This window comes from Hesperophylax consimilis, chromosome 5 (genome assembly GCF_061612785.1).
Source record: "Hesperophylax consimilis isolate HC1 chromosome 5, BYU_Hcon_1.0, whole genome shotgun sequence".
NCBI lineage: Eukaryota > Metazoa > Arthropoda > Insecta > Trichoptera > Limnephilidae > Hesperophylax > Hesperophylax consimilis.
The window spans coordinates 32,354,803-32,421,565 of NC_142840.1; the positions used below are offsets into that span (position 1 = coordinate 32,354,803).

The following is a 66,763-nucleotide window of genomic DNA, read 5'->3' on the forward strand; positions in this document are numbered from 1 at the left end:
TTTATAATACTGAAGATATAAATCGATAGACGTGTATTCTGGATATAACATTAGGTACCTATACCTATTCCCGAACTATGGTAAGTTTTCTGCTGAAATTATACAGCCGTGAATTCCACGTACATACCTTTCAACAGCAGCCCTCTGCCAGAATTACAAACGGACGAAATTACACGTGTATTGTATTACACCAACTTGAATATTGCACCAACCAATTTTAAAAGATTAAAGTTTGTGCTAAATAAAGTCCTTATAAGAAAACAAAAAAAGGATGATGCAAGAAGAGCCACGAAGATACTAGAAGAGCCTAGAATAGTCAAGAAGAGCCAAGATGAGCAAATAAGAGTCAAGAAGAGCCAAGGCGAGCAAACAATAGTTAATAAGAGCCAATGTGAGCCAAAAATAGTGACAAAGAGCCAAGGCGAGCAAAGAAGAGACAAGAAGAGCCAATGTGAGCCCAGAAAAGCCAATAAGAGCCAAGAAGACCCACGAAAAGAAGAGGCTCCTTGGTCCATAGGTCTCAATAGTCCGGAAAGCTCCTGACTGGGGTGGTACAATCGTATTGTACCGTATTTGAAAACATAGTTAGATTAATCAAGTTTTTTTTTTATTAACCCCACACAGGAGGCGAAAAGGAAAAAAATCCCTTAGGGCCTGTGTCATCGTTGGGGATGTTGTGTAGAGGATATTTTTTAGGAGAGGAAGTTCACGGAAGGAAAACAGTATGAGGGATGGGTAGGAATCTAGGGATTAGTGTGTCCAGGAGAGTCTTATATATATTTCCCTTTCGATGGGTCGAGAGACCAGTTTGAAAGGTAAAAGGGTCTCCCCAAACCAGTCTCTCTTAGGCCACGAAGCTCTGGGTAGGCGAATCCTTAACACACCTCACCCGTTAAACCCGGGCGCCCCTTCTAAATCACCAAACGTATCGAACCACTTGGTCTATGGCAGAGGTGTTGGTTATCCAGTAAATAAAAAAACCCGCCTCCCAAATTGAAATTCCAGTAGTCGCACACGTCAAAAAAAGTGCTTTTTAATAGATTAAATTTTTTACCGCCTCACTAATAAAAACACTTCCCAACCGTTAGACAGTGTTTTACACATTGAATAAATACTGTACAAGGTCTGTTTTGAAATCTTATAAAAAAACATGTTTTTGACTGTGCTGCGAAAGAACTTGCCTCGTGTTTTTATAATTTTGAAGAGCTTGAAAACGAATGCGGGTCTTTTTAAAAAGTTACATTATATACCTATTGATGATAAGGCTACGCGAAGAAAAATTAGTATTGCTAATTTATTAAGAATCTCTTCAACTCATTGGTAATCCGGTTAAAAAATGGGATTGAAGGCTGTTTCCAGATAAATTAATAGTAAATTCTTAATAAATCGGAAAAATTGTTCATACCTTGATAATATAACGAGAATATTAGTTTTTTATGAACTCGTGATGAGATGAGATTCTTAATAATCTCTTCAAATTTGCGGCCTTGAGGTGATTTTCTCACGAAAACGGCGCTATACAAACAATCCAATCATTATTATTAATAAATTAGAAATACAGATTTTTCTCCGCGTATGTACAAAAGTAGTTTAGTACTTTACATTGTAATATATTATTCTGTTTCAACCTAAAGTAAAAAATTTTCAATACCGTGAACAAAAGATTTTTTTTTAAATTTGTTTATCAACTATAATGTAGATCAACTACAATGTTTATCAACTATAATGTACAACTATTAGGTATGTCTAGTCAGATTGATATTATAATTCCAAGCTGGAGAGATAAGGGCAAGAAATCTTGAAAAGCAAGGAAAGGAAATCTCCATTACAATTCAAAATAGGGACCATCACAGTCACACCAATTTTTAAATCAGGTAAATTAAAAACCAATCACAATTTTAACCATTTTATCTAAAATCTTAGAAACAATGATCGAAAATTAACTCATTGACTACCTAGAATCATCGCAGAAGCAATTTGGTTTCAGAAAAAAATTTGGAACATCAAACGCCTTACTAATTGAATATATTTGTAGTGGTACGCAACTACTTCATTCGAACGAAATTCTAGAAGTCTCGATTTTTCCAAACAAGCTTCTTGAATGTTCTTTTATTTATTTGTTTGGAAAATTCTACATAGCAACCAAATTGTTCCAGAAGCTTCTTCACCTTTTTTAAAGCGACAGCATGAAGAAGTCAGTCAGTCATCAATCCGCCATCAGTTAACAAGGTGCTCAACGAGTGATAATCCGCGCACCTCACTTGCGCGAAGGACATTCTTCCCGGCTCTGCTCATGGACTCCATCGGGATATCATCATAGCGCTTTGGCCCAGATCGCCGTCCCTGGCCAACGCTACATGGATTACAGCGCCCTGGTTCCAGCGTCTCTGACCAGCGCTTCATCCATGCACCATGACCACCACGAGGACACGCAGCATCCTCACTGGTCTACTCAGCTCCCGTTCAACCTCATACAAGGTCCACCGCACCTTCGGCCTTCCCGTCAGCACTGGAGTACTGATTGCCAAGATCGCCAGTGCCTGACAGTCAACGAGTCCGGTCACCAGCGCCCGGCGTCGACTCACAGACCCGCGCTTGACCTGCCATCACCGCCTGCACCCGGAGAATACCACATCTGTCCAACGTCATCTAATCACGGCTACCTGACTCATCAAATAAACACTCTGACCTTCACGACACGTCTTTCATTCCGTGCCTCCTCACCAGATCCCCAAATATTTAAAAAATATCTAGACTCACATAAAAATTCATTAGTAATTCATGATTTGGCACAATAACGCAGTTAAATATTTTTTTAAACTAGAAAATATAGGGATTACTGATAATGAACTGACATTTTTTAAAAGTTACATTGAAAACAGAAAACAAACGGAAACAATTAACCACATAACCATCGAGTGTACTGATGTCAAATTCGGATTGCCTTAGAACTATTCGGTCCAATCCTGTTCTTAATTTACATTAATGACCTATTAAAAGAAAACTATGGTCAAGGCCAAATCTGATACTGTTCTTCTAATAAATGGGAATAATTGGGCAGAAACATTTAAGAAAGCAGAAGACACACCAAATAGAATCGAAAAATTGCTCACGAATAATGTAATTGAACTAACGATTGTCAATCGCAAGGAGTAGGTACTCCATAAAAGGAGCTTGTATATCAAAATTTGCATCACTCTCCCGTCAATGTGAAGTGACAAATGTCAATCTCTAGAGTTGAAACCAATTGAGATGACTAAAGATTAAGATGTTTTTATATTTATATACATTTTTTAAAACATGAATATTTACATACAGATATTTGTTTATTGGTTTCAATGGCAACGTTGGTACATGATGTAGGTATAAAGAATAATATAAGTATAAATTCAATTTTTTTTCACAGTCCTCAATGGGGTTTCCTGTTCTGAGGCGACCTGTAGTTTTATTTAGTTTCAAGTTGACTTTACATCGTCTTCATAATGTTTGTAACTTGATAATCACTTTTTTTTCTCAGCCATGTTTTACTTTCGTTTTAAATATATTAATTTTCGTTTTTTTTTCAAATTTTGTAGAGCATTGCCAACTTCGTGGCATAGAATTTAATATTTCCCTGTCCAAAAGATGTATCCAAACAGGGAGTAACCAGTATATTTTGGCTTATTGCTCTGGTTAAGTATTCATGTTGGGCAGTGGAGTATTCAGATATGTTTTTTTTGTTGTTAAAATAAAATATTTTTTGAATAAAGTTTTGTACACTTTAGAGTTGTAAGTTTTTAAATATTTCTGTCCTCCATTAGTGATTGACACAAAGCGTAGAAAACTTTTTTAATGTCGTTAATGTTGAGGATATTAGGATGTTTCGAAAGCAGTATGTGTACCTGGTGAGTTTTTTTGTAATATCCTCAATGTGTGAGGTCCATCGGAGAACTGATTTTTAATCATAGATTTTTCAATATAAATATTTTATGACATGGGTAGTCAATAACTACTAATGCTTTACTGTTTGGTGGACACTAATCGACTAAAGTAAAATAATTAGTGCGAGGGGTAGATTGTGATATTTGAAACCAGATATTATTGAACTTACACCAGAGGCATGAGCCGTATGAGGGATAATTGTATTTGATATTGATGATTTGACATTTCACCTGCCAATGCTATTTTATTATGCAAAATATGCGGGAAGGAAATGATATGCCACTTGGGGTTATGTTGACGTTTTATGTTTTACATTTTTTTAAACTAAATACCTTCCTATCATAATGAAAAATTACTTTTTTCTACAATTTTACCACATCACTTAATTTCCCTGTGTATTTTATAAAAGAAAAATTATTTTTACTTTCACATTATATATTGCAAATATATTATTAAAAACAATAATTTAGTTGATGTGTCTATGTGTAACTCAGGTTCAATGAACTCTAGAACTGAGATTTGCTTTGAATTCAAAATTGGATTTGATTGTGGCAAAGATTCACAGATACACCAGCGATATGAGTTATGCACCAAAATTATTTTTATTTTATTAATACATACATATTCAGGATTTATTTCAGTGTAGAAATTCTGGGACTAACTACCACGTGCATTCCTCTTTGTCCAGAATACCAATGGAGGGAAACAATTATACCAGGTCAGTAGACATCTTCAGAAATATAAAATGTTGTGAAGCAATTCAGTTATGTACAATAAATAATGTATATTTCTTAATAGTCTCATGTAAAAGCCCCGAAAAAGGGCGTTAATAAATAAATAAATATTTGAAAGGTGTATTTCTTTTGTTTAAATTTTTGACAGATGTCGTAATTTTTCATGTTTACTGACGGTGTACATTCAAAAGGTAAATTTCTGGTCGTCTTTTGAAAGGCAAGATTCTGAGGGAAATATTTTTTTATAAATACCTACTTTCAGCTACACAAATCCTACAATTATAATATCCCGTGATTTTTCACGGGTCTGCGCTAGTAATACAAAATATTACAATAACTTAATTGTGATCATACAACAAGTATTAAAAAAATTAAAAACCCTTTTTCTATGCATCAATGCGTAGGTGTTTTTATTAATTTAGTTGTAGGTATATTGTCACGAAAAAGTTACGATTATGTCCGAAACTAGTTTTCATAAAGTCATATAAAATTATGTAGGTACAAAAAATATTTATCTTATTTTTCAAGTTACGATTTTTCAAAAACATTCATTTACTTATTAAAATGAAACAAACTTAAAAAGGATGAAAAACACAAATAATAACAATGACCTATTTTATTCCTAAGATAAGAAAGTACTTATTCCAAAAACCACTTAGGTACCTTGTGCTTAAAACTTATAAACAAACACTCGAGGGGGGAGCCTGAGAAAATAAATAAAAACGCACTTTATAATTATTAGCTCCGGAAATTATCGGGTGGGCCCCGCCTAAGTAGGGTTAATTTTTGGTCAGGCACGTGACCTACCGACTTTCCCCTACCCCACAATCATTTTTCTCTTTCCCCTGTCTCCCCTTTGCTCAGTTTGACATATCTGCGAACTGCGAACCAGCTAATTCAGGGGTCGACAATGTTGGAATAAGTAGGTATGAAATTAGATATAATTAATTCCCTATGTACAATTTCACTTTCTAGTTATTGTAAGATAAGTATTATTATTTTTTCAAATCACGGTTTAGTCTGGATTCTTAACAAATCAGTACCAATTAAAAAAAATGTATTATTATTTTTTTTATATTATATTATAGGTAGGTAGGTACCTACCCTAGCGCTTGTCCGAATTCTTCGCACAATCATTTCCAATTGTGAGAATGACACTGATATTCAAAGAAAATTTGAGTTACTTGAACCATATTTCATGCAGGACTAACGAACGCACAGACAACAAAATTGGTATATTTTATGATAGTTCCTCGGTAAATATCCAAAATCATGGATATTTAAATATTTATCACAAGAATTTTATTTTTTCTTCCTGGAGAAACACTATAAGTGGTTAAATTTCGTGCTAGAAACAAAATATGTATTTGCGATGTAATAAAAAGGGCCAACTAGTAGCCGAGTGATCTAAAGCATCGGGTTCTCATCCAGAGGTGGCGGGTTTCTAGAACTTTGCAGAAGCAACATTATTTGCTGCTAATGATGATAATAGTAATAGTAATGATGGTAAGAATTAAAATAGTTTCAGTTTATTCGTCACCTGGGAATGTTTGTCCTTCTTTAAAATATTTTACTTTTCTGATCATTCCAATTTTCATACATTTATTCCAGTCAGATGACATCTTGTTTAAGAATGTTCTATTATTATTTGTTAGATTTTTTTGTCGGAATAACAGCATCTGAAATGTTTTTTTTTACTGTTATCGAAAACTTTTTGTAGGTACTTAGGTACTGAGAACATTTCGAGTGAGTAATTTTACAAATAAAATATTTTATTTCTTAAAAACGTAGTTTTCGTTTTTCGTTGTTGCCTAATGCCTATATATGTCGTCATCAGCAGAAAATGCTATGAAAAGAAAATGTGTTCTCTGTCAAGTTTGCGAGTAAATTTTTAAATTAAAAGTACCTACGTAGGACTTTTTAAACATCAATTCCACACGGGAGTCCTTGAGTAAAATAATTTCCCTGTGTCATCTTTGAGGATTCTGTAAGGTATTTTAAGGCAATTAAGGAGTGGACGTTGTGGGAAATAAAAGTTATAAAGATGGGTAAAAATCTGGGGTCAATGTGTCCAGGATTGTCGGACACCCCATGAACCCGGGCACCCGTGCTAAGTCACCACACGTAGCGAACCACTTAGGGTGACTTATGGCAGAGGTGCTGGTTATCCAATGATAGGTTCCCGGGGCGGCGGTACCCATTACCGCCTCCCAAATGAAAGAGTAGATAAGTATTATTTGAGATTTTCACGGCCAAAAGTATTTTTATAGTGATTTATTTTTGGAGTATTATGCCGTGTTAAGTTACCTCCTTCTTTAGCCAACGTTTCGCACAGCATTACAGTGTCCATCACCGGGGCAGATGTGTAACCAATCATTATAAAATACCTCAATAATAAATCACTATAGTAAGTCATCATTATGAACACAAATGAATATGTTCCAATATATGAATATGTTCCACTGTATGAATACGTCCCACTATATTTTTATTTTATTTTAAATTATAGAAACAAACAGTACCTACATGATTTACAGGGATGAAACAATATACAAGAATAAGATATTTCATGTTGGGTACCTATAATATGTTTCCTTGTAATGTCTGCTAAGTGGTATGTTTATGAGGGAAATTATTTTCTTCAGGGCCTCCTGTGTGGAGTAAATATAAAAAAAAAATGTTTATTCCTTAATTACCTGGTGACTTGTGTAGTTTATAGGTGTGTGTGTAATGTATATGTGAGTGTTTGTGTGTGTGTCTGTATGTATGCGCATTGAATAGCTTAAATTATTGACATGATGCCACGTTTGAATTTCAATGTTAGAGTCAAGAAAAATACTATTTAGAGTATGAAGAGCTCGGTTGATTGGCGAATTAGATGCTGCATTTGTTTTATAATCAGAGATGTGCAAAATGGGTACCCAAAACCATTTGAAATGCAAAATGGAAATGGGTCAAAACTTTTCCATTTGAAAATGCAAAATGGTTTTTAGAAAAGCATTTCAAATGCAAAATGCAAAATACCTATTTTAAAAATGCATTGAAAATGCAAAATGGTTTCTCAGGTCAAACAATTAAAATAATTATAGAATTTTTAAACAATTTTGTCATTTAATAATGGACATCAATGTAGAACAAACATATTACATGATGGTAAATCCAAAAACACCACGACAGATTATGAAACCACAAAAAATTTGCGCGGGACCAATGTTGCCAACGTAAAAACATAGAAACTGCTATCTAACATTTAATATTACAGCGTCATGGCCCCATGTTCAGTACTTGAATCAGTATTTTTTGTAATAGTGTCACTCAATTGCCAGGGCTCCTACCAGGGAGCAACTTGACAAATGGAAATTATCTCTCATAGCGAGGTTGAGGACCGACTGATATTTGGGGCTTATGAATATAAGATGAGTGGAGATAGTAGGAAGAATGTTGCAAAAAAGCATTTAAAATGGAAAATGCATTGAGAAAAGCATTTAAAATGCAAAATGCAAAATGGTTTTTAGAAAAGCATTTAAAATGCAAAATGGAAAATACCCATTTTGCATTTTGAATTTCCATTTGAAATGGATTTATTTGAAATAAAACACATCTCTGTTTATAATTAAGTGTGTGGAATAGCACTGTATGCAGTGGCGGATTAACCCTAAGGCAAAGTAGGCACGTGCCTAGGGGCGCCCGTTACAAAGGGGCGCCGGCGGGCGCCCCTAGAATTAAAAAAAATATATATATAAACTTAATTTTGTAAGTAAGTATGCACCTGCTTACACAATATAAAAGATTATTTACTTCTGTAGAGATGCAGAGCTTCCAAAGCATACTCGCCTTCTTGATTATTCCTCCATGCCTCCATCGCATGATTTTTTAATAGAAGACCGCTCGCTCGTGGATTCGTTCGCGGGCGTTGCTAGATTGCAGGGCAAAGGGCGCAGCGGGGGCAGGGGATAAGCGGCCGGCACCGGACTTCCGAACGGATGACGGGGTGACAGTCACACTCATCACTTTCAGCTTGGATGTCGCCGGTTACGCGCGCTTCTATTGATTACGTACTCGCAGCGGTATTTGTGTGAATTAATTAGTATAGACGGCATAGTCCAGTGGTAACGCATTGGACTGCCATTCCGAAGGTCGCGGGTTCGAACCCGGCGTGCGCAAATAAATTTTATTTGATTGATTTGTGTTATTTCACAATTAATTAATTAAAATAATATATAGTATATTTGCGGCACGTTCCAGAGTGGAAGACACTACCAGTATCGCCCTAGTGTAAGACCACCATTCAGAATTGAAACGTGGCTCCAAATGGCTTTAGCCGTGTTTAGTGACTAGATCTGAATAGCCAGGTACTTCCCCACCTTCCTCTTTCCCTTCCCCACGTACCTTCAGCCTCACAACATCCCCCAATTGGGGATGCCATAGTCTCACTGGTTCCAGACGGGAGCAGTTGGGACTCTTGTGAGGTATTCACTATAAAAAAAAATAAAAAAAAACATTGCGTTTTAGTTCATTACCCAAATAATGAGTGAATTGAAGAAGAAACCTAGTGGTGCAGCTTATAAAAGGAAGGCTAAGGAAAAAGAAGAAAAAAATCAAAATATTATAAATTGTGTACATTCCCACGCAATAATATTGTGCACATTCCCACGCAATAATATTAATGTAATAATTTAATAAGTTAACACTCTGTAAGTGTTTCAAACAACAAATAAATAAATCATTGATCCATTGGTTAACACTTGATGTTTTTCCTGAAAACTTTTCGAGTAAAAATCTTTCTGCTGTTTTTCCTAGATTTTTATTTTCACTACCCTTACTATTATTATTTTCAGAAAGTCTCGTATCATGTTTAATTTCGTCCAGGTATTGTTCACCAAATTGTAAATTCCCACCTTCATCTAAGTAAATTTTCCTCAAATTTAGTTGAAATTAAAACTTAAAGTTAAAACTCAAAAGTTAAGGTAATTCCTATATTTTTTTGTACATTAACCCAAGACAAGAGGCTCTGAGGAAAATAATTTCCCTCAGGGCCTCTGTCATTTTTGAAGATGCTGTGTGGAGGGTCTTTTTGAGGAGAGGAAGGAGTGAACGTGGGTCTTGAAGAGACCCAAGTTGTAGGAAGGAGGAAACACAGAGCCCGGCAAATCGTTCCACAGCCGAGCTGTTGAACACAATAACGAGTCGTAGAAGCAACCCGTTTGACATTTGTCACATGACAAATGTCAACCGTGTACATATGTTGGGCGCGCGTTTGGTGTGTTTCCCGACTATGCACCGGTGCCGAGGGGATCAATGATGCTAGTTCCTTGGAGCATCTTCCATTGAAATACCGGTTAATAAATATTTTCCGTGTTTGATGTTTTTTCTTTAGAGAATTCTGAATTTTAGTAAAAACGTCCGTAGTTGTTATGGCGGTGTGTTTTCTTGCAAGTTTCAAATCATCAGGAATATCAAATAAATGTTCATCGGGTGACTCGATTGAAGTTATGCAGTTCACACCGGTTTTTCCACCCAATGCTGCTAACACTGTAAATGTGAATCGTAACTTTTCCATTTTTCTTCACTAAAAATATCGTTTTATAAGACAAATAAAACAATGCGTTGCTCTGAAGTACAAAGAAACGACATTTAAAGTTTATTTGTCGTCCTTTTTTATATTAAAAAATTCATAGACATATGAATATTAGTAGACCTGCCCTAAGTGATTAAAAGCGTATTATCCCCACTCCCCATACCGGTTCCATTGAGCCGGCTGGGCTCGCATATGGCCTCAAGTGAAATTTGAAAACGTGACGTCATCATTCTTGTGCGAACTATGGTCGAGGCATCATCGGTTCATTTTACGAAATAACACGGCAAAATGTTGACTTGTGATATGAAAACTTGTAAAAATAGATGTGAAAAAGAGAATAAACCCAATTGTCGTATTACATTCCATAAGTAAGCATTATTTTACTTTATTTTAAGCTTATTCACACCGTATTATATGGATCAGTTTTAGAAACATATACTATCACATCACAATGTAGCGATTCTCAAGTGTGCTCATCGTTGTTTACTGGGGTAAGTAAATTATGAGACATTTTTAAAAGTGTCTTAACTAAATACTCTGAAACTAACTACGACTCTGAAAATAGAAGCTGCCTTACTTTGCCGAATTTGGACTTCGCAAATTAGTTCATAACGTGGCGAGTAATTTGCGCTCCCATGTAGAAATGTCTATTCATTCAAAAGCAGATTTTACTTTTAAGAACTAAATGGTGATATTATAATGCGAGATGCCTATTTACTGTCAGATTGATTTATTGACGAATCACAGTCAGCCTTACTCCCTTCGTTCTTCAACAGTTGATTTTACCCCTCGCCATTATCTTCTCGTCTATTAATTCCTATGTCTGTGAAAAAATTACATTATTTTTATTAGTCACTCAGTCAGCCACATAGCGAGTACACAATGCTGTTCATAAATAAATGCTGTTTAAGTGTAACCAAGACAACACATAAGTGACATTTGAAAAGTGCATAAAATAAAATTCGTAATTTAAACACAAAGGGATCCTAAGCATTTCTAGGTAGGTACTTATTAGTGAGTACTTATTCCTTTACATAAATAATTGATCATTTAAATTTTTTATGTTTTATTAATTATCCCTATTAATTTTATAACTGCGAAAGTGTATATGTGTGTGTTTGTATAGGTATATGTTACTTCTTCATGCAAAAAAACTACTGAACCGATTGTGATGAAACTTGGTATGTAAAAAAAAAGATAGCTGGCAGTGTTGCCAACGAGTTCGATATATCGCCATTTAGGCTACTCAGAACGAGAATCGGCGCTGAAAAAATCTAAAAGGCGACTGGTCGGGCTACTTCAGAGTCAAGTTAAAGACATAATTTTCACGTAAAAACATCAATTTTAAACAATTCTCTAGCCACCCCCCCCCCCCCCATGAATTTTTTTAAAATTTTTATTTTCACGTAAAACCCGCCTAACTACAAATTCGGCTACTTTAGGTACTTGTTAAATTTTATAATATGTGGTCGCTAGAGGGGCGCCGATGAGGTGCTTGCCTAGGGCGCTCTCAACAGTTAATCCGCCTCTGACTGTATGTCTTGTACGTCTCAAAGGTATGTTAAAGTTAATAAGGGACAGAAGCATATATGAATATGTTCCACTACATGAATTATGTCCCACTATATGAATATGTTCCACTATATGAATATATTCCACTGTGTGAATATGTTCCACTATATGAATATGTTCCACTTTATAATAATAATAATTCTTTATTCCAGGATGTGGGGAGGTGAATGCAATCCCACATATCCCATGTTCCACTGGTTTTCCACCAATACAATAATTTATGCAATATTCAATGAGCCACCCTACTTCACAGCCACATTAAAATATGTCCGCACTTCTGTACCTATAAATAAAGCAAGTATTTACAGGGACCCACCCGATTGCAAACATGCGGAGTATTAATTGTTCGGAATGAGATTAAACATTAGGGAGAGCAAAACCGAAAAATTCCCACAATTTGCCATTGTGCAGTGTTTGGTGACATTGTAAATCAATGTTACACGGTCATAAAACATTGTTGAACTATTTGTTATTTGTTCTGGTTCGCGTGTGAGGAAAACCGCGAACTGGACCTTTTATGTGGTCTGATTATCGATTTGGGGTTGACCTCATTAAATGACATTGCTGAAGAATAATAAAGAAGAAGAATTACGTAATAAATAGTTAAACGTAGTAAAATCCGTTGCGTAGTTTAGAAGAACTAAGCGCACAAACAGACTGACGCGGATAGCGACTTTCTTTTATACTATTTAGAGATTTAAAAAAAATCTGTTTTATACCAGCTAAAATTCCCGGTGTTGCCCTACCTTTACACAAAGTTTTTGGAAATCAATCGTAAGCAGTGATCTTCATCTTGTTGTGATGGTCAAGTGTGCAAAATTTCATCAATCTCGGAATAAAACTGTCGATTTTTATAAACATCAAATCCACGCCGCCCGCCCGGTGTTCGCTGCTATTCTTTATACAGGGTGTTAAGGGACGTACTTAACATACTTCAACCGGTGATCACTGAAATTATTTGGGGTAAAAGGTGTGAATTAAATTTTGGTCTCCGGTGACATTGTGATGTATTTTTTTTCAAATTAAAACATACAAAATCAGTAGGCATTGAACAGTGACGGCCAGGGTGGGGGGTTGGGCGGTTATTATGCTGAGTGATCAGTGACAACATCTGAAAAAAAAGAAATGTTTGGCTTAAAAAAAAAACGTCGAAAAATTCAACGGATTCCAAAATTTCGTTTACATTTTTAACTACAAATAATATAAGAAAACACTGGTCAAGTTTTTCCCTTAAAATCCTGCATAAGTAGATAGAAGATAGATTTGAAAATTTCATGAGAAGTAAGGATTAATTGATCTTACTTCGGGCATACCTACAGATTCGCCCGAAATGGACTTTTATAACAATAAATAAATTAAACACAATAACAATAAACACTTCTTTATGTATATTTCTTCAGTGTCAATTTGTATGGTTTATTTATTTTTTTTGGTTTTAGGCATTTCACTCTGAAAAGGGTGCTTTGTGCCGGTAACAGTTAAAGTGGATAAAAAAAATCTGTTAATCTATTGGGAGAATAATAAAGTTTATTATAGGGTGGTTCAACAAAGTGCAAACAAAATGTGCCTCATTTTAAGTCACTAGTTATAATAAGTCTTAATTGTAAGTCATTAGCTATAATACCTAAGTATTAGTTGTAAGTCATCATTAATAAATTATCGCTGTAAGTTGTGAGTCTAAAGTGAATCTAAGTATATAAATTCTATTGTAAAGCACCCTTGGCGCTAGAGAAAAAAAATATTTGCTCTGACCGGTCATTACAATAATCTGGCAATTTCAAAAATCTAATTTTTGAAATTGCCAGATTAACCTCAAAATAAACTCAATCTCACAAATAATAATTGCTCCAGATTCTAAGACGAGAATCGAGAGGGGTTGTGTTCAGTTTAATCGGTCGGTCGCGCGCAGTTTGCACAGCTGCGGCACGTGGCCGGCACGCGTGCCCAACAGGGATATATGCCGGCGGTACTCACTGTACTTAGGTAGGTAGTAGGTACTGCTATGCGTGTATAATAATTATTTTACTAACAATTCATTCAAAATACTGTTGTGATGAAAAAAATATTATAATTGTCACTTTTTTTTTCGTGATAAAATCTCAACATTGCACTGCCTCTAGAGATTGTCCTTAGGGTGAAAAACCACATGCAAAATTTACATTTTTTCGCACGATAAGATTTGGGAATGACGGAGGTTGCAATATGAACAGTGACGACTCAGAACATGCCAATAGGTACTTACATTACCGCCATTATATTTTCTATCTGTTCAGTTTTAGAGTAAGTTCCTCCAACTTTTTAAAAAGTTGTTTGCATGTACCCATATAGGTACCTACTTGTATTTGTATTGTAAATTTAGTACATTTCCAATTTGTATTAGACATTATTAATTTCCATATATTATTATTATTACTAGCTTATAGCAATATGGTTCAAAAATAATAATTTATTTCATTTAATTTATTAATTTTCGGGAAATCGACAGTTTACATTTAATCAGTTTGAACATAAGTATTACACGCAAAAATAAAACCAATTATTGATTTCCTCCTTGTTAATACTAAATACTTTATAAATGTTGTTTTGTATTGGGGTTCATATCCCCGCTTGCTCAAGTAAATTCTATGTGATTTATTGTCATTTCACCATTTATAATTTTGAAAAAATATATAGGTAGCATATTTTCAGATACTTTCAGTATCGCCCTGGTGAAAGACTGCCTTTCTCAATCGAAAAGTTACGTGACATTTCAAAGAAAAGTTACTTGACATTTCGAAGCCATTGCTTTAACCGTGTTGCGTGACCAGATCTGAATAGTCAGGAACTTCCCCACTTTCACTACCCCCAATCTTACCAGAAACCCGATAATTGGAGATGCCATAGTCTCATAGTCTCACCGGCCCTAGACAGTTGGGAGCAATTGAGACTGTAAAAAAATGAAGAAAACGCATTTATTTATTTTCGATTTTAATAAACAAATAAGTTGGTAAGAAGCTTAGGTAAATATTTACCTACAGCTTATTTAGGTAGGTACCTACTAAAAGAAACTTATTTAGGTAGGTACTAAAAGAAATTTATTTAGATAGGTATTGAAATAAACTTATTTGGTTAGGTACTAAAGGTAAAAGAAATTTATTTAGGTAGGTACTAAAATATACAAAGATGGTAAAAGATCATTTACACCAGAGGTTCCCAAACTTTTTTGCCCCGTAGACCATTTGCCAAATATTTTTTTTTCCGTAGACCCTCTGCCTGCCGAATATTGAATTTTCCTAAAACTATTAACGTCCCATGTGATAATCATTTATTTTTTTAGTAAAAAGATTCCCTTCCCTTGCCTGCCCTACAACCGGGTGGCGGTATAGTTGCTCTGTCTTTACATTGCGCAGACAGTGGCACCCTTGTGAGGTATTACACCAAATGAAAATGAAGCAGGATAAGCAACGGGAATTTCTTTCTGTAGCTGGCCCTATAGAACTGCCCCTTAAGTTCTTTGTCAGTGCTTATTCCGGTCATTTCTTCTTGTCACATGTTTTCCGATTCTTAAACGTTCCATTTCGATAGTCAAAATGTCCTTAAACTTAGTTTTGAAGTCTGTGTAAAGTACATTTAAATGTTGAACGTCATTATTACCCTGGACGTTTTTCAAAAACAAGTTGGGGAACTAGGAAAATTCGCGACTTCCAATGTGCAATGTTTTGCTTGAATATATTAATTCTGACGAGAAAAGGAACGTAGGAACTTTACGATATATAAACATACAAATATCAAATAAGTAATTTCTCAGTCTATTATTAGTATTACGTAAACTGTGTTATTTGTGTTGGGTGTATTGTGTCATTTACGGAACTCCTAAATATTGAGTTGAGGTAAATGGGGGTCCGCTCGTATGAACCCCCATTTGAATCTCGTGGACCCCCATTTTTTTTTCTCGCTGATATAGACCCCCAGCAAGCCGATATCGACCCCTGGGGGTCCATATAGACCACTTTGGGAACCTCTGATTTACACCAATATAAAAGATTCCATTTTAATTCAAAGTTCCCCAATAAAACTATTCCTTTGCCGCCATTTTGGATTTTTTTAGTGTGTATTTAACGTTTGCGAAATTTTCGTTCAATCTAAGTAGGCATAAATTGCTCAATTAACCAAAACTAAGAACCTAACAACCTATTTTGTGCATGTAAATAATTGTTTCTTGTAGTACCCTATAATTGTTGAAACCAGGCGTAATTTCCACGATCTGTGTCCAAAAGTACGGCAGTTAGGTAAATAGAAACTGAAAATTTTTAAACTAATATATTTCATGAATAACAAACACTTCAGATGCATATTGTATGGCTCTGCCAAAGGAACAACTATGCTGTTAATTCTACTAGAGTAGGTACTTACTACAATCAAGAACAATTATGAACACTTCAAAAATGATATGTCACCCTTTAATTTGCTTTGCCGCTCTACTAACTTTACTCCATCTCCTGAAAAAGGGAAGCATGTCGTCCACTCGAACCGTGAGTGTATTTACAAACCATCGCCGATAAATCAGAACTGTTTAACAACGAAAACATATTTCCATGGCGTCGCGGTGCGTCGGACGTCGGCACGATAAAGAATATTGTTTGATGTGTCGCGGCACGCGTGCCCCGCCCACAGGCGCGTGCCGCTACTGGCGCCCGCGCGCTGGGCACGCCATGCTGAGGGGAGCTTAGGAACACACAATAGCCCTCCAGATTCAGTGGCGCACCTACAAGCTGTAATTTTATTGATCGTGTTTACATTTTTTGTTTATAGGCAACTGTGGTTACTTATACTAAGGGCCGGTATTTCAGTTGCTTTTTAAGCTCGGCTTGAGATGTATGTACATTTGTCAAGTTGCTCTCTGCTAGGAGCCCCAGTGATATAATAATAATAATTATGTTTATTTAATTCCACCAGTATGAGTGCAATACTCTGTCATATAAAAGCGTACATATAAAATAATTACAATATATGAAAATTGATTAAAGGATATAAAATGCATATAAATTATTAAAATATTTAACACTTGTATTACGGTGGCTTGAGGAAAACTTTTCCTAGTCGGGGCGCGCCCTGTCATTGGGCGACGGCCTGGACGAGAGTTAAGCATACTGATGAAATTCCTGAGTATACTGAAATACCGATAATAAGTAGTTTAGTTCTAAAGTTTCAATTGTTTTGATGTCCAGTTCTTTTGATTTGTACGAATATGAAAAGCGTAACATATTGAAGGAATATTGTATTAATTTATATTATATGTATGTATGTATTTATATTACCTGTACGTACACCTGAAGTGATACCTCACAAAAGGCGGCGCTATACAAATTGTCCAATAAATTAATTACAAATCTAACACATTTTTAAATTAAGGAGCAATGTACCTAACTACTCTGTTATTAGTTATTACCAATTATTACCAGCTCTGTATTGTTTTTGTTAAGTGTGTTATGTTTATGTTATTCTTATTTTATGTTTATGTTATGTTTTTCTTTATGTTTTATAATCCTATTTATATTCTCTCATTTGTTGTATTTGTTTTTAAGTGTGTCTATTTCATACTACTGTTTAAAAAATATAAAATGCGAATAATTTTGGAAAAATCGGTTTTGTTAAATAACGAAAAACGCCCACTATTATTGGTGTTATCACAGGTTCCTATTTTTATAATTTTGTAATGACCTACTGTTACCAGCTCTTTACCGTTTATGCTAGGTTTATTTATGTTACATTATGTTCTATTTACGTTTAATAATCATCTGTATGTTTATATTCTGTCATTTACTGTATTTGTTTATAAGAAAAAATGTTAATATCACCCTTAATGGGTGAAAGCCAAATTAAATAATAATAAAAAAAAAATAAAAACCTACCTACGCGTATTTATTGATAGCTCTGATAAACCATAAAGTTTTTTTAGTTTTATTGGTCAGGAATGCACACAAGACACGAGAGTTTTTTTTACATCTAACAATAACTGTTATAGGTATACAACGTTTTTAAATTATCTGATAGACTTATTGTTTCTCTATAAATTACTTCTATCCTATGGAATTTGGAATTGAAATTTCTCCAAAGACAGTGTTTAAAATGCTTGGGACAGATAAAAAATATTAATTATGTTTGAAACATTATTGTAAAAACAATACAATTTTCTCTTACAAACATCGACCAAAATTTCTTTATTCAGTCTTAGTTCATAATAACTAAAAACATTTTCCCCAACTTTTGAGCCGTACGCCCCTGGGCGTTGCAGTTCTCGCAAAAATAATTGATTTGTCACGCTAATAGAAATGTTTTGATATTTATAATAATTATTATTTTACACAGTGATATTAGTAGGTAGGTAGATATTTGTGACAGAGTAGGTAATTATTTTTTATTTATTAGAACGTATCAAATATATTTTTAGTAGGTAGGTATACCTACGTACCTGCAAGGTGTTTACTGGAAGATTGATGTGCGCAATTCACATAGTATAAATTAATCATAGACCTAAAAAATATCTAAAAAAGTACCTACTCGAGGTTCCATGACACAGAGGTAAGATCCTTATTGGTGTTGCATTTTTTCAAAAAGTGCCTGTATAAGCGAACCTTGTTAAGTATACATTTAACTACGAACCTTAAGTTACTTATAAGTATAGGTACCTATACCTACATTCTGCAATATTATTATTACTTCTCAGCCTACCCAAATAATATATTAATCTAATAAACTCCAAGTATGGTATGTGTATGTAACTATCTAATAGTTTAAGGTGCCGTTTTATCAGACGCCACGAGTCCAGAGAAGAGAAACATTGATTTATTCTAAAAATTCAGGCCTGAACACGACGCGAAGAAAAAAATGTGTAACAATAACACTTACAAATTTATTGATTCTACAGGAATTCACAAGACTTGAGGTCTGAAATTAAGAGCTGTTTTCTCAGTCTCCATGAGTCCGAACGAAGTGAAACTATGATAAAAATGACATTCTGCATGCCTAAAAAATCGTCAGTTTTATTGCCAAATTGCGTGGCTTAGGGTCGGTAATAAGGGGGCATTTTTACAGGCTCCGTGAGTCCGAATAAAGTATATCTTCAGATTTATGCTAAAAATAACTGACTGAAAACACCATACAATGAAAAATCGTGTAATAATAGTATTTATTAAAAAAAAATTAACATCCATTCAATAGGCATTAAGTGGGTGGTTTATTTATGGGCATTAATTTACGAGTCTTGGGGTCGGTTATAACGTAATAACTAACTGTGTTCCACAAACTTGTGATGCCATGGTCGCACTACTCCGATCAGTAAGTAATAACTAGAACGAGAAAAATATCTTCAAAAATCGAAAGTTTTTTTTAAATCAGGTGGATATAGGTGCTAAAGTAGGTAAATATTTACTTCACCATTTGGAGTTCACGGAATGTTTCTGTGAAATTACTTCCAATTCTATGTGCCTATATACATTATTTATATATATATATATTTATTTTATTTTTTTTTAAAGAAGGACAAACATTCCCGGGTTACGAATAATCTGACAATATTTGAAAATCTCCTACTACCACCACAGAAAGCTGAAAATGTTGCTTGTGTTGTGATGGAGGACAGCAGAGGAATTGAACACACTACGCCTGAGTGGGACCCAAGCGCGATGTCAACTCGGCCACCGACCGAGTATATGTTAAGTACGTGAAAAAAAAATACTATACACTTTTTTTGTTATTTGTTTTTGGGGTGTTATGCCGTGTTGCGCTAACTCCTTCTTTAGCCAACGTTTCGGACAGCATTGCAGTGTCCATCATAACACCCCAAAAACAAATAACAAAAATACTTTTGGCCTTGAAAATCTTAAATCATATATACTATACACTTACTTACAAAATGTAGATCTTCATACGAGTATTTTCATATTTTTTCGCTACTTAGAACTTAGGACAGAATGAACGAACTTTGTTGATAATTTAGTCGCCTTATTGCAAATCCTCCCAGACAGTATCCCCAAAGATTACAAAAGCCCCGAAGGAAATGATTTCCCTCGGGGCTCCTTGTGCGGAGGTTTTTCTAAAATCTCCTGAAAACGGATAGTGATAAATTCTTCACAGTCAGCAGCGGGCAGTGAAAATTTATATTGAAAATTTTATAGAATTTATTACGAACGTTTTCTAAATTAATTTGGTTTCGAACATCTTTGCATCGATACATCGTAAAATTGCTACATGACAATAATTTTGATTTAGTGCAACGTTGAATACAAAAAATTTGGAGAAATGCTAGTGGTTTTAAATCACAGATAATTTTTCGCACAGAATACCTACTTAGCTGTTATAAGGAGTCTAGCGACGGGGACAATCGATGAATCATCGATGATTTACTCGATTTTTGACCATCGAAATATTTCGATTTATTGTTATGAACAAATCGATTCTGTCAAAAATTATCACATTCCGAGACAATCGTTTTGAACAAGGAATCGATTCTGTCTAAAAATCATTCGAAACCGCAGCTGTCACGTCATTTGTCAGAATTCATCGATATCAAATCGATTCCCAAATCCGAGATACGTCAAATATATTGGACTCGGATTGTGCATTGTGTTACTTACTACCAAATATGATTTGATATGCATTCGGGATTACGCAATTATTGATTGGTAATTGTGTAATGTTGGGTATTATATATTAGCTGTTTAATTATGATATTTTCTAGCAACCGAGGAAGCTAGGAGTATGTGAACAATTCATTCATTTTTAGGCTGGGTTATTTACTGTGAATAAAAATGGCATTCTGACTTATAATAAGTGGGAAATGTTCGATCCTGCCCATCACTAAAGGAGTCGAGTGTCGATTGGTAAAAAAAATCAAAAAAAATTTAGTTTATGCTCTGCATAGACAAAATAAACGTCAAGTGTCAAAAGTTATCCAAAGTCAAAGTGTAATAATTGATAGCTCTGCTCTTTCTAGTCATTCTTGGGATATTTAATAAATTAAAAATAATTATTGCATTAGAAATAAAATAAGCGATCGTAGATATGGAATATTCCTTGATTTTTTTCGTTGCACTGTTTGCATCAACTTTTGGGGTTAGTTCCTTTTAATTAACCCTTAAAATATTAACCTGACTTAAATACAAATTTGCCCCTTAAGAGACTCGTGAATCATTATACAAAAGATTACCAAAAATATTGATTATCACTGTGTTACTCAACTATTAAAGTTTATAAAATATGACTATAATAATAATCCCCTGTTTTTATTTCAGAATAATGTTGAATATGATGGTTGGTTAAATATCAAATTGCAGCATTCATTCGGTACAAATAGATCATTATTTACTAACAGAGGTCATATCAACATCCAGAGCGTTCGTTCGGGAGGGTTCACAATAAGTCAGGATGACCTTTCTGCAAATGATATTGACGCTTTACAGGTAGATAAGACGATTTTTCAAAATACAGTTTTTATTGTGAGAATCTCAAATCATTTCTGATTTATGCTTTGTTTTAGGCTTCAGCAAACTCTGACGACTTCTACCAATTGAAGTCGACGGTTCAGACCTCAGACCTTACGGAGAGCACCTTTCTTTCGTCCGTGAAAGCAGCTAGCATCCTGGAGACAGGTCTCCATGACTGCATCACGGTGTGGTTCCTGCACAACGGAGCAGTCGCAGCCGTGGGCATCACTCCATCCGCAGAGGGAGCCTCGACAGGTGGATTCACAACTGAAGTGTTCGTTCGCCACATGGACCTGGCTCCGGTGTAAGAAACATTCAATTTACAAAATATATTGATGATATTGTGTATATAATAATTCCTATCCTTCAAGAGGTACACGGTACACCTATCCATTATTCTTTTCTCAAATTTAGTGTGTACTCAAATATCTATGTAACTATATAATATTAATTTTTTTTAGGGATTGAAAAATCACATGATACTATATTTTTAGGATTTGTGAAGATGAAAGTATTTTTAAAAAATACTAGCTTTTTCTCATGGCTTTGTTAGCGTGGTATTAGGAGTAAGAAATTACTGTTCAAAGAATATTCCCACGGGAATGAAATGTTTTTCCGGGATGAAAACTATAATTAATTATTAATAAACTGTTTTGGTACCTACTTTATCGCTTATCTAATATGATAAGTAGTTCCAATTTTGAAATTTAAATATTTCACATTACCTATGCACCATCAACCGAAATTATTAATGTTTAATTAATAATTTATTGAAGCTTATAAACCTCTTTCATCATTGACAAAGATAATATCGATAACTCTCAATGAAAATATGTAACAGAAAGACACAGAAAAAAATTTAAATAAATAACTGGACTCAAACCTCTAGTACTACTGGGACTGGGATTCTACCAAATGAGTTATTGCCACCTCATTACCTTCCGTCATTTCTAACCATCTCATTCTTCCATCTTTGAATTACTAACATTATCTTTAATACTGGTAAGACTAGAAGACTCGGGTTCGAGTACCAGTTGTGACCGTTTTCAGTTTGTTGAATTTAAGAATTAGTCTGAATAATAAAACTTTAACTTGAATAAAACTCTGTATTGTAAAATTTCAACTCATCAGGCTAATTTGTTCAGTTTTGCGAACAAACGGCTATTACCAGTAGAGTCAATATAGTGTCATAGATATTGTTCCTTTACTGTCATAGTGAGAAATATAAACTAAACGGTGTTTGAAAGAGAAAACACTACACTTTATATTCAAATCCAGAAGTTAACCACAGAAAAATTACAAAGTATACCTCTATGAAACCAAAGGTTCTGACGTCAATTTAAGAAAAAATTAAGGAGTTTTGTGAATTTTTTATTAATTTTTTTTATGTGAAACAACAAAAAAGCGAGGTGGCAGTAATGTTTATGATACACATATCTAGTAAAAAAATGATTTTTTTTTTATTTTTGCTATCAGTAATTTTTAGCTCAGTGTTTAGACGAAAAAATCTTAGGTGGTCCATTTTTAAAACTTTATTATGCTTGATTTAAAAATTGTATGTTTATTCCTACTAAAAAATTTTTAAAGCATATTTAATAATCTTTCAAAAACAATTTTTACAGGCTGCTCAACTATTGCAAGCCCTTGCCTGACATTATGTCACCATCTCATTTGAACTTCATATCTGATGGTGAAACACAAATCTGCATATGAAATTTAAGCAAAGAAAGATCACACTTTTGATAAGACACTTGACGACTTTTAGCTATTAACACCTAATCATTATCAGACAATTGATGATGAGTATTTGATGTAAGCTAAAACATTGATAATGAGACCATAGATAATGAATGATTACTGTACCCTTTGAAAAGTATCTTTAATAATATTGCAAATCATAGATTTGGTGATCAAAATTTTGCACAATTTTATGCCTTGTTATAACTCTTTGTCTTCCGCAGCCCTGATACTGCTAGTTACATTCAGAAACTGGAACGTGAGAGGGAAGCCCGCGACAAAGGAGATGTTAAAGACACACGTTCCTTCTTGGCCAAATATGTATGTTGAACCTTTTGTCATTTTTACTCATCTATCATGAATTTTTTATGTAGTTACACGCGGGAGTCTTACTGCCTGGAAGTGGTGGACTATGGCACCCGCCAATGAAGTGGATTAGGGGAATAAAGTTTATTGAGATGTAGATTTTTTTAATGAGAATACTGCACAAGAGTCCCGACTCTCCAATGTCAGTAGGATCGTAGCATTCCCAATCGGGGTATGTTGTGAGACTGAATGGTGTGGGAAAAGAAATGATATGGGAAAGTGGAAGGATGGGAAGTATCTGGATATCCAAATCTGGTCACCAAACACGATTAAAGTCATTTCATCCAACGTTTCGATTCTGAATGGTGACCTTTGACCAGGGCGATGCTGTGTGTATCGCTCTTGGGTTTTAAAGCCTGTTTTGATTGGTAAACAAATTTGAGATACTGAGATAAAAATGTAATTTTATTGTTTTATTCCAGTGGATGTACATTGTTCCTGTTGCAATATTTGTACTAATTTCTGGAGCCGCCAACCCGGAAACCGCCGCAGCTCGTTGAAGATTCAGGAGTTATCACAGAAAGGAAGACCCCTTTGGAATATTACCATCTTTATATCAAATAACTATTTATTGTACAATGTAGGTCAATAAAATAAAAAAATAAAGACTTTATATCTTTTTAGTTTTTAATGAAAATAATTAGTATGATGTGACTTTGTTGGTACTTATTTCTTATCAATCAGCTTTTAAATATTATAAATCGACTGTGGTTTGGTAAAACCAGAGAAGAGAATAAAATCAAATGTTTACAGATTCGTTAAACCAATTCATAATCTCAAAAGTTTATATGAAAGTGATTATTTGTTTTCAAATTTTTGAAGTAAAATATTGCAATTCTATTTGTAAACTAGCTGTACCCAGCGTTGCTGTGACTCTGTGCAGATACAGAAACAACAGTGCATGTTGCTTTTACGTTCAACGGATGGTGATGTTTTTTAAAAAACATGTTTGCGCATGGTGGTGTTTTTTTTTTTAATCATGTTTTTACCTGTCACAGGTGACATCTATATAATATAGGTATGTAAAAACACATGCATATTCAAATGAAACGTTTCAAAGCAAATGGTGAAGAACTTTCAGAGATTTAAGATTATGAACAAATGAACATTTTTATTTACATAGGAAATGAAATATTTGATTCATTTTATGCACGGTTTTCTAGAAATAACCTAAAAAAAATTGTATAAATTAATTTTTTTAGCATTAAAAACGCCTTAATCACCAAAAATTACATTACCATTTTGTACTTTGAAGACTATTCCGTACGCAATCACTGAAAAGTGACATTACCAAAAAATGTGGCTCTAAGGGTTTTTTACCAAATAAAGTCGAAATAATTTCGACATGAATGATAATAATATGAAGATAACAGTTTTCATAAATCATTTATTAACAATGTAGACTCGTCAAGCGGTCACACTGGACATATGATAATATTAATTTAATAATAATTAGAAATAAGGTAAACTTACACAATTACAAAAAGGTGACAGTTCGAAACAAAAAAAAAACTATTAGAACATAATTATTATGTTAACATCATTGACGTAGAATAATATAATATTCGTGAACAAGCAACTTTGATATGTAGAGGGAGGTGATTAACTGATACTACTTCCAAAATGTCTACATCAGACAGTGACTCGAAAGCTTGGTTCCCGACCACAATTTAAATCCAGTTTTATAATGAAAGCCAGATTTACTGAAATATTATGCTCCAATTTTCTCAATTTCCTCCGCATCCTCAGTGTCCAGAAGAGATATCTTTTTACCAAAATGTTCTTCGATATTTTTACAGATTTGCATGGACTGCGGAGAATCTATGAGGTTAATGGCTATTCCAGATTTGCCAAACCTTCCGGTTCGGCCAATTCTGTGCAAGTACGTTTCGCAGTCTGCATTTTGTTCCGTATCTATGGGCATGTCAAAGTTGACCACGAGGGTAACTTGTTCCACATCTATTCCCCTTGACAAGACATTAGTTGTAATGAGGACCTTCTCAAGGCCAGCTCGGAATCTGTCCAGGACAGAAATTCTCTGCTCAACAGTCAAATCCCCAGAAAGGACGGCGACAGAGTGGCCCTCTTTTGACATTTTCTCAGACAGCCAGCTGGCAGTTTTTCGGGTGTGACAGAAGATAATAGCTTGACCTATGGTGACAACTCCGTATATATTACAAATAGAGCGATACTTTTCATCTTGTCCTTTGCATTTGACATAGTACTGTTTGATATTATCCAGTGATTCCTCTTCCCGAAGCAAGCGTATAATCAATGGATTGGGTACAATAATTTCAGCAAACTCCATGATGGCTCCGTCGTACGTGGCAGAAAAGAACATCATCTGGCAAGTGGGTGGTAAGCACTTGTGTATTCTGATGCACTGATCCTGATGTCCTTGGCGATCGATCATCACATCGGCCTCATCCAATACAAACACTCGTATTTTACTAAGGTCGTACATTTTGAACTTCAGTCCCCAGTCCAACATTTTTCCTGGAGTTCCGATTATAATGTGGTCTGTAATTTTGGTGTTCCTCGGCAATTCTTCTCCACGGACGGCATATTTTAATTTAATCTCAGGACAGAATCTGGCCATTTTGGCAGCAACTTCTCCAGTTTGAATAGCCAACTCGTAGGTGGGACTCATACATAGTACTTGGGGATACGCTTTAGAAGTGTCCACTCTGCTCAACATAGCTAGAACAAAGGCTGCAGTTTTGCCTGTTCCAGACTGTGATTGCGCAATCATGTTTTGCGGTGGGTCTGCCAACAGTGTGGGTAATGCAGTTTCTTGAATTTTAGATGGAGCATTAAATCCCATTGCATAAACACCTTTAAGAAGATTTGGCTTCAGATGTAAAGCTTCAAAAGTTTTAACGGAATAGAGGGGAGAATTAGGATCTTTGCGCTGAACTTCGATGTCCTTTTTAGAGTCCACTAAACCATTACGAATAATCTTTTGCAGTAGGGAGGTTTCTGCTGGATTGGCCACATCTGTCTCATCGTCTTGAGGGGTAGATTTTATGTTCAAAGCTGTAACTATTTTAGATAAGTCATCACCTTCAGACTTCCCTTTCATAAGCTTTTCCATTGCTTATCTGAAAACAAAAACAAAAAGATAAGCAAGCAGATAGGTACATCAAAATATTAAATAATTAACTGGGAGTTTACGCATAAGAGCGATCGAGATATAATGTTTCGGTGATATCCAATGCATCGCGTAAAAATCAACCCCAAATAACACAACATGTTGACTTAATAATATTAGTGTATAGAATACCTAAGATACTTTTAAAGTTGAGGCTGGAAATTATACACTATTTTACTAGGGGAAAAATAGTAAATCGGGGCCCCTCAGAGAAGGCAAACCGACAAAAGAAGGCAAACGACAAAACTTGCGGCTTTCAAATCTTTCAAAAAGTCGGTGAACTTGAGATTGACAGAAACGAAAAACTATAGAGGTGACAGCCGGCAGAAGCGTGGTACAACATACAACCATAGACACACTAGCAAATGGGCACAATCAATCAATCATTATAATCGAGTTATTTCGATTAATTGTTATTAAATTTGTCAGACTAATCGATTCTGTCTTATCTCGATGTCAAAATTCATGACATAGTTCGAGTTCTAGGCAATCATTTCGAAAACGCAAATCGGGACAGTCGAAAATATTAATATTATAGGAAGGTACATACCTACATTTTTTTTCATTTCCCCCTGAAAAATAAGATAAATTATAAATACTGATTAGACATTAGACATCGGAAATCGATTTCAGAGCATTTTGTGTGGAGTCGGAGTACCCTTGCCTTCTTTGGGGCCATAAATAAACCACTCACGGCTGATTTCAGTTAAACCAATATTATTTACATCAATTGCTCTGATAGGTGGTAGGGGCAAGGGCGTAGCTGTAGAATTGACAGGGGGGGTTCGATCCCCGGGGAGAAGGGGGGGGGGGGTTTGAAACATTTATTAGAAAGTTTTTTGAGGCAATACTTATTATTTAGATCACATTGATGAAAGAGATGGTGCAAATCATATTGTTTTTTTTCAGGAATGTAATCTACGAGTACTATTCTATTTTTTCTACACAATACAATGACCCAAGGGAAGGGGTAGAACCTCTCGAACCCCCAACCCCCTTGGGTAGGGGAGGTAGGAGCCTTGACAAGAAAAACCGACTGATACTTTTACTGAAAAATACTAAAATACCTAGCTTAGTTGTCAGTCTGAAACAGCAATAAAAAGTCAAAGGAATCCCCTCCCTACCCTTATACAGGTCTATTCCTGATTATGTTGAAAAACCAGCCCTTAGAACAGCTATTGCTTGTTAAAAATATGAATAAAGAGATATAAGTCAATATAGAGGGAAACAGGAAAGTAAAACCATGCCAGATTAATTGTTTTGTTTATTGAAACACACTACCCGACATCAAACCAAGTAAACAACAATCATAAAGCTTGCATGCTTTCCTTCTTTACTTCACGCATAAAACAAAAGTCAATGTTTAAAAATGATCTTGTGTAATGGAGTCAATTAACTAATTAATTCTAGTGCAATTAAATGACTTTGGTAGTTTTAAAATAAAAATGACACTTATAGTGATTTGCTTTTGGGGTATTATGCCATGTTGCGCTAACTCCTTCTTTAGCCAATGTTTCGGACAGCATTGCAGTGTCCATCATCAGGGCAGATGTGTAAGATGTATTCAATTACACATCTGCCCTGATGATGGACACTGTAATGCTGTCCGAAACGTTGACTAAAGAAGGAGGTAGCACAACACGGCAAAATACCCCAAATTAATTAATCAAAACCTCCAATAATTTCTTTTACCTGTCAATTTAAGTACTGCTATACAACAATTTATTATAGACAAGAAAAATTTCCATGTGACATGTTCCTTCTATAAGTCAAATCCAATAATTATTAAAATTGGCAATGATAAATGAATTGTTAATCAATAACTAATTCCATAACCCTTTACAACTGACTTCATAAAAGCGCAAGTTTCTCTTTAAAAAAATCCTGACATAAAATACATCTGTTTATTGGAATGCAACGTGCGAAAGTTGTACGAGCTTTACGAGAGTGGCCCATCACAAATAGGAAATATTTTGACAATTGCAAAGGGATAACAATATCTTCCATCCATTAAAATAAATTAATAACATCACATTTAAAAAATATAAATCAACTTCTATAGCGCAATATATTCTAAATAATTTAATAATAAATACCTATAACTAACTCCATAAAGTAGTCCCAGAGAGAGGATGTAGATGACGTCATAATTCTAATTCTAATATCTCCTGTCTTTTCCGTTTTCATACAAGAAGTGTGAGAAGGAAGAAGACTATCATCGATGACGTACGTACAACCTCTCTCTGGGACCACTATAACATCTTAATCCATTCAAATAAATTACCAATATTACAAAGTAAAAAATATAAGTAAAATTCAATAATGATCAACATTTGCAATAATTTAATAAATAAATACCCATAACAAATGCCTCAACTCTTCCATCCATTCAAATACAATAAAAAAATAAAAATACAAAGCATTCTATTGAAAGTCATTGGTATTGCAATTTAAGGCAAGAAAAGTGTAATTGAAATGCATTATAGAAATAATTATTTTGTAGTCATTATACACGACTTAATTAAAAAATACACAATATTCATGTTACAACAATATGTCTGTGGCTCGCTTCTAAAAGTTCCAATGTCAGTATTTCAAATTTCACGGGGCGTATGTAGAATTTTTGCTCTTTTACCAAGTTTTAATTTTACGAAAAGCGAATTTTGAAAATCGATATAACTATGGAAAAACTGACATTGGCAATTTTAGAAGTTAGTCACAGGGTACGTTTTTTTATTTTATTATAATTCTTTTTTTAATGTCAATGTAGTAAATTTTAAAACCTTTTGGCTAAAATCTAAATCATTTCACTTTCCTATGATATATTACTGTACTTTTCGGGCCCTATTTCACCGGAACATCATGATGGCATGAGTTGGACATCAATGCAAACGTATGGCAATCTATGGAGGATCCCTCATGGTGTCCGCTTGGTGTCGCCACAATATTTAGTGGCCGGCACCACCAGTAAAATGTATAGCGCTGTACAGCAGTTCACTCATTCGGAACACCATGTGACAACTGGTAGTGCCACCATATTTTAAAAATTGGTTAGCTTAGGTTAGTTTGGGAGGATAGGTTATGTTAGGTTAGGTGTGTTGTGTTGTTTGTCACGAAACCATAGATAATATATCAACGATTCTGGTCCCTCAGGGGAGTTAGGGGCCTCTCGACCAGTTTAGGGCTGGCCATTGACTTGGGAGACCATCCTGTTCCTATTGGACCGGTGATGTTTTCCTTTCTGAGAATTTGTTTCCTCGACGGCAGAGGAGATTTACACTCCATTTCGGCTATTTTCTTCTTTAGTTTCTCAACCATGGACGTGGTCTTTTGGATCGTGAAGCACAGCTTTTCATTTTCCTGCAATAAAAGAAATTTAAATGAAGATGGTCGAAATATATATAATAGTTTTTTCGGGAGGCGGGGATAAACAAGTGGTTGGTAAGTTTGGTGACTTAGCAGGGGTTCCAGACTCTATCGACCTATCGCCTTGTACCACAGCGGGAGGGATGGATTCACTGCTGGACATATTGATCTCCGACTTGTACCACCCCGCATACCTTTTTCCTTCTCTGAACTTCCTCTCTTTCCTTTCCTATTATTTTATCAAAAGTTATGCTTTAGTTGCTTATACATACATCAACTTATCAACGCAGCTATCTGACAACAGAAATGACGTTATAGTTCTTAACTAGGATGATTATGTACTTAAAATGTCAAAATATGAACGCAATATAATATTATGCCTAAAGTACACAAAAAATAGAAAAGTATGGAAAATATGCAGGTTTAATTATATAATGATAAAGCAAAGAATCAATGCATTTTTTTAAATTTTTGGATTCATTGTCTAGTAACAATAAAAGTTTACCTCTCTTAGTGAAAAGTTTTGTTTTTTCAAATCGTTGACATGCTTGATTTTTTGTTTATTGTTTTGGTGTCCAAGGAGGTTTGTGTACTTAGAAGTCATGTCAGCCAATTCTCTCTCCAAGTTGGAGTTATGTTGCTTAAGTTGTTCCTCTTTGCAACTCAAAACATGACATTCAGAATCAGCTATCTGTAAAAACAAAAAATATGAAAAAAATTATGAAAATGTTATGTGAATATTTTAGATGTTCCGAATCCACTGGGGCGATTTTTGGCATATTATGCCAAGTTTGCAAAAATGTTTTGAGCGATCGCTTGCCGTAGTGTGCTAAATTTATAGAACCTAAAAATATGGGATAGACAGAGAAATCTAGGTGGATTCATTGGCTTTAAACCGCAGTAAGCAGTTTTATATGTTTACATATAAATTTGAGGAATGGAATTAATGAAATAATATGATAAATGAATGAATATGACGGGGGACCAAGGAGGAGTGGAGAGGAGAGATGAGGCCATTTTACTTCGTGGGGCTTTCAGGGAACCAGGCAGGAGTGAAGAGGAGAGCTGAGGCCACCTCGGTGAGCTCTTCCCCTGCGGTGCCTTCAGGAAACCAAGGGGGAATGAACTCTTCCATCGTGGGGCCTTCAGGGAACCAAGGAGGAGTGGAGAGAAGATGAAGCCCCCTTCTCTTTTGGGGTCTTCAGGGAACTAATGGGGATTGGAAAGGATAGATGAGATTTGGGAAGACACATTGTGGAACCAGAAGACATAGCCTCATATACAATGAAAACCACGGCGAACTTTATAAAAGTGACCAGATTACTGTAAAGGAATGAGGTAAAACAGGAGATAGCACAATGGGCCTATGGCCCATTATGGCCTATGGCCTATGGCCTATGGCACTATGGCCTATGGCCTATGGCCCATTGTGCTCACGGGAACTATATGTAAACCGTCTCCGCCCTATACAAACAAAAATAAGTGTATATATGACACCAATCGCTCAAGATATTCTCCTTAATTATCAAAGTCATAAATAAAAGTGTGTAGATAGAATTTGGCAGATCACAAACTTCATATGTTGTCAACGTACGTTCCATAACATTACCGAAAGTAGTTTCCGATTTGACATTTGGCTATCTCTGGATGGCCGGAGAATAAATGTAAAGCTGTTTTCCCTTTGAAAGTAATATTTCCTTTTGGAAGTAATATTGACAAGATATTCCTGTTTAACTAACCTTCTTCAAACAGCAAACTTGGTTTTGCAGATCCGTAGTAAGTTTATCATTAGAGTTAACAATAGTTTCATGATCACATTGGGAGCCGTCACTATTTAAATTGTATTTTTCTATTACCTCCTTCAGGCGTTCTTCCAAATGATACGTTTCTTCCCGACTGCTCAAAAGCTTAGAAGCGTAATCACGTAACTCTCTATCCTTTTCATGCGTGAGATTTGTGAATTGGTTGAGCAAGACTTGCAGTTCGTTCTTTTCTAGATCCATGGCCCCCAATGTTTCAGAGAGATGATAATTTTCTGATGCCAATTTATTCAATTCCTGCTCTTTGGTATCCAGCTGGTTTTCAGTTCTAAATAGAATACTTTGACAATTGTTGATTTTATCGTAGGCTTGGTCACACTCTCTTTTCATTGTTAAAAATGAATTATGTTCGTAAACTACTTTCTTTTCCAAATCGCTGATTTGTTTCAAGGCCAGCTGTGTAAACAGAGAAACATCTTTTTCCAATTCGTTTTTGACCTTTTCAATATCCTTAACAAATTCAGTTTCCTTCAACTCGTCCTTCAACTGGGAATTGTTGTTGAGAATGACTTTGGCGCTTTCATCTAATGCGATTTTTGAGTTGATAATAGTAAGCAAAAGTTGATTGTATTCCAATTTGTGGTTTTTCAAATGTTCCTTTACCTGCTTGAGTTCACTTTCTGATACCTGCTTGGCCGAGTTCAATTGCTCCAGTTCTAATTTCAGTTTCTCTACGTCTTCATCAGAAGCTTGCAGTCGGTGGCCGAGGGCTTCAAGCCTATTAAAGGTTGTGTTTAAAGTGAGACAGAATTGGTTACTTTCTTTATTCGCTTTTTCTATTTGTAATTTCAAGTTCTGAACATCATTGGAGTGTTCCAGGGATCTCTCATCACTGAGTTGCAGCTTTGAATTAAGTTCTCTCAATTGGGCTTCCTTAGATTCAACAGTTTTTTGAAGCAATGAGCTACTGTCAAATAATTCTTTAACGTTTTTATCACTGTTGTGAAGGTTTTCTTTTAAGTCTTGAATTTGTGTTTGCAGTTCACTGATGTGTTCTTCGGCTTTAGATAGATATTCACCATGCTTATCATCATCGTATTTGTGATTTATTACTTCTTCATTTAATTTATTTATAATGTGATTCATTTCTTTAATTTGCTGTTCATATTTGGAGATTTTCACATCTTTGTTTCTGAAATAAAAGGAGAGATACTTTAGTAAAATCGTTTTTTCCATCACTTTTCATGACTTTATATCAGTTTTCAAAGGTGTGTTGTGTGTTGATTATCACTGTCACTGTCCTATACCGAGTTGTCCAGTTACCGCTTTATTTTAGGGTTGGTTAGTTGGCATAAAATATATCATTGTTGTTTATTATTTTATCTATGACTGTAACGGACGTTGTTGGCCACATTATTTAATTTTATCAAAATATGTTTTACATTTATAAAATGTGCCTACCCCACGCCACTGGCGAAATCATCACTCCCCGCCACTGTTCATTTTGTCCCGTTTTCGGCCAAAACGGCCTGAAAACTTTGACTCCGAAAGGCATCGATACCGCATCGCGCGCCTACCTCTGCCAAGCGGAACGAAGCAAAGTTCTTTCGTAAGCATAATGTTATTTAGAAATATTAAAAAACAAACCTTATTTCAACATTCTTAGATAGCAAAATATCTCTCGAAAAATTATCTGTTGAAAATGATTTAAAAGCGCTGTTCAGTTTCTTTCCAATCCGTCTTTTAGAGCTGGAAGCTAAACCCAAAGGTCGTACAGCTTGTGGCTAAAAAATTAAGCAAAGTATTTCATTAAGGTGATTTTGCACAAAAACGGTGCTATACAAATCATCCACATATTATCATTATATGGTTCATAAAGTAGGTCAAAATTGGATTTTGGAAATGAAAAGGTAGATACTACAAAACACGGGAAGTTTATCACTTAATCTAAAACCAGTTAGTTAGTGAAGAGCTCTTTAGTAAAAGCAAAGTTACCGTTCGGAACATTGGAGACAATCTCTCGCTATCTACATATTCCGTGCAAGACTTCGATAGAACAGATTCATTGAATTCGAAGCGGTCGCCTTTGGTGATGACCCCTCCAATGGGCTTATCCAAATCCTTTGGATCGTATGCTGCATCAGCTCCGCATCCGTCTGAAAACAATACAGAACAAATTTGAATATATGATAACAGATGATAACTAAAACTTAACAAAAATATAAATACATTAGTTAACCGATTTATAATAATATTACCTCCTTTGCTGTCAAATCTTTGCGCCTTAGAGAACATCTTAAAACCTAGATCCTAGATCTAAACTAAAAAAAAAAAATTAAGATAGACCATAAATAAATCACGACCCGTGTAACAACAAAACTAGGTACCTAAAATAAGGCAAATATTTTCAGGCGCTTTTTGCAACAATAATTTTATATGAACAGATTTCATAGAAAAATGACATTTTGAATTTGACAGTTAAGTTTTGTCATGTTGGTAATGAGGTACAGTCAGAAAACTTCAGACAGTAAATAAAATAATTAGGCAAGTACTCATTATTTTAGTTTTATAATCTTTACAAATTCGCAATAAATATAAAGTCAAAATCATACATCAAAATATTCAATTTTCGAAGATCTGATTTCTACAATAGGACAAAATAATCTCAAAGTACTAAGCAGATTTCCATTGATCGGCATTGCTAGATGCATAGTTTTTATGTCATTTGTACCCAAGTTTTGTAGCACTTTGGCACTTTGTGGCACTTTTCAGAAAAAAAACGCATCGGGCAGCTCGTAAGCTCATGTCTTGGGTCGAAGTCCAGTTGAAGTCCGAAAGGAACGATCTCTTTCACTTTTCACTGGGTATATAATAGTATTTTTTGGAAAATCTAAGTTAATTTCCTGTACGAGTCGAATTAAAGTCAATAAAATGTAGTTTTTTAACAGTAACAACGTGGTAATCGAGAGTGAATGGTAGAAAAACCCGGGACGTTCGAGGAAGACATCTCTGTGTTGGAATGATATACATTATAATGTAGTTTTTTAACAGTAACAACGTGGTAATCGAGAGTGAATGGTAGAAAAACCCGGGACGTTCGAGGAAGACATCTCTGTGTTGGAATGATATACATTATAATGTAGTTTTTTAACAGTAACAACGTGGTAATCGAGAGTGAATGGTAGAAAAACCCGGGACGTTCGAGGAAGACATCTCTGTGTTGGAATGATATACATTATAATGTAGTTTTTTAACAGTAACAATGTGGTAATCGAGAGTGAATGGTAGAAAAACCCGGGACGTCCGAGGAAGACATCTCTGTGTTGGAATGATATACATTATAATGTAGTTTTTATAAAAGTAATAATATGGTATGCGGTAGTGAAAGGTAGAAAATACTGACATAATATATCACTCTACGTCCTCGATGAGCCATAGTAATAATTGGATAATTTGTATAGCGCCATTTTTGTGAAAAATCAGCTCAAGGGGGCGCTGTATGTCCATCCTTGTTAAGTATATATTTTTTACAATCCTTGATTTGTACCTACAACAGGGAGAGTCACCGCGGATGGTAATCACTGCACAAGTTTCCGTAATAGATTCAATATTATACACGCTGAGGGAGCACTAAACATGTTCACGGCACAGGCTTTCTTAACAGACTGGTTTGTACAATTATTGCAATGTCACTGAGGTAGGTATGTACTCCACACTGTCAGACAGGGACAGGTAATGCAGGAAGATATGTTAGAGGGAGATGCATATAGTTGCGTCAACAGTATTCTTTCTGGAGCAGATAATCAATTTCAATTGCCTGTCTAGAAGAAGAAGAAAATGTCTAGCCAAGAAGAAAATCTTACGTAAATTGGTACAGAACACACCTCAATCTGTTCAGTGGTTAATAGCCATTTCTGGGTGCTGTGATTTGTTTATTATTTACCTATGTAATAAACTTAAAATGCAAATACAATTTTCTTAAATACATTTATTATATCTAAATTTACAATAAAATTACACAGTACAAAATTTTATGATACTTTCATAGTAGGTTAAACCTAGGATTAAATACAAAAAACAAAGTGAGAAAATAAATTCCATCTTTCACATTGACATATTTTTAGTATTAAAATTGGTATTTTTAGCATAAATAATAATCTCATAATGCAGTGGGAAAGAATCCTTCAACCTTAATTACTAAGGACGGGTTGTTTCGGAGAATTTGAACAATTCATCAAATTTCAACGTTCATTTTCAAGTTCTGTTTTGATATGATATATTAACAGAACTTGAATAAGTCTTTCACAGAACCCGAAAATGAATGTTGAAATTTGATGAATTGTTCAAATTCTCCGAAACAACCCGTCCTAACCATGACTCTGTAACTAATATTAGCGAATACAATAATACAAAGTAAAGATAAAATATTATGTATATAAGTAATGTACATTTTTATTATTTTTATATCCTGGATTATATTTATAATAAAAATATGAATACATATATAATTTTGCAAAATTTGCAAAAATATATTTTTATTTATTGAATATTCTTGCTGGATCCTACGGGTTAATGAAAACCATTTTATTATACATTACTCATTATTATTTTTAAATAAAAATATTAATTATTGTCAGGAGCACAGATGTTTTTGGACTGAACATATTTCAAATCCAAATAAACTCTTTGCAGATTTTCTGTTATATTCTTTTTCTTTTCAGTCTCCACATGTTTCTCAAGATCGCGAATTTCTCTTAAATTTGATCCAATATCATTTACTTTATTGACAATTTCTCCACATCCAGTGTGAATGTAAGCAATTAATTTGTATGTCTTTCTTGCGTGTTCATCCCTTTTGGCATCCTAGAAGAAAATTAAAGAATTACTTAACCTGTTGAATGTCGGAAATAAGTCAATATATTCCCACCTGTCAGGTGAGAATTTGCAGACCTGCTCAAAAATTATCTTGATGAGTTTTGAGCAAATGTCCGAATAAAAACTACGATTTATGATTTTTTGCAATTGTTTTCGGTTTACAAAATTAAATGCCTTTCATTCATATATATTAAATCTCGCATTTAGAAAATCTACAATTTCCAGTGTGGACGGTATTAGAGCTCACACATGTGCGCGAGCGCTGAGGGCGGTCGTAAAAATTAGCATGCACATGTGCTCGAAAAACAGTCCATTGGTTAAAGGGTTGGCTGTTGCTGTCCTTTGTTGAGACACTCAGGTTTAGTTTGTTTACGTGATCAAAATTTTGTGGAAATAAAGTGGTTAATGCAGGTGGAATAACGGTGACAATGAACTTGTAGCAAAAACATACCTTGAACACCAATTCGTCCACCACAGTGAAAGATCTATCCAGCCGTCCATTCATGTTATTCATGTCTTTCTGCAAGATTCTTGTATCAGATAGAATTTTGTTGATTTCAACCTTTTGTTTTGATATATTGCCTATGATCTCCATTATTCTTTTGGTATAAGCAGATCTAAAAAAAATTATGTAAAATTTATTTATTTTATTGATATATGATTTAGAGAGTACATGTGGTTTTTTGTGATATTTCACCCTCCATGCTAGGGATGACCCTGTGTTATCGCGGGGGAATTTTACAGTTTGCGGATATAGAATCTATACATTAGGGGTTCTATTTTTTCATTGCAATATTTTTAAATACCTATTTGTATTTCGATTTTATTTCTTGATTGAATGAATGAAGGAAGTGGAAATTAACCCACTTCCCGACATCCGATCAAGCTGAAACTCGAGACAGATAGCCTTGTTGTTCATGACAATGCATTCTATCCACTTCTGGTGGCACTTATGGCACACACACACGCATTTTCTGAAATTGGATGGTATTATATTTAAAACGTAAATAATAATTTACAGTTATTTCACTATAAAAACAAAGATAATATACTACTATACTAAGAAAATCTTTGACTACAAGTCCTTCATATAAATTTTTAAAAAATCATTATTATTGTACCTTTTTTTAATGTATTTCTTTTTCAAATTTCTTTTATCACAATCTTTTCGTAATTGAACTTTCAAAGCAGTTTGTTTTTGGTGTTCATCAGAAAGCCGTTTAACTTTTCCCTCCAACGACTTTATAGTTTTAAAGTGTTTTGAATGTTTGATCTGGAAAACAGAAAAGCATGTTAATCATTATAATGCAGGGAATATAAACTTGATAGTATGGAAAGATAGGGTGACACAAATAGGGTACTCAGGATCTGAAGAAATAACTGCAGAATCAGAAAGACTATTGTCACTTAGGACATTATATTCATGAGCTCGTGTCTGTTGAGTTTTGTATATATACACCGGTGCAAAGGTCTCCTTCGAGAATAACTCCACTGAAATGCAGGGGGGTATAACTTCGATCGAAAATTGCAACCGAAATATTGTGACGTCATATGTTTGCCTAACTATATCCACCAATGAAAAACTCTGAAAATCTATGGAATAAACTTTCAAAGTTTTTCATTGGTGTATAGTATAATAAGTAGGCTCCGAATGAGAATTTTACTGTCTATATATTGGCATATCTATGGTTTTTAAGGACAAATTTGTTTCATACAAAAAGCCCGAAGTTATCAATCTATAGAAGTTGATTTATGCTGAAATGCCTGCAGAATCGGCATGCCTACTTTGCATCTGTTGATTATTTATGGCAATCGGTCTGTTAACAATGGATTGTCAATCAGACGAACCGTCCTCCTTTGCACAGAATCAAGTAGGTTTATCCAGGGGCTCCAGTCAAGAAGTGGCTTCCAAATTCAATGAATTATTCAACCATACAATAAAAAAAGTTACCTTATATTTCTCCAAAATTTCTTTTTCTTTCTGAGATTTAATCTCCAATGCAGCCATATCGTTTTTTAGTGCCACCAACTTATTTGTTTCCTTCTCATGAATCTTCTCCAGTTTCTCCATGTTCATCTCTATATCGGGTAATAGTGATGTAACGAGAGACAGTGTCTCCATTTTTTCCTTCATTGCAGATTCTTTGGACTTTTCAGCAGCCAGGTCTTTTTCAATCTGGCGATAATTTAAAACCAATTAAATGATAGTTATTTACAAAGGAAGGGTTATTTTTAACACTTTCTTATTACACACGAGGGCATTTTGGCACCCTTTTAAGTCAAATTACTTTGGTTCATCTGCTTGCAATTTTTTTAAGTTTAAAAATTGAATTTAACCCTTAAATGCATACTGTTGCAAAACTGCAACATACTGTTCAAACCACCTTTAACTCTTTGGTGTATACAATGCATGCCGTTTTAGAATTATCAAGTTCACGGTAATATATTTTATCGAGTGGCATCACCTTTTTTTTCTTTCGCGAATGTCAAATGTCACTTTTTCTTTAACAAAGTGAAGATTCTCGAAAATTGGTTGGAGGTTAGAATTACAGTTTTGTTTTGCTGTTATTATTTTGATTTTCTTAGGTAAGTAGATACAATAATACAATACTTATATGTAATAACTCGTATTTTTCCGGTACACTTATTAGTTTTGAGAAATTTTTTTAGGTTTTTTATTTTTTTTTCATACGTAAATTGTTCATATTAATTTTTATTAAATACATGGTGTTGTAAACCTGCAACAATTTTTTAAAAATCAAATATCATTAAAAAATTGCATTGCATGTAAATATCTACAAAATATATTTTTTTCCAGAAAAATAAATAAATCATGCATTTAAGGGTTAAGTAAAAAAAAAATAATTCCCAAGATTGGGTAAGGCGAACTGTAGGAATAATTTTAAGAACATGACCACTAATACTAAATTATTATTTTTAAGTTTTTGGTAAAGCGCACTAGAAGTGAAATGACACTAACCTGCGCTAAATAAATGCCATTTTATTATTATTATTAGTATAATCAAAAGCAGAACTGTCACAAAGTCGGTACGAGGCCTGACCGTAATTGCGTTCATGGATTATTTAAATGCAAATGTTTCCACTATTGCGTGCCGGTATATTTTGCATTAACCCCTCAGGCCTCTGGCATGTTGACCGTTATATTTCTTAAAGTTGCTGTCAGAAATTCGGAAAATTTGTGTGTATTTCCGCTTCGCAATAAAACCCAAATTGATGTAATATTTCTGAACGCAGTCGAAAACTGAAAAACTATGTTTGAAAGGTGAAGAAATACGCTTTCAAATTTTATGATTAGAAATAAACATACCGTTTATGAAATATTCAAATTTTTAAATCAAACAAAAAGTTTTAAAAAATACTGAAAATGAAAAAAAAAACACATATTTTACCAAACATTACTGCCACCTCAGTTTTTTGTCATTCCATATAAAAATGATTATTAAAAAAACTGAATATCATAATTTGTTCTCAAATTTCCGTAGGAACCTTTGGTTTCATATTGGCATACATTTTAATTCTTCTGTGGTTAACTTCTGGATTTGAATAAAAAGTGTAATGTTTTCTATTTCTAACACCGTATAGTTTATATTTCTCACCCTTACAGTAAAGGAGATTAACAGAAACAATTTCTATGTCACTATATTGACTCCATGGGTAATAGCTATTTGTTCACAAAACTGAACAAATTAGCCTGAGAAGTTAAGGAATAGTTTACTAAAATCGTGTGAACTCGGTACATAGATACATAGATAGATAGGTACATAGATACATAACTCACTCAATAGAAAGTTACACAGTATACAAAAAGTTACCTGTTCTTTTTTGCTTTTGGCTTCATCAATTTTTCTGAGAAGTGTTTTACTTTCTTTTTCGATTTGTTTCAAAGCTACGTCGACATCTTTAGACGATAACTGAGCTATTTCTTGCTTGAATGCACCATCATGGGACAAATCTAGATAACTCTTCATGGATTCACTTCCCTCATTAAACATATTTTCCTTTGAGAACTGATTTCTCTTGGATTGTTTAAGCTTTTCTATAATGGCATCGGCTTTGGCTTCAGATTCGGCAGGATCAAGTTGATTGGTTTCAGATGAAATGCGACCCGGCACATTTTTATGCCAGTAAGTTTTGAATGCTGGAAAGTAAATAAAATCTTAGAGACGTGAAAAAAGATTGCTTGAAAGCTTTAAGGATTTCGGTGGAAGAGAATCATTTTTAACTAGCTGAAGTCCCTGGCGTTGGGGGCTTTGTGCACAGTTTTTCGGAATCAGATGTAGACAGTAATTTTCCTCTTATTTTGAATGTCAAGTGTAAAAAAATTCATCAATATCAAAATTCTACTTTAAGGGGTAGGAAACTGGGGGGTGGTTTTTCGAAATCTCATATAGACGGTGACCTTCCTCTCGTTTTCAAGATCAAGTGTTAAAAATTTCATCAATCTTGGAATAAAACTGTAAACTTATCAAAATTAAAGCGCACCGCGCAAACACCAGCGACTGTTCTAAGTAGCTACTCCTAAAATGAATCTTGGTACATAAATGAAAACCCAAAACCTCTATCATCTGCACACTCTGGTGTAATTAACTACATTGCCTTTGCATTTTCTTTTCTGCTCGAAAAATGCTCAGGCATTAATAAAATAATAGTTAAGGAATATGTACCTTCGGTAATATTATTATCATTTTTGTCTATTTTAAATGGAATGCTATCTATTGGGTGAACGTGGCGACATCCTGATTTGGTCCAAGTTCCATCAGGTTGCACATTAAAACTCCTCAACGCACAGTACGGGGGAGCCCATGGTGAATCCAGGTCTTCAGACACCTTCTGGCAAATGTTTTGCATCAGCAACGAGAACTCATCTCTCATAATATACATATAGGCTTTATCAGTTTCCTTTGGCAGTTTGTTGATCAAGAAGGTAAGAATTTTTCTGGTGTCTGTTTCATTTGGATAAAGAAGTAATTCATATCCCAATTTTCCTTTGAATCCTAATTTCTGAAAGAAAATTAATTGCTATTTAACTATGGAATAAAGTAACATATTTGTACTTCTTGGGAATCTACCAGCGGCTGTTTCAATAAATAAAAGTTAGTTTTTGTTGCTACCTTTGAAACGCCAAGCTTCCGTGACCTAATACACCATGCGCCAGCTGGATCTATTTTGGTAATAACTTACTTGTTTTCTTGTGAAATTACGTTTTTGTGCAATAGTAGGTACTGTCTTACCAGAAAATGTGTTTATATATTTATAAAAACAGTATAAAATCTACCGTAAGAAGTTTCCCCAGAATAGCTACTTATATTCAGAGAAATATTTTTTCTCTCTTACAATTTTTTTTTAAAGTAGATCATAAAATATTCTTTATCTTTTATTATAATTTTTATAATAAGTGTTTTTCACTTTTGTTTTTAAGATTTATTTTAGTAAGCTACGAACATTTTTTAGAGTGCAAAATTCCACGAAAAGAAAGTACGTTTTTGATAGTTCTTTAACGATACGGCAGTGTTCAACTGATCTGCCGGTAATGATGCGGATAAGAATTGTTAAATGTTTCAAGCGTGTGCAACACTCTCTGATAGTCATACAATGTATTTTAAAATCATTGCATGTGATATGTATGAGATGGGGTATGGTTAGAATATTTGTGCAATATGGCATATTACGCGTTAACACATTGACTGCCAACTAAGCGATAACTCGTAGATTGCGTTCTTTGCCAGGACGCCGACTACGAGATAACTCGTAGTGTGTTTACTTGCCATATTCGCTAAAATACGATAAAATTCGTAGTATATCAATGCTGATATGGATAGATGGCTTCTGAGAAGAGAAAAAATCAATGCTAGCAGAACAGAAAATTTATTAATAAATGAACAGAAAATATAATTATGAAAAATTTATTCAAAATCAAGTAATAAAAGAATATTTAAATTGACCTTTTAGACCGGAATTCTGAAAATTACCGTGGCAGTCAACGTGTTAAATACCCAGAGAAGTATATAGCATACGGTGACCCCACTTTTTAGAGAAGAAAAAAATTTAACAACTTTACCAAAAATTCTTATGGTTCATTATTTCTCAATAATGGATCATGAAGAATATAAGACGAGACACTTACTTTGCAATGCATTATTATTTCATTTGCAATAACAATCTTCTGGGATGTTTCTTCGGGTACCTCCCATTCATCTTTATTTCCCGTAATCACTTCTAAGCATTTTATAGTCGACAGAAGAACATACTTCTCTGGAAATTCTTTGAGAGTCGTCACATCTTCCGGGAATATCCTAGAATTCAAAGTTTTTAATAACTATTTTTAAACCTTACTTTGGGCAGTAATTACTAACGTTTTAATGCACTTTTGAAAATTAAACAAGTTTAAAACAAAAATAAATTAGTATTTTCGGCATCTACTTACATTCCTAGCTGATGCAGGGTTTGTAAAATTATATTATCTACCTCCTCCATTATGCACAAAACTGTGATTAATCGCACAAAATGTTCTCAGCTGATATTCTTTATATTTATTGTACTTGTAAAACTTATACAATTAGCTAGAAAAAGAATTACAAGCCCAACTGAGCCCTACCAATTATTATTCTAATAATCTGGTTGAATCAAATGTTAAATGTTGACATTTGTTGACATCATAAATAAACCACTCTCTGCCTCTCTCGTTGACATTTTCATTACACCATAGATGTGCATAGATGGATGTAATCATGATGTAATCATAAATAATAGATAATAGATATACCCAATCTAGTGATGGGCAGGATCGAATCATTTACGTGATCTTAATAATTTAATCGAAACATCAAAATAATCGAATAATTAATAGATTTCAACGGGAGCAGTAGCTGCGGGCCATGCTGTGGACAAAGGCAGCGTTTTATGACTCGGGGAGGGGGGATATACATTATTTTCGATACATCTAAGACTTATATGCATCTTAGACCTTTTTCTAGTGACTTAGGACTAAGGTCTTAACTTACTGACTTAACATAAACCTTAGATTATTAATACAGCGCCCTCGAGGTACTTTTTCGCAAAAACAGCGCAGTAAAAATGATTAATTTACTATTCTACAACTTATTACAAGTCAGAATGCCATTTTTTACGCACACTAAATCTACTGACGTCATAAATAGAGGTGGGCGAGGTGGGTCTTGTGAATATTATTCGCTACTGGGTTCAGTGAGTACAGGTACAAAAAATACCGGTTACAAAATACTCAAAAGTATTTTATACTGACCCTGAGGATTAGAACACCTCAGTATCTGGAGACGAAAAATATTGAAGTGAAACTTATTTATGCGCGTCATGCAATTTCGAGGACCGGAGTAAAACCGACTCATGAACGTCACGAAAAACCGTGATCATTTCGCTATAGGAGCCTAGCTAATATTATATACCTAGTTTAGATCACTCTCCAAACTCAGCTTCGCGGTCTAGAGGCAGGGCGCCCGACTGTCGTCGTGAAGAACCGAGGTTCGATCCCCGCTTTAACTATTTTTTTTTTCTTTTTGTGATTTTTTTAATACGGGGAAAAGTAATAAAATGCTCTCGTGCTGCGACTTTTAGATATTTTGACTACATGATATTTTGGTCGAAATATAGCTTACAATTCGAGCCGGTAGAGTCGCTCGGTATTTTGATTAATTATTTTTATTTCGAATCATTAAAATTACTAATCAAGGCCGATAAAGCGACTAATTACCCTCGCAGACGTGCGTGACAAGCTTTTTTAGTAAAAAGCACAGCCGTAAGTGAGTTTTTCAAAGTTTAGAAATGTTTTTCAAATTCCGACTCCATACGGGTATGAGACTGTTGAAAGACGATAGATCTTTTCCAAAACGGACAAATATACGGAAATATTTTGAAAAACGACAGATATGACTTCACACTGCCGATATATCTTCGATTCAACCCTATATAAAGCGCGAGACGTTATGTGATATTATTCATTTGCCGTGTTTGAAAACGAAAATTTGCGTGGGACAAGTCAATTGAGGAGTACACGTTGTATACGTGGTTCTCGTTGCGCGAGATACCTCTCCTCGCGGTCTAGAGGCAGAGCGTTCGACACTCGTTATGCAGGACCCGGGTTCGAATCCCATATTTTTATAACTTTTAATTATCACATGCTACTTATAAATATGTCAATGAACAGAAAAAAAGAGAGAATGAAATGAAAAGAGAGAGAGAAGAATATTAAAAGTTTCACTTCCGTCGTGCGTAGGCTTGCCACACACTGTATATTTTTTTTGTAACTTCACTCAGATAATTGCCCACAAGGTGTGATTCCCCACACTGATTTTTCAAATCCATGGAGGGGGGGTAGCTAGAAAATTCCCTGTCGAATTAATCCCCACATTTTTTTTGCGTGTCCTCTGGCACTTTACCGTTACTTTTTTTCGTTGCTAGGTACAGTGACTATCGGTACAAAATATACCTATAAAAATTGCCCATTAAAAATACCTACTAAAAATACCTACAGTGACTATCGGTACAAAATATACCTATAAAAATTGCCCATTAAAAATACCTACTAAAAATACCTATTAAAAATACCAATAGTGAAACACCTATTAAAAGTAGATATTAAAAATACCCATCAAAATACCTGTTAAAAGTACCTATTAAAGTTACCTGTTAAAAATACCGGTTACAATATTTATATATATCTTCGTTTAGTAAAAAAAATAGAGTTGACGTGTGGCGTGAAGGAGGAAACTAGAAGTGAGTAGAGGTGAGTCGTACTAGCTGATCTTGATACTTTGAACTAGTACAAGTGAGAACAAATAAAAGGCAACAACACAGGCGTTCCACACCTAGTGAGATGGGCAATACGTCACTACTGTAACTAAATGTAATATTAAAATAAAATAAAAATAAATTCCAAATAACTGTTCCCTAGTATTTCGTACTTGTACTTACTTACCAGAGATGGTATACCCATTTTTTTATTTCCTTAGTTTTCAGAATGGATTTGTTTTGTGTTGTGTTTGTGTTGGATATTGTTCACTCGGTTAAGGTAAAACTCTTCTCATTAAGCGTCTTACAAGTATTGCGCGTCTTGCGAGTATTGCGGGTCTTCCATGTCTCGCGCGTTTTGCGAGTCTTGTATATGTATATACGAGACGCGCAATACTCGCTGTTCAACACTTGTTCTAGTATATTCGCTCCACCTCTACATGCGTTTACTTTACGGGTGTTCCGCGTATTTGAATACTAGGGAAACACTTTTCTTATGTAGGCGAGTAAGCGAGATGCTTAAATATATCCCCCGTAGATGGCATGTATACGCAATACGCGCATTACTCAATACGTGCAATACTTGACAACAAATACTAAGTATGAAAGTATATTTCACATATGTTCCAAACATTTGTTCTTGTATATACGCTTCACCTCTAGAAAAAACCATATATTTCCTTATAATGCCGTTGGGAAAAATTCAAAATAAAGAAAAAAAAAATATGTAAAAAAACCTTTACTTTAAAAAAATTGTTACTTTATCTTAATTATTAGTGGTGTCTGAGACCACTTTGTTGAAATTCTTACTTTATACTAATTATTATTGGTGTCCGAGACCACTTTGTTGAAAGGCCATCAAAATATATGTACCTAAGCATATAATATATAATCTCTAAACCATAAAATAATGTAAACTCTTTTTAGGAACCGTTCAAGATTAAATATTACAGGTCACTCAGAGGAGGATTGATTTAGTCCGACTCAGCACAGGTCACCCTAGTGAGGGGGAATCATTATTTTCCGTCGTGGGTACTTTTAGGTAATGACTCATTTTATTAAGAGCGGGAGCCACGGTACTAGCTAAATATTTTTGTATGGCTAAAAGAGTCGACTCAATTGAACGAGGGCTAAATTGAATTGGATCCGTGAGCTCTGGGCGTATGAGCAATGAGAATACTGTGCCCCGTTACGGCTCTCAGCCCCCAGCGTATGAATGATCGTACGACTTGTATGTCCAAGTCCAGATGTCGGACCGTCAGACGCCGTTTATGTCTCTGAGTATATAATAAAAATTAATACTAAGATAATCTTAATGGTGCGATTTTTCTAAAATATCTCCTAATAAAAAAGAGTAGCTATTCAATTGAGCCGTGGTACCCTTTACGGTGAGTCGTACGAATACGGCTCATCAAAGAGAGATAGTTCAATTGTGCGGCTCGTTCATGAACGACTCATCGCTAGTGCGGTATTGTTTTATGTTAATTTGTAAAATATTTGTATTTGAGATAATTTTTTAACCTAAATGTATATGACTTCAATCAGAAAAGTTCGTCGTTTCTTATAAACTATGTATAATTTATTTGTAAATTAGTTATTTTTTTATAATCATTGTGTTTTGAATACGAAAATACCTGTGTATGCTTCCAAAGGTACTTAAATACTTTTTCAAACAATGCGAAATAATCGAAATTAGAACCTAAACTCAACAATTTTTAGCAATCATTTCTTTCCTTTGAAGAATTCTATTTTTTTTTTTAAGTAAGTAAATTTTGTGACTTTAATATTTTGAAAGTATGCATATAAAATTATCACATTATTATTGATAAATTAAGAAGATGATTTTAACGTAACCAGAGTCTGTAGATATGACTATGCCCACTATATCATATTTTTGACTGATTGTTCTTCAACTTCAGTAACATTTGCTGTTTGGCTATATAGACGTTTGAGCGTGTATCAAATGTCATCTCATGTAAGTATCGACCGGTTAGTAGCCGAGTGGAAACACGTGTCGGGTTCCCGTAGGTATAATATAAATGTGTTGTGGGCGTGTATATGCAAAACCTCCTAGAACAACTAAGGCCTAGACTCAGTTTGCGCCTCTGGCGGCAATTAATCTTCTAGGAGGCTGAACGTTGGCGGCTTGAAACGTCAGATTCATACATTTTGACTCACTTCACCCACGTCTATGGGCTATTATTGCGTACACCGCAGCGCGTGCGTCTTGATTTTAGCGAAAAAAACTATAAATTAGAAGCGTTAAGCTAAAACCTTTTAGCGACTTTATATATTTATTATCTACAGAAGTGTTTTCAATTTTTAAAATGGTTAACAAGTGCGTTGTTCCGCGTTGCAAAGGAAATTACGATAGCGGACCAAAACGTCACACTTTCAAGTTTCCAAATGAAGTTATTTTACGTCAAAAATGGGTTAAGGCTATTCATCGAGATTTTATTCCAACGAAATATTCAACGGTAAGTGAAATGTGCTTATTTTTATTTCAAAAACAGCGCCTTACAATAACATCGACAATTCGATTTTGTACATAACCTCAATAATGTATATAAAAAACGTGCAACTGCTATGGGCAAATGTGATGTTTACAGATCGTATTCATATTATTTTGATATTAAAAAGTGTTTATTAACGTTGTTGTCGAATTTCGTATAGTAATATCGGTTTTTACAGCTTTTTGCTGTAATAAAAGACAACAAAATGAAAAATCGCAATGTTTCAATCTAGTGCCTAGATATTTAATATTGAACGGCTAATTAACACTATTTTGTAGAAGGGTACTATGTGTAATTAAAATCTATTAATTGTCGTGCATTGTGAAAATGTACCTATATTATATGTACAAGTAAAATTGAATGCATGTTGATTGATGAAGTTTAGAAAGAGATTGACATTTATGGTATGCTGCCAAAATTTCTGTAATTTAATATATCTTTTAAGACATCTGGTGGAAGAATGAGGTTCATTTATAAATAAACATTTAAACATAAATTAACATTAAAGTAATAACTTTTCAGGTTTGCAAGCTGCATTTTAGAAAGGAAGACATAATTTCAGCCAGTGTCCACACCAATATAGAAACTGGAGAGCAATGTATAATGAATTATAAGAGAGTGAAACTTGCTCCAGGAGCCGTCCCATCAATTCTGCCAAATTGTCCAGCCTACCTGTCGGCAACTCCAACATCAGCCCGAGAAAGTGTGGACGCAAGGAAAAGCAGGAAAGAACTTCTCAATTTACAAATAGCAGTAGAAAAGAGCATAGTTTCTAATGCAGTATTTGAATCTCTGAACCATTTTTCAACTTTTGATGAATTTTTAGGTTGCATTGACAAAAATAACTTCCCAACTGATTGTATTACTGTGAAAAGAGAAAGTTCCGTAGTTTTTTTTATCTTGCCTCAACTCCATTTCCAAAAGTCATTGCATCTGCCGTTGTCGATATAAATTTACAATTGAGTTTATTTGTTGAATGCATAGAATTAACACAATTAGGTGAAAAAATATTTCCCCAGCAAATAAACAATTACAATGAACTTAATACTATTTTATTATCGATTCAGTCCTTCAAAAATGTTTCTGACAATTCTATAGATACTGTATTAGAAACTGTGGTCCATTTACTAAGTGAAATTGATAACTTATTTGCAGATGACACCAAAAAGCAAAAAAAAATTCAATTTTTAACAGAACAGTTACAATTATTAAATCGAAAATCAGGGGCTTTAAGATATTCACCATGTTTTGTAGTCTTCAGTAGCATTCTGTATTCTATTTCACCCCATTCATATAAATTCCTACGAGGCTCAGATCATCTAACGTTTCCCCATCCTAGAACTTTGAAAAGAGTTTGCTCCAAGTTTCAAACAAACCCGCTAAATGAACAGAGTGACAGTAATTTTTTGTCATTTATTAAACATAAATTTAGTTTGTTAACGAAAAGTGATTTGAATGTAACATTGATGATAGATGAAATTCACATAAAGCCATATTTAGATTACAGCGGAGGCAGCATTTTGGGAATAGCTTACAATAGTGAAAATGCAGCTACTACTGCCCATGTCTTTATGATTCAAAGCTTACTCTCTTCATATAAAGAAGTAGTCCACATACTCCCCGTTAAAACTATGAATGCAGCACAATTATTTACTGTTATTAAAAAAATTATAATGGGTCTTCAAAAGATAGGTTTTAATGTTTTGTGCGTAGTTAGTGATAATAATTCCATTAATAGAAAAGCTATGATGTCTTTCAGCACTCCCCCGCAACTGAAAACTGTCTACTGTCATCCATCCAATGAAAGTTTACCTTTATTTTATATTTTAGATTCCGTCCACATATTCAAATGTATAAGAAATAATTGGATTAATCAGAAAGACAATCAACAAGTTTTATCGTTTCCAGACTTCCACGATCATACGTCTGAATCAGTAGCTGCGTTTTCTTCCATAAAACGACTTCATGAATTAGAATGTAAAAATTTAGTCAAGTTTGCTTATGGATTAACAATGAAATCTCTTTGCCCAAGTTCTTTTGAAAGACAAAACGTGAAGCTTGTTCAAAATGTGTTTAATGAATTTGTTCAACAGGCATTGATGATTCTAGGTGAGCGACATAATATTCCCCATTATGCAACAACTGCTGATTTCATATATTTAATTCGCACGTGGTGGGATATTGTCAATGTAAAAACTCCATTCAAGGGAATACGATTTAGAAATCCCCTTCAACAACCACTTTCTCTTAAACCTGGTGAAGAAAATGTAGCATTTTTAGAAAAAAATTATTAAATGGTTAGATTCATGGAAAGCTTCAAATAATCATTTTAATTCATTGACAAGAGAAACTCACTTAGCTATTACACATACAACCCGTGGTCTTTTAGAAATGGCTGAATATTGTATAAATACTTTAAAGTTTAAATATTTTCTTCCGGGCAAAATTCAAACAGATGCATTAGAAGCTAGGTTTGGTAAGTATAGAACTATGGCGGGTTCACAATATTTAATATCAATCAGACAAATATTTGAAGTGGAGTCAAAGTTGAGGATACAAGATCTGCTACCTTTGACGTTGTCTTCGTCTGCATATGGCCGTATACAGATTGACATTATTGATTGTGAACTTGAAACTGAACCCCAGGCCTGTACCAGTTCAAATAAGCAACCGAATTTATCTTTTTCTGGTTTATATAAAACATTTACTGAGAAAGATTTCCAGCAAGCAGAAGCCAGTCTCCCTGTTCTTACATATCTCGCAGGTTATTGTGCCCGAACCGTTTTAAAGAAACTTAAATGTACAACATGTTCCAATTCCATCACTGTCGATAAAATGTTAGACACAGATTGTAGTTACTCTCTAATAAGGAATATGGATCGAGGTGGTTTATTATGTCCTCACCCTGACATCGTCAATGCCGTCATTCATAACTATTTGACCGTTCAAAAGCTTTTATCAACCAAACTAGAAAAAATGTTTTTAGATTACAATAACCAGCGTGAATTAGTATTACAATTGACAATTGATGCTATCAACGATAGAGATTTTTTCCTAACAGATTTTAATTGTCCCGCTGGACATTCACCAAATATTATTTTGCACCATTTAATCAGATCATCTACAAATTCATTGTTAAATAATTATGTTAAAAAAAGAAATGATACCACCAAAAAAGTAGTGAAAAGTCGCAAAATCTACACAGTAAAAAAAAATATTCTTGACTGATTGATATATCCAAGCACATCATTCCCTCATCAACATTCAACATGTCAAAACAATATACCCCTACTACTTATATGTGTACTACTTTAGTTGTTATTATTTTCAGATGCACCCGCCAGCCATACAGCAGCCAGCCCCCAGCAGCCAGCCTCCAGCAGCTGCAGCAGACTGCTCTACAATCTCAGCGTCTACCATATCCACCAACACACACAACATTCATATTATACATATTCCCACACATATCATTATAATCTAATTTCATTATTAAATGCTATCAATTATTCATTTTGTTTCTATTTACTTTATTTCTTAGGACTAGTTGTTTCACAGAACATGAACTATTCATCAAATTTCAAAGTTAGTTCTGTCAAAGTTCTACTCAAGTTCTGTTATGTGAAACAAATTGTCCATATTGATATAATAACAGAATTTAAATAGAACTTTCATGAAAACATATATTGAAATTTGCTGAATTGTTTAAATTCTATAAAACAACTAGCTCTTAGACTTCTAAAAAATTCTTTTTTTAATACCTTTTATAATTATTATAAGTACCTACTTACTACTAATTATTATAAGTACTGTACTTAGAAATGTTGCATTTTTAACAAAGGAAATTAAAGATTTTTACTAAGAATTTTTCTTTTCCTTTTTTACCCGTCACTACAATTTTCCCAGTGTATATGTACCTATGTTTTTTGCACTTCAGTGTGTATTTAGTATAATATAATCTCTCTTCAGATCACTATTTTACCATAATTGGCATCTAATTAGATTTATTAATCCATGCTCATCAGCCTTTAGCGGCGGCCATCTTGATTCAGTGTCCTGGCCTTAGTTGTTCTAGGAGGTATTGGTATATGTGCCCGAAGTTTTGGTGAAATCGATCATACGTTTTCAAATAGACCGGTTATTTGCTGAGCGCACAGCGTCGGGTTCTCTCAGGCATCGGAGGTTCAATCATCTGGTAGTTCAATCATCTGGTACCTCAATTAATTATCAAATCAACCTATATGAACAATCATTATTTTTTATCTTACTCCGCTTCACTCTTAATACGCAATATTTCACTTTCAAATAAATGGAATTAGCTTTATTAATTCAAAACATGATTTATTATGTCGGGGAGACGGAAAAATACGCACTTCTAATTTTAATTTCGTTTATTAAGTCACTTACGCGATATGTCAATTAGTATGCGGCGCCGTTATAGTCGCAGCCGACGGCGACTATGTTCATATCAAGATTTGGATTATATACATAATATCGTATTAGAATTAAATCACAAACCAGTCTATACAAACCTAGCGTAGCCCACAAACTACTTGAAAACTGGGATATAACTCTAAAGGGGACGCGAGCAGGCGTTATTAAAGGTTCCCCAACATTTATAGTAACTTTTAGTAATAATATAACTAAATTCAAGTATTAATTCAAAGTAAACATTCCATATTTACCGTGAAGCGGAATTCGTAACCTTTACCGAACAATCAAATAGACCGGTCATTTGTCGGGTTCTCCCAGGCATCGGGGTTTCGATCATCTGGTAGCTAAATTAATAGTCGAATCAACAATCAAATCATCCTCAACCAATAGTAAAATTATCCTCACTCAATAGTAAAATCATCCTCAATAATGTAATCATCCTCAAACTGGGAGTTGGGTATGGGTACCGCCGCCCCAGGAAACATTTATTGGATAACCAATACCGCTGCCAAAGGTCACCTCTGGTGGTTCGCTACTTTTGTTGACCGACCAGTGGTGCCCAGGTTCATGAGGTTTTTCTGGATCTTGGCGGCAGATGCGTCTGCCCACCAAGTGCGTAGCGGGCCTAATCGAGTGAGAAAGGTTGATGGAGGTCTTTTGACCTCTTCAGCAGGACTTTCTCGACCTATTGTCTTGCACCGCAGTTGGAGGTATGGATTCATACGTCCGCACCTTATAGACACACTATCCCTCAGATTTCTACCCACCCCTCATACCTGTTTTCTTCCCAGAACTTCCTCCCCTTCCTTTTCTTAAAAATATCCTCCATAAATCATCCCCTAAGATGACATACATCCTGAGAGAAATTATTTTCCTCGGAATCCTGCATGTAGCTAGTGTAAAAAAAATCAAATCATCCTCAATCAGTAATTTAATCATCTTGAGGTGCGGTGACATCAGCGCCTTTGAGGTGATTTTGCACAAAAACGGAATAATTTAATCATAGTCACTCAAAAATCAAATGATCCTCAATCAATAATCTAATCATCCTCAAACAAAATCAAATCATCCTTAATCAATTAATCATAGTCAATCAAAAACCAAATGATCTTCAAACAATAATGAATGCATCTTCAATCAATAATCTAATCATCCTCAATCAAATTCAAATCATCCTTAAAAAATGATTTAATCATACTCAATCAAAAATCAAATGATCCTTGGTCAATAATTAATGCATCCTCAATTAATAATCTAATTATCCTCAATCAAAATCGAATCATCTTTAATCAATAATTAAATTATGGTCGATTAAAAATAAAATGATCCTCAATCAGTAATCAAGCCGTTCTCAATCAGTAATCAAGTCATTATCAATTAAGAAAAAAAGTTCTCCGTCATTGCACCACCGTTTCCATTTATAATGATGGAAGAGGAAGAATTTTTTTTTTTTGGTTTTTCAAAAACCATGTCTCAATAATTTTCATATAATTGGTTTTCCAAAATGATTCGAAATGTAAAAGTAATTCCAATGTATTATGTTTTTCAGTATTAAAATTTTGTGAATGATTTTGAAAGTAAAATGTATTGTATTACTGCGTGCATATTGCTTCTGAAAAATTAGCTTTTGTAAAGCACTAAGTTTTAATAGCTGGTCTGGAATTGGTAAGCGTAAATCTAAAACCCGGTGAAAGACCAGATAAAGAAACGTTGCTTGAAATGGATTTAGCCGTGTTGGTGACCAGACCTGGATAGGCATGTGCTTCCCCATCTCCATCTTCCACAACTCCCCCCACTCCCCCAGTCTCACAACATACCTCAATATTGGGGATGCCATAGTCCCATTAGCTCCAGATGATTGGCAGTAATTGGGAGTGAGTCTTTTGCCGGTATTCAGATAAAAAAAATAACGAGGTGGTTAACTGCGGTACTTAGTTCCAATTCTATAGCTGGGAGTGGGAACTAAAACCAAGCGTTATCTTTAATTTTAATGTTACTTTGTTATAACATAGTTCGGGAAATGAAGCAAATGGGAAATTTTACTTTTGTCTTTAACAGTTGCGAAAACTTTGGCAGAAAATTTGGAAAGCGATGGACGACACGTGGAGCTTGCTGATGACCAACAGGGATGTGATCGTGGGCGCCCTGTGCGTCGTGGGAACCTGCTACATCGTCCGAGAGATGCTGAGACTCCTGCTGCTTCTCTTCTACCCTGTTCTGATTCTTGCTCTTTCATTGGTGATTATAAACTGATTATATTACAAATGCTATGACGTATATAAATTAGTATATCAGCACGTACTCGAATGACTTTAACCTGACATTCCTGAGCATATTTGGAGTAAAAATGTAGATGTCATTTTGATTTCTTTTTCGATTCAAATCATGAAATATTTTTTTCTACCACACGTCGCCACACAGATTACATTGCTTCACGTCATCGCAACGGATCACACGATTCCCGCTCTGTCTCTTCTGTAGGGTGCTGATGGAACAAGAAGAAATGCGTACGCCGAAACATTAGATTCCTAGTAATGCTTGATAAGATAATTCACAATTTTACCTATTCTAACCTATTACGAAATATTTAACAAATATATTTTAATAATAGTAAAATATTAATGATAAACATTCGTTCATAACGCAAATAAAAATATAAAAACGTGTAATACAAAACATTTTGTTTATTATTAAACTGTCTGATACATTTTATTTATTTGATGAATCTGAATCAAAGCAAAGCATACTTTAGTTAAAATAATGATAAGCCTAATGTTTAAAATTAAAATCTTTATCTTTTTTTCTAGGTCCTCATCCCCCAGTGGAGAGATGTTTTAATAAACACTTACATCCCATACTTTTTCGAATCCTTAACTAGTTTCGTTTCTGAGGCTATTAGAGCAGCAACGAGAAAATAACAATTTTTTTTAAATAATTAAAATTTCAGAAGACAATTTAATTTGAAACACCTGTATTTACGCTTGCTTTATTAGAAGTAAATTTACGACGAGCGTCAAAATCGTTACATGTATTTTATTTCATTAAGTTTGGTTTATATTGTTTTTTTAATGATTTTAATTTTATGAAAAAAAAATTCGATATCGAAATAAATACTTTTGCAATGAGATGTTAATAGTGTGAAATAATATATAACTATATTTTAACAATAATTAACACTAGCCAGATAACTGCGAAGGGAGTCTGATGAAAAATTTGCCTCGAGTAGTAAAAATCAACCGATAAAAAATATTTTATTTTATACATATTTTGAAAAATTTGCCTCGAGTAGTAAAAATCAACCGATAAAAAATATTTTATTTTATACATATTTTTTTAATCTTTTCGAACATCAATGTATTTATAGCATAGCTGATTCATTTAAAAAATCGATTGTCTTTAAACTACCCCAGTATCATTTTCCATTATACACCCTACCTTTAGTTTTGCAGTTTTTCTTAGAAATAAAACACTAGGTTAACGATTTTTTTGTTTCTCCTTCACACGAAAAACTGTTTTTAGGTGTTGTAAGATTACATAATTCAGACCATCACTTGTAATTTCTGATTCCGAAAACCATTGTCTTGAATGTAACACTTCAAATGATGTCCCAGTGACCGAAGCAAGATCTGTAACACGCTAGAGGTTGTAGAATTGTATGGGGTCCCTTAGGCTGGCCGCATACATACGTTTTCCGTATTCGATTTCCGAATTCGTTTTCCGTATTCGGAATTCCGTGAGACTAGCGCAAACGTTCGTTTTTCTTCATTCGGAATGTATAAACGTCAGTACCAGTGTTGCCAACAAGGGCGATATATCGCCATTTAGGCTACTCAGAGCGAGAATCTAAGTGAAGTAGCTTAAAAGGTGACTGGTCGCCAATTAAGCTACTTCAAAAACATCAATTTTTAAACATGTCCCGAAATTCTCTAGCCACTCCCCCCCCCCCCATGAAATTTATTTTTCTGGGGACAAATTTTATATTTTCTTGAAATTCTCTAGCCACCCCAACCCCCCCACGAAATTTTTATTTTCACGTAAAAACATCAATTTTAAACATGTCCCACCTAACAGCAAATTCGGCTACTTTACGCTACCTTATGTATGAGAAACGGCGATATTAGGTCACGATCCGTTGGCAACACTGAATTACTGAACGGAAATTTCCGAACGTTTGCGTCGGCACAAACAAAATGTATGCAAGAGCTGCGTTCCACATGACTTCATTAGGTTTTTTCCATTCGGTTTCTCCGGACGCGCCGGCTCGCATTCGGAACGTGCGTAAGGAATTTGTTCCGTTCGGAACTAAAACGAACGTGTGCGGCAGTTAAATATATTTCGGGACATGTTTAAAATTGATGTTTTTGAAGTAGCTTAATTGTGGCGACCAGTCGCCTTTTAAGCTACTTCACTTAGATTCTCGCTCTGACTAGCCTAAATGGCGATATATCGCCCTTGTTGGCAACACTGGTACTGACGTTTATACATTCCGAATGATGAAGAAAAACGAACGTTTGCGCTAGTCTCACGGAATTCCGAATACGGAAAACGAATTCGGAAATCGAATACGGAAAACGTATGTATGCGGCCAGCCTTAAGTTGGATAACTGCCTCACACGGCGAAATTGTATTAAGGGCATTGAGGCAGAATTAACACATTGTCTATGGTCTAATCATATAAATAACATAATTTCCTATAAAATGTTTTATTACAAGTATGATTTATTTATTCAGATGTACGATATTACTCATCGTCCAACATTCGCTAGACATGAGTGAATTCACTGGTTATTGCATGACTTTTATTGAATATCGTGTAATCGCGATTTAAAATTTATTTTAGCTTTTTATTTGTCTTGTTTCGTCGTGTAAGTTAATTATAGATATATCGTTTGGTTAGTCATGGATGTAAAATAATTTTGTCGAGTAGAGTGCGTTTGTGTTTATGAGAGACTGTACTACATAAATAAACCACTCGTAAACCTATTAAAAGTACCCAACAAAAATACCTATTAAAAATACCTGTTAAAAGTACCTATTAAAAATACTGGTTACAAAATACTCACAAGTATTTAATACCTATCTGGGAACAGGGGACAGAAATTAATAAATACTCAGTCCCGGTATAAAATACTTGTGAGTATTTTGGAGATTTGTATTACAAAGTACCGCATGAAAATACCCGGTACTTTTACTGGGTACGATAAATACGCCTCACCTCGCCGAACAAAATGAATGAATTGTTCACAACGTGATTGGTTTATTTATGTTCACAATGTTCACATCATTTTGGTTGGCGAGGTGATGATTGGTTTATTTATGGGTTGGAGAATGGTTTATTTGTGTTCGGTTGGTAGATAATATCGTAATTAAACAGCTAATATCTAATACCTAACATTCCAACATTTGACAATTACCAAGGAACAATTGCGTAATCCCAAATGCATATCAATTCATATTAGGTAATTCGTAATACAAAGTACCCTCGGGAATATCTCGTTTGTCAAGCAATCCGAGATATTTTTGACAAAAGTTAGAAGCGCCGGCTGATGTGTTCGGTGAAGTTCGATGGTCATTATCTGCATTACATTCGAGCTATAGCGCTACGTGATATAACATTGAGTCATTTTAATTAATTACAATAAATTATTAATAATTTTTGTGGAAAAATAAAAAATAATCCAGAATTGACTGCTGGCACCAACGGCTGATTAGGTCAAGATGTAAATAAACATTGTCTGTTTTTTTTACGCCATTTATAAATTTTTTGCTTCGTGTTCATTGTTAATTTTCAAATTATCATTGCTCCTAGATTGTAGATTTTCTGTGGTTTTGATTTTAGATTTTCTTTGGAACTTTGAAAACATTTATATTGTTTATGGTACGAGGGGTTGACTTTTAGGGGTTATGTATTTTCGTTGTTTAGTTCAAGTCTGAATAAAACAATTATTTTATATTAATATCGCCCAAATTTGATTTGTTAACAATGTTTAGGTTATTCGCCCATTGTTGTAACAATGCGATCAAACCTAACCTTGCAAAGAACGCAAGAACTTTCCTTTCAGATTCATACAAATGTACCGAAGCTTGGAATACCAGACTGAATATGCCGATTTTACAGAAAGTTCGAATAGAAGAGTTGTATAACAATATAGACCAAAGGTTCTCCCGCCGTGACCTGGTGAGTGCGATTGATATCGACATATTTGTGAATGCTATTTCCGATGATAATTATTTGAGCGAACTGAGGGACATCTTGCACAAACTTCGCCTCACTATGGAAACTGGAAACACTCTAAAATCTACTCAATACGCAGCGATTCGTTGTTTCATGGACAATGGCCAATACGACCAACTCGTTGAAATTTTAGATGACAGACTGAATTATGGGATTTTCCTTGACGAGTTTACTGGCAATATACTACTGGATGATTTGATTAAAATTGGTAATTTTTCATCGGCTGCGAAAGTAGCTAGCTTCTTCATGCTTCAAGAAGATTTTGAGGATAACAAAATTACAGAAAGTCTTTGTATGTACGCTTGTCTCAAATATCTAAGTACCCTTCAACCAGAAGTGGTAGAAGAGATTAAGGTAGAAGTTGTAGCCGAGGCACCATCGACCAAAAAGAAGAAAAAGGAAGAGGAAGTCAAAGTAAGGGTTGGCTTTATTAGAAACCCTTTTTTTGATGACCATTTTAACTTGAGCGATTTGAAATTATTAGCTGGTAAAACTTTAATTGCATTAACTAAAAACAATACCGATGCCTTCAGCCTAAACTGTCAACTTATTGGTTGGCTGTATTACAAAAAAGTCGATAAAATGAAGCAGGTGTCTAAAATTATCAAGGATAAAAATATACTTTTGAAAGACTTCCTCAAAATCTTCAAAGATGCTTTGGAATTAACTCATATCAAGGATGATTCTGAAACATTTCAAGCGTGCACTGAAATACTAGCAGATTTGGAAAACACAAAATGCCTTGATCAACCTAAATCTATGGAAGAAACACTCATCGAAAACATCAAACTTGCAATAAGTAAATCAGAAGAAGAGAATATTCAGCGTCACAGCCAGGTGAATATTATTTAATTGCCATTAACCATTATAGATTTATAATAGTATCTAAAATTTCCATCGCCAAAGCTGAAATTCCATTCAAACTGAAAGCAGAACAGGAAAAAAAAAGTTTTCTGACATATTCAATTGAACGTTATTTTTTAAAGAATGTTATGTATTTAGTGAAGTTCGTGTTAAAGAAATCAATATCTGAGCATAATCTTTTAAACATGCTATAGCTTCTTCTTAAAAATACAGTTTCAAGATAATTAGTATTGCTTTAAGGAATATAAAATGTGTCTGGAGATCAAGTAACTCTTGACGAATATCTGAAATTAATGTTTTGTAATGGATACGGGCTATCAATAAAATTGTGAATTATCTTATAAAGCATTACTAGGTCTCCATTATCTCATTGTTGATCAAGAGTTTTAATGTTCATGGAGACATAATTTTCATCACTTCGCATGCGATAAGAAACATATTTCAAAAATTTCTGGACTCTTTCTATGTTTTATTTATATATGGAACAATGAGGGTTCCACACTGTTGAAGCGTACTCTAGGTAGCTTCTGACCAGAGAAAATGGGTACCCAAAACCATTTGAAATGCAAAATGGAAATGGGTCAAAACTTTTCTATTTGAAAATGCAAAATGGGTTTTAGAAAAGCATTTCAAATGCAAAATACCTATTTTCAAAATGCATTGAAAATGCAAAATGGTTTATCAGGTCAAACAATTAAAATAATTATAGAATTTTTATACAATTTTGTCATTTAATAATGGACATCAATGTAGAACAAACTTATTACATGATGGTAAATCCAAAAACACCACGACTACAGATTATGAAACCACAAAAAATTTGCGCGGGACTAATGTTGCCAACGTAAAAACATAGAAACTGCTATCTAACATTTAATATTATTGTCCCATGTTCAGTACCTATTTGAATCAGTATTTTTTGTAATGGTATCACTCAATTGCCAGGGCTCCTACCAGGTAGCAACTTGACAAATGTAAATTATCTCTCATAGCGAGATTGAGGACCGACTGATATTTGGGGCTAGAATAAAAGATGAGTGGAGATAGTAGGAAAAATGTTGCAAAAAAAGGATTTAAAATGGAAAATGCATTGAGAAAAGCATTTAAAATGCAAAATACCCATTTTGCATTTCCATTTGAAATGGATTTATTTGAAATAAAGCACATCTCTGCTTCTGACGCAGGATATGTAAAGAATCTTAAATGTTTGTGGATATTTGAAAACCGAACTTACTTGAAGTTTAAATCAAAGCCTTCAATATGATATGCTCGACTTGAGATTGAAAGAGAAGCTTATTTTCTAATAGAACTCCAAGATCTCTAATTACATTTACCCTATTTAAAAGATTGTTCTTAATTATGTAGGGATATAATCAGAGATGTGCTTTATTTCAAATAAATCCATTTCAAATGGAAATGCAAAATGCAAAATGGGTATTTTCCATTTTGCATTTTAAATGCTTTTCTAAAAACCATTTTGCATTTTGCATTTTAAATGCTTTTCTCAATGCATTTTCCATTTTAAATGCTTTTTTGCAACATTCTTCCTACTATCTCCACTCATCTTTTTTTCATAAGCCCCAAATATCAGTCGGTCCTCAACCTCGCTATGAGAGATAATTTACATTTGTCAAGTTGCTCCCTGGTAGGAGCCCTGCCAATTGAGTAATACCATTACAAAAAATACTGAACATGGGGCCATGACGCTGTAATATTAAATGTTGAATAGCAGTTTCTACGTTGTTTTTACGTTGGCAACATTAGTCCCGCGCAAATTTTTTGTGGTTTCATAATCTGTAGTCGTGGTGTTTTTCTATTTACCATCATGTAATATGTTTACTCTACATTGATATCCATTATTAAATGACAAAAATGTTTAAAAATTCTATAATTATTTTATTGTTTGACTTGAGAAACCATTTTGCATTTTCAATGCATTTTGAAAATAGGTATTTTGCATTTTGCATTTGAAATGCTTTTCTAAAAACCATTTTGCATTTTGCATTTTCAAATGGAAAAATTTTGACCCATTTCCATTTTGCATTTCAAATGGTTTTGGATACCCATTTTGCACATCTCTGGATATAATATTGTTATTTCTTTCAAGAATAAGATTTAATGATACATTTATCTGTATTCAGAAGAAGCCAATTTTTTAAACAATATACATTGACCAGAGTCTCCAGGTCATCCTGGAGCTCTATACAATCCGTCTCGGACTTAATGATTTTGACAATGGTTCAACCAATTATCCGTTAATATAAGATTAGAAACAAATTGTAGAAATTAAAAACAATATATATATATACGCAAATTTCTATGCATTTTGCAATTGAAAAATTCAAAGCTATGGTTGTTTGTATTTTTTCAGTTGTTTGGAAACTGGGACACCTTAAGAGAATCATTGTTAACAGAGCAATTTAAGAAGTTAGAGGATTCCCAGATTTTGAAGGAGAAGAAAGCCCAGCTAGACGAGCTGCAGCTTATTGATGAGAAAATCTGGTTCTTCGATAACGAGGAGAAGTTAGAATTAAAAATAGATAACAACAAAATATTTTATCCCAAGCGATGGTTTGGAAAGAAGAAGGTATCCAAGGCTGCAGAAGAAAATTATATTCCTCCCGAAGTTCAGAACCGTTACCAATAAAGACTTTTGTATTAGCATATTTGTTTCGTATTAACATAGTTTATGAATAAATAATATTTAATTGAATACAGCATTTTACTTTGTGTTTTCCCTAGCGCTGCATATTTTGATGAGGTAGGAATATTTCCCTGTCTAGTTTTGATCGCTACGAGTGGACACAATAAAATCTACCTCTTAAGGGTCTGGTCACTTCGTAATGTTCGTGAACAAGCCATAACACAAATAATTTATCTAATAATTCTATATGGGAGTTAAAAAAAGTCTAAAGTGAAGTTACTAGTGAATGAAAATTTTAAAGGGTAACAATTATTTTACAAGCAATAATTATTCGCCTGAAACACTCATCCACATTGAAAAATCTCCTGATAAAAGGGACCTGACGCCAACGGGACTCGAACCCGTGTCCCTTCGATTTCCGGTCGACAGCTCTGACCACTGAGCTATGGCGGCTTATCTCATACCCGCGAAATTATTCAATATATACTAGTGTTTCATTCAACAATTACTGCTTGTTACATTTTTCACCTGAATGTATCTTTTATCAGGAGATTTTTCAATGTGGATGAGTGTTTCAGGCGAATAATTATTGCTTGTAAAATAATTGTTACCCTTTGTGCTATGCATAAAAAAATCTTGTATTAAAAACATTAGTTTACCAAAAAAATAATAATGAAAATTTTAAACCATTATCATATTTCTATATGTTCGAAAATGCCTTCACTGAAGAACTTCTTGAGCCTATTATGTATAGATATTTTTTCTAAAAATCCTTCCGTAATCTCAGATAAAATATAGAATCACACAAATTAGTTATAAACAATTTGATTTTCATAATCATAAGCTTAAAATTCTTGAATTTTTCAATTATGTTCAGCTATACAAAATTGTATGGAAAAATAACTTGTTGCGCGATGTCAGCTAATAAACATTTGCATTTCACAAAACCATTTGTGATACAAACGCCAAGACGGAAGAGTGCATATTTTTTTCACAGCCACAATAATAATAATAATTTTTATTCCAGGATGTGGGGAGGTTAGCGTATTCCCACATGTCCCATATAGATATACACATTGATGGTATAATAGATATTATGTGAATATAACGATTTTTTATTTCTTTTGGAAATACAATTAGGTCTGAAAATTCATAAAATAAACAGTCATTATGTGAATAAAACAATTTTTTAGGACACACAATGAACTTACGAGATACAAGAAAATCCAAAAATAAGCAATTAAGAACAACTATGTAGGGCGTGGTCTTGAGTGAGCTTGGGCCCAGCGCTCACTCAGGAGTGGCGCTTGGTGCTGGTAGGCTGCGGTCACCACCGTGTTAGCGGAGGCCACTAGCCGCATCCTGGCTCCAGTGACCCGGTGTCTCATCAGGTCTGAGAACAAGTTCGGTAGTGACACCATGTCACACAGGCCGGCACAAAATAAATTGAACAATGTTTTTAAAACATTATTGTTGCATTTGCAAAATCTGCGGGCAATCATATTTGACTATGCTGAGACTTCTTCTTTGTCGTTCAATATCGCCATCGTCTAAAAAGGTCTTGATCAATAATGTGCCCCAAGTATTTAACGATCGTACATGTATTTCTTTTTGCTTCGTTAAGGTGTACGGGGAGCATCTTACTCGTATCGGGATTTTTCCCGTGGTGGAATGCAATCTATTTCATCTTTGGGTTGTATACCATATTGTGCTGTTTTCCATATTCTTCACATAATTACAAAATCCACATAAACAAAATCGAAGCAATTCAAAACAAATTCCTAAAATATCTTTGTTACAAGTCATTTATAAGGTTTAATAATTATGCAGAGGCAGCTTCATACTTTAAAATTGATTCACTGAGTGTACGGAGGCATCATAAGGATGCACTATTCCTGTAAAAAGTAGTTAACAATAATATTCAATGCCCAGAGTTGCTAAACAAGATTCCATTTAATGTACCTGCGAGTTCAACACGCTCTTGTGTCCTGTTCAGGGTTGATCAAAGCAAAACGAACTCTAAGCAGAATTCTTGCCGGAACAGACTATGCAATAATTACAATAGCGTATTATCCAAGGTTGATATTTTCAGTTCTGAACTTACCAAATACAAGAGGTCCATAAAAGAATATTTCTCTGATGGTTTGTGAATAATGTTTACGTCTCTATTGTTTATATCTCTATTATTATTTGATTTATACCTACAGCCTCTCTCCATGGCTATAAATGTTTGTTTTGTAAATTATTCATTTTATATAATCTTTGTTTTGTATAATTTATTTAAATAACTTATTCCATATTATGCTGTCTCAGTTAAAGTCACAAGGAGGAAATCCATAATTGGTTTTATTTTACTATATAATACTTATGTACAAACTGATTAAATGTAAACTGTCGATTTCCCGAAAATGAATAAATAAATATATTTAGTAATAATCTCAATCCCTTGATTGACAGAGCTAGGAGAATCGTGTCGTCCTCGTAGCTTATGTGGTTTATGTTTAAAGTGTTAATATGACAGCCCGCTCTGATGTCCAGGCGATTTGACAACTCGTCTATGTATACATTAAACACGATGGGGGACATACACCCTTCTTGCCATACTCCTGACCACGAGTATATCGCCTGGGAGCAGAGATGTGCTTTATTTCAAATAAATCCATTTCAAATGGAAATGCAAAATGCAAAATGGGTATTTTCCATTTTACATTTTAAATGCTTTTCTAAAAACCATTTTGCATTTTGCATTTTAAGGTTAAACGCAACGCTCGTTGTATTCTACGTGTTCACAGATGGCGTTAATTAATTAATTTTGTTTAAATACGCTTTTGCAAGGTATTGCTTTACAATATTAAGACAAATCATTTGTTTGCGCCCGTATATACGCAATATGAATATGAATCAATAGTTTTGTTCGTTTAAAGACTTAATTCTTTCGAGAAAGGCACACAAATACAATATTTTACCGATGATTCAATCCAATATTGTATTTGTATGCCTTTCTCGATAGAATTGAGTTTTTATATGGACAAAACTATTTATTCATATTCATATTGCGTGTATGAGGGCGCAAACAAATAATTTGTCTTAATACTGTAAAGCAATACCTTGCAAAAGCGTATTTAAACAAAATTAATTAATTAACGCCATCTGTGAACACGTAGAATACAACGAGCGTTGCGTTTAACCTTAAATGCTTTTCTCAATGCATTTTCCATTTTAAATGCTTTTTTGCAACATTCTTCGTACTATCTCCACTCATCTTTTTTTCATAAGCCCCAAATATCAGTCGGTCCTCAACCTCGCTATGAGAGATAATTTACATTTGTCAAGTTGCTCCCTGGTAGGAGCCCTGGCAATTGAGTGATACCATTACAAAAAATACTGATACTGAACATGGGGCCATGACGCTGTAATATTAACTGCTAAGTTTCTATGTTTTTACGTTGGCAACATTAGTCCCGCGCAAATTTTTTGCTGTCTCATAATCTGTAGTCGTGGTGTTTTTGGATTTACCATCATGTAATATGTTTGTTCTACATTGATGTCCATTATTAAATGACAAAATTGTTTAAAAATTCTATAATTATTTTAATTGTTTGACCTCAGAAACCATTTTGCATTTGAAATGCTTTTCTAAAAACCATTTTGCATTTTGCATTTTCAAATGGAAAAGTTTTGACCCATTTCCATTTTGCATTTCAAATGGTTTTGGGTACCCATTTGCACATCTCTGCCTGGGAGTATGATGTACGTTTTCCTACCGGGAGTGCCATCGGGATAGTGTGTTTATATAAATGGTAGGTATATTCCTAGCTTTCAATTTCTTCCATAAGGTTTTATGACAAACCCTGTCGAAGGCTTTACTTAGGTCTAAGAAGCACCCGTATACAGTATTTTTTCATTTCTTTTAAAATTCTGTTATTTGCTTTGCAATGGTATTGCCGTATTGGCAATCATCACTACATTTAAAACCATCTGGTTGTCTTTATAACTTAGTAGGTTATATCTTATTTATTATCTTGCAGTTTTAGCTGCTAAGGATATTGGCCGGTAATTCCTGGAGTTGGTCATGTCAGGCTGTCCTGATTTTAGGATCTGAGTTATAATTGTTTGTCATTGCACCCGGTATATGGTTATGTTTAAGGATTGCGTTGAACAGTATGTTTAGTAGTTTAGGTACATATCTACCTCCGTACCTTATGTATTCAATATTTAGACTATAGTATCCAAGAGATTTACCGGCCTTAGTGGCTTTGATGGCCTTCATAATATTACTTTCAGAGACGTAGACGTTTTGTCCATAATATTAGGGGCAGTCGGTATTTCGTTTCTGCTTAGATATCGCATACGAGTTATATGTATAACAAAGTGTATGAGTTCTGAAGGAGAGAATAAATTCATTCAACTGATACACGAAGAATAGTAATTTCAGGGTTATGTTATCCCTGTTAACAACGGGAAGGTCAAGATCTCTACGACACATATTCCAGTATTTTATAAAAATCAAAATAGTTGTCCGTGCATAGCTACACGAAAGCTGGAAACATTTTAATTTCACAAATATTTAAATAAATAAAAACTAAAATTACATTTTAAAACAAATTTTATTCTAGGTCTAAACATTTAAAGATACAACTAGTTAGTTATTGAATTACAATGACCCGATAACTTTTCTCTTCCTCATTTTTTCTAGCCAAGAATCCAACTGTTCTTGAGGCGTCTGAAGCCTTTCTTTGTTGAAGTTCTTTGGGGGAGGTCCTTCTTC

General features: G+C 34.3%; 6 protein-coding genes across 7 annotated transcripts in view; 2 read left to right on the top strand and 4 right to left on the bottom strand.

Moving 5' to 3' along the window:
• The first annotated feature begins 19,016 nt into the window (after window positions 1-19,016).
• EMC10 (ER membrane protein complex subunit 10) lies at window positions 19,017-23,985 on the top strand. Its single transcript, XM_089632124.1, has 6 exons — window positions 19,017-19,031; window positions 20,744-20,898; window positions 21,078-21,245; window positions 21,323-21,573; window positions 23,231-23,327; window positions 23,795-23,985. Exons 2-6 carry the CDS (start codon window positions 20,848-20,850, stop codon window positions 23,870-23,872), a joined length of 645 nt encoding a protein of 214 aa, XP_089488250.1. The 5' UTR covers window positions 19,017-19,031; window positions 20,744-20,847; the 3' UTR covers window positions 23,873-23,985.
• A 773-nt stretch (window positions 23,986-24,758) lies between these two features.
• On the bottom strand, window positions 24,759-26,847 carry Dbp80 (putative ATP-dependent RNA helicase Dbp80). Its single transcript, XM_089632128.1, has 2 exons — window positions 26,656-26,847; window positions 24,759-26,473 (listed from the first exon to the last, which is right to left on the bottom strand). Exon 2 carries the CDS (start codon window positions 26,464-26,466, stop codon window positions 25,084-25,086), a length of 1,383 nt encoding a protein of 460 aa, XP_089488254.1. The 5' UTR covers window positions 26,467-26,473; window positions 26,656-26,847; the 3' UTR covers window positions 24,759-25,083.
• Window positions 26,848-28,332: 1,485 nt separating this feature from the next.
• LOC149423807 (uncharacterized) lies at window positions 28,333-34,105 on the bottom strand. 2 transcript variants are annotated; one of them, XM_089632126.1, is made up of 6 exons: window positions 33,908-33,981; window positions 33,645-33,805; window positions 33,297-33,433; window positions 31,629-32,841; window positions 30,395-30,580; window positions 28,333-29,883 (listed from the first exon to the last, which is right to left on the bottom strand). In XM_089632126.1, the coding sequence occupies exons 1-6, from the start codon at window positions 33,942-33,944 to the stop codon at window positions 29,656-29,658; spliced, it is 1,962 nt and encodes a 653-aa protein (XP_089488252.1). In that variant the 5' UTR covers window positions 33,945-33,981; the 3' UTR covers window positions 28,333-29,655. The 2 variants fall into 2 exon arrangements, with proteins under 2 accessions (XP_089488252.1, XP_089488253.1); XM_089632127.1 differs by having other exon boundaries at window positions 31,746-32,841; window positions 33,645-34,105.
• Window positions 34,106-35,320: 1,215 nt separating this feature from the next.
• On the bottom strand, window positions 35,321-43,241 carry LOC149423808 (coiled-coil domain-containing protein 22 homolog). Its single transcript, XM_089632129.1, has 8 exons — window positions 42,970-43,241; window positions 42,670-42,838; window positions 41,210-41,546; window positions 40,358-40,683; window positions 38,476-38,700; window positions 37,646-37,797; window positions 36,976-37,141; window positions 35,321-36,512 (listed from the first exon to the last, which is right to left on the bottom strand). The coding sequence occupies exons 1-8, from the start codon at window positions 43,017-43,019 to the stop codon at window positions 36,273-36,275; spliced, it is 1,665 nt and encodes a 554-aa protein (XP_089488255.1). The 5' UTR covers window positions 43,020-43,241; the 3' UTR covers window positions 35,321-36,272.
• Window positions 43,242-58,121: 14,880 nt separating this feature from the next.
• On the top strand, window positions 58,122-62,064 carry LOC149423809 (uncharacterized). Its single transcript, XM_089632130.1, has 2 exons — window positions 58,122-59,324; window positions 61,723-62,064. The coding sequence occupies exons 1-2, from the start codon at window positions 58,236-58,238 to the stop codon at window positions 61,996-61,998; spliced, it is 1,365 nt and encodes a 454-aa protein (XP_089488256.1). The 5' UTR covers window positions 58,122-58,235; the 3' UTR covers window positions 61,999-62,064.
• A 4,548-nt stretch (window positions 62,065-66,612) lies between these two features.
• The window catches only part of mRpL22 (mitochondrial ribosomal protein L22), a 2,641-nt gene continuing 2,490 nt past the window's right edge, over window positions 66,613-66,763 (bottom strand). The window contains exon 3 of the mRNA XM_089632131.1: window positions 66,613-66,763. This exon is cut by the window's right edge and continues 107 nt beyond it. Coding sequence (XP_089488257.1) covers window positions 66,650-66,763 — 114 coding nt within the window. The 3' untranslated portion in view covers window positions 66,613-66,649.

Bases quoted from the DNA above. Each gene is read 5' to 3' on its own strand.
- EMC10 (XM_089632124.1), top strand. From the start codon at position 20,848: ATGGAATATTCCTTGATTTTTTTCGTTGCACTGTTTGCATCAACTTTT. The intron at 21,574-23,230 runs GTAAGAAACATT...TGTCTTCCGCAG, and splicing joins CACATGGACCTGGCTCCGGT to CCCTGATACTGCTAGTTACA. The intron at 23,328-23,794 runs GTATGTTGAACC...GTTTTATTCCAG, and splicing joins GTTCCTTCTTGGCCAAATAT to TGGATGTACATTGTTCCTGT.
- Dbp80 (XM_089632128.1), bottom strand. From the start codon at position 26,466: ATGGAAAAGCTTATGAAAGGGAAGTCTGAAGGTGATGACTTATCTAAA.
- LOC149423807 (XM_089632126.1), bottom strand. From the start codon at position 33,944: ATGTTCTCTAAGGCGCAAAGATTTGACAGCAAAGGAG. The intron at 32,842-33,296 runs GTTTGTTTTTTA...CTTTTATTTCAG, and splicing joins TCTAAGAATGTTGAAATAAG to AAACAAAGATGTGAAAATCT. The intron at 30,581-31,628 runs GTTAGTTAAACA...TTGTTTTTACAG, and splicing joins AAGTTTGCTGTTTGAAGAAG to ATAGCTGATTCTGAATGTCA.
- LOC149423808 (XM_089632129.1), bottom strand. From the start codon at position 43,019: ATGGAGGAGGTAGATAATATAATTTTACAAACCCTGCATCAGCTAGGA. The intron at 37,142-37,645 runs GTACAATAATAA...AATTTTTTTTAG, and splicing joins AAGAAATACATTAAAAAAAG to ATCTGCTTATACCAAAAGAA. The intron at 36,513-36,975 runs GTATGTTTTTGC...ATTTTCTTCTAG, and splicing joins TGGACGAATTGGTGTTCAAG to GATGCCAAAAGGGATGAACA.
- LOC149423809 (XM_089632130.1), top strand. From the start codon at position 58,236: ATGTTTAGGTTATTCGCCCATTGTTGTAACAATGCGATCAAACCTAAC. The intron at 59,325-61,722 runs GTGAATATTATT...GTATTTTTTCAG, and splicing joins ATATTCAGCGTCACAGCCAG to TTGTTTGGAAACTGGGACAC.